At 41.2% G+C, this 72,089-nt stretch overlaps 1 protein-coding gene across 4 annotated transcripts; it reads right to left on the bottom strand.

Moving 5' to 3' along the window:
- Positions 1–20,348: 20,348 nt before the first annotated feature.
- On the bottom strand, positions 20,349–67,806 carry LRRC3B (leucine rich repeat containing 3B). 4 transcript variants are annotated; one of them, XM_074839057.1, is made up of 2 exons: positions 67,667–67,806; positions 20,349–21,607 (listed from the first exon to the last, which is right to left on the bottom strand). In XM_074839057.1, exon 2 carries the CDS (start codon positions 21,442–21,444, stop codon positions 20,665–20,667), a length of 780 nt encoding a protein of 259 aa, XP_074695158.1. In that variant the 5' UTR covers positions 21,445–21,607; positions 67,667–67,806; the 3' UTR covers positions 20,349–20,664. The 4 variants fall into 4 exon arrangements, with proteins under 4 accessions (XP_074695158.1, XP_074695168.1, XP_074695175.1 ...); XM_074839067.1 differs by having other exon boundaries at positions 67,553–67,682; XM_074839074.1 differs by lacking the exon at positions 67,667–67,806 and adding an exon at positions 66,842–66,947.
- Between the last annotated feature and the right edge of the window lie 4,283 nt (positions 67,807–72,089).

Here is a 72,089-nt window from a genome sequence, read left to right as displayed (position 1 = left end):
TATTCAGATTCGATGAGGACGAAGAAAGATTTCTTTCTCAATCAATTTACAGTGATTCAGTCTGCCAAGGCCAAGAATTAGCACTCAGTGAAAAGAAACCCAAGTGAGTAATTAACAGCAGTAACAGCAACAGCAGAGATGTGAACTCAAAACACCAGAAACATAAATGTTCTTCAGGTGCTGTCTTTGTTCAGACTGGTTGGAAAATGAGAGCAGTGCACTTTTTCTTCAGAAACTCAAAGTGAACCAGTTACCCTTGCCACATAACTCACTCCAACCTTATTCTCAAGTCTTAATCTTAGACACACACGTTCACACTCAAAATTGTAATTGCATGACATTGTTGTTGAGAAATAGGTAATTAGCTACAACATTCCTAATGTGCCAGAATCAGTGCCATATTTGTGAAGAAGGCTTCAGCTATCACTGGCAAAATTTTATACCCATTATTTTCTATTTTATTCCTATTTTCCTCGCTGTTCTTTATCAGGGTATTAGATATTCATTTCATTGTGGGATCCAAGAAGACATGCTAAGGCTGGCACAGCTCACATTTCAGCTCAAAATTCACAGGGATGACACTTTATATGTGAAGTGAGGCAGAATCAAAGACATAACATAAGAAATTGATAGCTTTATTTTGATCATGGTAAAATATAGACTAAATACTGGAGAACTCTGATGGTTGAATAATCTGAAATTACTGGAAGTATACTGCAGCCCATCCTAGTACAGTAGCAGATTTTTTGGGAAGAGCTTCTGTTTCTTAAAGTTTAAGTTTCTTTGTGCATTGAAGTTACCCCTATAAATCATAAAGGAAATATATTTAAAACCAACCACACTTGTGAATGATTCTAGTTTTACACTGACACATATATCAGTAATGCTTATTTAAGAGGATAAACTATAATAATTAAAGAAAAAAATACACTGCAAAAATAAAGCCATATGTGACATATAATAAACTAGATTAGAAAAGGTCAGATGATAACAAATCCTGAATATATGCCAAAACCTCCAAATACTCATTCAGATATTAATTGGGTACTTCACACAGAAGAGCCTTGGCTCTTGGCCATTACACTCGACAGTACAAACTTGGTAATACAAAGTGAGTGTTTTTTGAGGGTCAGATGGTTGCTGCTTTGGTTCCCCTCCCACTTCTGTCACAAGCAGCCAGGCCTACTGCAGACAGAGACCAGAGCCACACCCGTGCCTCCTCTAGGCTCCTCCAGCATCTGGTCATGCTTAGCTGGAAGCCACCTTGCAAATCAAGTGACTTCTGTCACCCCTTTGAGGAAATGCAGAAGCTGGAGATTAGGAAGGGAACAGCAGCCTTTTGTGTCCCCTCCTGGGTTAAAGATCCCTCCTGGAGTCAGATGCAACCTGACTTTCCAGTAAATACTCTTTTAAACATGGCTTTGCTCTCACCAAAGGTTGCCAAAGTAACACTTTTGTACACAGCATTCAGAGTGAGATAGGATTTTACCATTAATCACCTCATTTAAAAAGGAAAGTATCCTCCTTATGTGCTTGAGGATTTTGCCTTGGCTGGGGTTAACCCACAGGTCTCCCGCTAGCCTCTTCTGCTCAATTAGTTCTTTCAAAGGGATTGTTGAATCTACACAGATATTGTGTAATCTATGTTGAATCAGGAGATAGTATAATGAGAAGCAGTTACATGGGGAAGGGAGGTCAAAAAAAAGCAGCAACAGGAACTCAGAAAATATGAGGATATAAATAAAAGGACAGGTGCTATCTTCAGTCATGTAATGTGATGGGGACTCAGTAATTGACCTAAAAATAGAGGAGACTAAAAGAAAACATTCTGAAAAGCGCAGTAGAGGCCATAACCTCAGCTGGTGTAATTCAATGTACTTCCACAGAAATGAGTACAGAAGTGAATCACTACAGCAGAATAATAAGAACTTACATATTTATAGAAGAAGTGGCAAAAATAGCACTTGTCAGAAAATATTACTCAAAGCCAAAGAAAAATGTTTATTGAAGTAGACCACATTCTGTGAACAGAGTTGTGATTACTATATCATGCTAACAGTAAAGGCAGGCGATGCATAGACTAGGTTAATTTTAAATACATGTTAAGCAAGAAACATTTGGTAACTATGATACAGATGGTAACAGTCCTAAAAAAGAAGGGATCATGTTTATCTTTTCCTCTGTGGCAGTATTTTTGGAATGACAATGGCTAAATCAGAACAAATACTTGAGTGGATCATGCTCAGCTGGATATATATCTGATCAGATTTCAAACCTTGCCAGCTTTGCCTTGGATATAATTATCTCAGGCTCTGGAGAATTACTGAAGGCATTTTACTTATCAGCAGCAACTGGTGATTTTAAAGGATGGGCATTCCCCATCAGTCTATGGACAAAAGAACACCAAAGGCTAAGATTGCCTCAGACAACCTAAACCTGAATTTTAGCTTTCTTGCTTTGAAGTGAGCTATTAGATCTCCATTTTTCCCTGTTTCAAAACAGCCCTGTCAGTTTGTTCTGGATCCCGTCCTGAGCAATTTCACTGTTGAGAAATCTTGAGAGACAGAATAGACGAGGAAATGCTACTTTTCTCTTTGGTTGATTTTTTTCATTTGAATAAAAAACTTTCATAAAGTTGGAGAAATTCTGCTCCAAGAGGCATAAACAGGAGGAGAAACATGCTTTCTGGCTGGTATCATGCAGGCCAAGAATACTGCTAAATCTGTGCTTTAATCACTGACATTTTATGCAACCATCTATAATTAAAAGCAGAGTTTTCACCCAAAATGTATCTTATGCAAGCAACATATGTTTTGTGCAACTGAGCTTAACTGTTCCTATCCACTGAAGGAGCAACTTCATTCCTGGAGAGCTGAGACTGGACTGTTTCCTTACAATGCTGCCGAGCTTCAGGAAGCCAAGCTCAGCATTACTATTGCCACGCTCATAAAGACTGAGCGCAGTACCCTTGTTGTTGTAAATTAGTGTAGCACCGTGAACTTTCACAGTACTGCACAGATTTCAGCCTACTGAGACCGTGACTCCTGTTTAAGCAGGACCATTTGACTGCTGAGACTTCACGCGGCACCAGGATAATTGCATCCAGAAGTGGTTTTCTCCCACAGCGGCTAAATGCAAAGCCCTGTAGCAGAGCCAGCTCCTCAGATGCATTGCTGGGTCACTGCATCCATTTTGCACATTCATAGGTGAGCAGCCTTGTATGAACCATTTCAGAATGGTGTATTTTAATAAAACGGAGTAAAGATAAATGGTAGAAAGTGCTCTATTTTCTGTTTTAATAAGGCCAAGGAATAATTTGATAACACAAAAATCACACTGTTTAATTGAAACTTTTGATAGCTTTGAAAATATGTTTATTCACAAAATAGAGTTCCAGCCTTCCCAAAGATCAATGAAAGCTGTATGAGTGTATTATTTCTTTGAGAACTAGCACAGCCAGAAAGTGTTATGGAAGCGTTATGGTTATTGGCTTTAAATGGAAGCCAACAATTTTTAAACCAGCTAAACCAACAGCTTTGATTCACTATGCTTATTTTGCAGCTGAATAGGCTAAAATGAAATAAAACTAATATAAAGGCCTCAAGGTTACAAGATAATTTTTCAACAAAGCAGTAAAGTAACACACAGTTTTCTTCAAACAGAGGAACAAAAAAACCAAAAAATAGCAGGAAAATTTCAACACTACTTGGAGCTGTTTGCAAAACATTAACAACTTATCCAGAAAAAAGTCCATTTTTTTCACATCATTTTGAACCAGCTCTCCTCAAATGCTTAGAAATCTCTTTTAAGACCCAAGCAGAGAGTTGCCACCAACTCGAATTCTGTGCTGCAACATCATGAAACACAGTGCAGTAGGATAAAATAATAATAACCCTTCTTGTTCTCTTAATATTTTCCCCTTGGTTTGTTTTGCCCAGAAATGTCCTAGAGATTTTTTTCATTATTTCCTTTTTGCCTGAAATACTTATCTCTTGCTGATCTGATCTGTGAACCAACTACCTTATCCTGCAACAAATGTGTCATCAGCTGTCACTGCAAAGCTCACAGGATGGTGCAAAGTGCTACTAAGAAGTTTTACAAGCAGCAAAAATGTACTGATGGTTTGATTATTTATATTTAATTATTTTAGAAATATCTGAAACCATGCAACTAGCCACAGACTCTGTCACCACTTTTCTTTCATTACGTCCTATTAATGTAGACTTTGTTCAAGTCTTTTCTAGAGTGAGCCTGTACATACATACATACATGAGTATACTCTGCCTTCTGTGCACAAGAGTCTTGTTCCTCACTGGAAACTCTGCTATTAACCTTGCAGGCAGTCATGAGAAATGTGTTCAGGATCGTGCAGCAGCACAAAAATGCTAAGGAAGCCTCACCGTGTGTTTGTTTCTCTCCCAGCAGAGAAGCAGCTGTCTGAGGCTCTGCAGACACACTGCAAACTACATCTGCAGCGATGCAAGATCTTATTAACAACTCTGTGCAAACATCTTTAGTTAATAATAGGAAAACTCTTTCTGACCATTTAGTGAAAAACATGAACATTGGATTGTTTGAAATCCCACTTATTACATATTTACCAGACTCTGTGTTCTCCATTTTGTCAGAAAACCCTGTCTTAAATATTGGCATTGGACTAGAACAAGATTATCTAGCAAAGTGGCCAGTGGAGTTGGGGATGTTTTGAGACAAGCTTTTAAAACAATAAGTTGATTACTAACCAGTGTTCTCCTGTGCAGATATCAATATTAGGAGGATGATGAATACTACTTGTTCTCAAAAGCTGAAAACACTGCATTCATTTAAACAGCAATAGCATTGTTTTAGCTGTCATAATATAAGGCCTCTGGCAAGGTACGTGGGAGGAGCTGACATGTTTTTGTAGGCCAACTGACATAATTGGGAGAAAAACAAACAAGTAAGTATTTCTGCAGTCTCTGCAGTTTGCAAGAACTTGTCTGTTGGGTTTTCCCCCCCTTTTTTTCTCAGCTATATCCATGAGTCTAAGAAAAGACAGTACCTTTCCACTTTTATAACAGGCACAGTAACAGGGGAAAGTGCAAATGTGCTTGAGGACTTAAGAGAAATGTAAGATCTTTGATAATTTAATTCAAAACTGGCCAACCAACCAGAAATCCTTGTGCAAACTTCAGCGTTTTTTTTATGGTAGACAGAGATGATGATGAGGAGCATACTGCATTCCCCTTTATATAAAGTTTTGCACTTGCTTTCCTCAATGGCATACCCGTAACCAGCAGTGGAACACCTTAGCAGATGTTCCCAGCATTGACAGATCTTAGATGAGAGAAAATAGTTTAAACAGATGGGTGCATTGGGGGACCACATAAAACACAGTTTATCTTAATCCTAATATTCTGCCCCAGAGAGTAGTTTTTATCCTAGTCTCTCTTAAGGTTTTCTATTGTTTCCCCAACCTATATCCCAGGATAACTACAAAAACAAGAGAGGAAGGTGGACTCAGAGACGCACACATGATGTAAGAAGCCTCAGAAGTTTGTCTCTGAGCAAACAAGCTATTTTGTCGTCAGCTACTTTTGAAGAGCTTGCAGATGCACAAATTGATCTTCATGCTGAATTTGATGAGTAAAATGGAAGCACTTCAGTACGTCATGTATTTCTAAAGCTAGACTTTCCTGGCCAGCTGGCTAATATGTACTCCATTAGGATATGATGTCTGACACCAAGACCTTTAGCTGTAATGAATGGCCAAGCATTCAGATACTCTGAGCCCTTAATCCTCATTCGAGTCACTGAAGTAAATGCAGTTTTCCCCTGGAGACAGTCCTAGAAAACATGATATAAAAGCAATGTCCTCTTTTTAAAAGTGGACATTAGAGAACTGCGTGCGTTTTAGAGCAGTTCTTTAGGTCTTGTTCTCACAACGCTGCCCCTCCAACCACACGCACAAGAGATATAGTTAATACATTGTATTTAGAAAACAATGTCCTCAAAACATGCAACTCTGTTTCCAAACACACTTCCTCTCATTATGGGTCTGGCATGAACGGGGAAGACAAACTCTTTTTGCAGAGCTTGGATTTGCATATATCTGCAGAGCACTCCCAGCCCGTAGACACTACTGGGGCTTGTCATTGTTCTGTATTTATCCAGAGGACCAAATCTTGCCTTCAGCAACTGACAGGAAGAAGCAAAGCAAAGAGGGAAGAAACATTTGTCACAAACCTCCTCACACCTGGGGTGGATGTGGGATATGAACTGGGTGAGCCCCATATCAGCCCCATGCACGGTTGGTGAAGGTTCAGGGCATGGAGGCAGGAGCAGCACCAACTTTTGCTGATGACCAGGTTGACAACCCACCATGTGGGGTGAGAGAGTCCAGCCCACACCTTGCTCTTGCCCCAGCTGGAGCTAGAAAGAGCAACTCCTTTCTGCTCGATTCCCACCCTGCTGGCCGCAGTATGCCCATAGACCCTCACTCAGCATCTGTGAGCACCATAGCTTGGCACGACAAGAGGTCCTGGACTTGGCTTCACTCTCCCAGGCTGCAGTTTTGAAATGAAGAATTGTTTTTATTATTTTGAAGAAAGATGCTTTGATTTCTGTCTTTTACCTTCCTAAATAGGCATTTCTAAACTTAGGGTCTTCATTAAGAAGATGCTAGAGAAGCCTTGTTCTTTAAGACAAGTTTTTAATCCTCTTGACTTCTGAAACAGTCTGAATAATTCAGCTCTAAGTCTCCTCATTAAGGCCAGATTTATAAAATCTCAATCAGACTTTTGCTTGAGGCTTTGTAAATCTGGTCCTAATACAGATACTTAGAGCTGGAACACAGATCAGCTTGAAACTTTGGCAAATTAGAAGAAATTAAAGCAGCAGATAAAACCTGTTCACCAAATATTCCTTTCATTGTAGCTGACATGAGAGAACATATGTATTTTGTATGGAGCTTGTTTTCCTTGTCTATTTGGTGGCTAAATTACAGATGCTGGGTAAAGGACAGATGAAGAGAAAAAGCTAAAACCGTCTTGATTTTTTTATTTTAGACCTATCAGAAAGATCTTGAGTTTAGTCTTTCAGACTTTCCAAGCCTTGATAAAGGATACAGCATGGATGTTTTGAGTTCTTGCATCTCCATTTAAAGACTTTAAGATCTCTTTTATCCTATGTTAATTAGCCACTGCAAAAAAATTACATGCTAGAAGAGTTTGAGGTAGCCTGACTTAAAAAACCTTTTCCTGTCTCTTATTGAACATCACCTCATTCGGCTGTGGCAATGCACCACTTTGCTATTTCTGCAGTCACTGTAAAATTTTGCAGCCCCTATAGGACTTCAATTTCAAAAGTGAAAAACAAGAAGAGGGAAAAAATAAAACCAAACCATTTGTTTTTTGAACAACTTTCCAGGCATCCTCCATATATCTTTTCCTTCACAGGTAACCTTTACCAAGGTATATTTGTCTAAAAGTCGAGCAACACTTCTGTATTTCATCTGGAGTTTCTCAGCCTTTGTTGATATCAAGCACTCCAGCAGACAGGTCTCCCATCTATACCATTCACATCTAAGAATGATGAGGTCCTAGAAGAGGCCAGCAGCAGGCAACAAGGGTTTACATTTATGGTACTCAACTATATTTCATGGAATTATAGTGATAACAGCCCCAGAGAAATTCTCATTTCCTTGACAATTATAAGGACCTTAGGTAGGGACAGCAACTGTATTTAAAAGAAGTTATATATGCCTCCAAAACAAGGTTATTTTTAAATGCAGGGGGCCTGCTTGCAAACCATTTCTCTGTAAACTCCTCATAGAAGCAAGGGACGTAATACTAGCATTATAACCACTAGAGTTAATTAACTTCTAGTTCAAAAGTACAGTTTTTAAGTTAAGAAGAAGCCTGAGACTGATATTTTAAAAGTCGTTTAAATCTTTTAAATCTTGTTGGGTGAGGGAGGTACCTCCAAACTGGGAGGGAAGTATGTCTTGAGTCAACCAAAGAACATTTTTGCGTTTTAGCATAAAATGTGCAGCATCTCACAGGTTCAGTTTTAAAAACTTGCTAATCAGACCCTGTTCACTGGCAAACAATTAATGTCATGTGAAAAAAGTTCAGGGAAGTTTTAGCTACAGCAACATGCTAGGAATTGGTGGGAGGATAAGAAACTTGGAGAAAAATATCAGAAAATATGGTTCAGTACACATCATTTTGCATTCACAAGACACCCTGCCATGTATGTGTATGTATTTACACAGAGAGAGACAATTACATATATATGTATATTTGGGTGGACTAATTGCTTCACTGTCAACTTTCTGGAGGATAAATATATAACAAAACTAACATGGTCATAATAGGCCTTCTGAACACATACAGGCTTCTCGCTTCTTCTGCCTCCACGTCTTTGTGGTATATACTAGCATGCTCTTACAAGAAGAAGAAGAAGAGACACAAGTCTTCACCTGTCCCTAGTACTTTCTCGTTAGATTATAACTGCCCTTTCTTAGACCTGCTTTACTGCCCTTGCAATGCAACAATGACATTTTAATACTGTACCAGATAATTCTAGGGAACAAACAAGTCATATTGGCCTTCCTAGGCTTTGGGCTAAAAGCCAGGAGTGCTACTACCTTTAGGGTGGGAGAGGAGTTCATGTAGATGCTCCTTGTCCTTCTATGCATTGATGAAAGAATATGACCTTTTCAAAATTCACTGAAGATCATAATTAAAATTAGATTCTCTTTGTTATCTACAAAGCCTTGAAGCTCTCATCATTTGAGTGATATTCTTCTTGATCTACTTAGTCCTGACAGCTTAAGTTAATGCTGAAATAAACCTCTATCAGTATCTTTTTCTCTGATAGGAGCCCATAGGCACAACTGAAATAGGAAAAACAAGCACCTTTAAACTAGATGGGCTAAATATGCCCACCAAATTACCATGGATTTCTTTCTTTCATGCTCAGTGAGGATGCTGGCAGTTAAAAATGCTTTCTGCAAGAGGACCTTCACTGTGATAAATGAGAACAGCTCCTTTGATTTTAATGGAATTACATTAAACTACTGCAGGTAAGGATCTGACTCTCTACACTTTTGGATTACACCCAGGAAGGCCTTACAGCAGAGTAGGTGGTCTCCCAGTTTATGAATTTTTAAACAGACAGGCAAAGCAGAAGAAGCATGCAAGGGATGACTTGATTTATACAGCCTGCTCCCTTCTTCACTACATCTTCCCTGCATGTTGAAAGACACGTACAGCTGGTTTAAACGCCCTTCTGCGGGAGAGCAGAACATGGACATTATTTACAATTTGCTGCCTGAAAAGAAGAATATCTTTGCTCTTCAGAGTTGATGAGGACTGGACAGGGAAGAGCCATGCATCAGGCAAGCTGTGGGGTGGCAATGTGGCAGTGGCTGATCAACTCAGCAGCCACCATAGCAGTTGGCACCTTTTCTCCCTCACCCTGCTCAGTGGGAACCAGCCTCACAGCGGGAGCAGGGCCAGCAGTGGGACACCTCCTACTGACCCAGGTTCCCATGACACAGGGGCCTCAAAGGCTGCAGGTGGCAAGGGAGAAACACTCTGGCCAGGCCAGGTGGGACTGGGGAACTGATCTCTTCATCAGAGCATAAGCATCCTAACACCCCTCTCTCCCAGGTCAGCTTTGTCCTCAAACAGAGCATGGAGCAACATTCATGTTATGTGTTATGGATATTAGTGTTATGGGAGGTAGAAAACAAGTCATGGTGTCAGGAATGACTGAACGGGGGAATTCCCTCTGCATCCCCCTTTCCCTCCCCAGCAGCTCCCCAAATGAATGTATACCCCCATGCAGAGCATCCTCTCCAGGTAGACATCTTACCTCAGCCTCTCCCACCCCTTCCTTCTCTCTCTACAGAGAGCTCAGGGCTTCTCCCACATACAGACTACCAGGTTTCTGCCTGTTTTTTCCAGGCATTTCTGGAAAAAATTGCTTCAAATCAGGTCATCCTTCATCCACCCCAGCTACTCCTTTCTCCCTGAGAGCACAAGGAGCAGATTCCCACCACACCTCTCCCTGGCCCTCTGCCTGACCTCTTCTCTCCAATAGGAAATTAAGTTTACACACATATAGAAAAGCACTATGTCTGAGAGACAGGCAGGTAGCTTGCCACTGAAGGACATGGGGAACCCTCCGAGCGTAGCTGTCAGGCAAACAAGGTGTGTTTTGCTCAGAGGCAGGTGCCCCACGGTCAAACAGGGATGCACCGAGAACTTGGCTGACTCCTTGCCCTGGGGAAGTGGCCTCAGACAAAAGCAACCTGTCAGGCTCTGATGTGACATATAACATGCAGTAATTAAGCGCTTCTGTGTTATGGCAGTGGTAAGTAATGATTTAGTTATTCTGCTTTTATTTTTACAGAAAAGGTTCCAGTATTAGGCTAGTAAGAGAACAGAAGACAAAATAATCACGAACCTTTTATATCAGTACTGAAATAGCACATGATCATGGCGAGCATCCTCTGACCCTCTCCCACCCATGCTCCAACAAGCCTGTGGATAGCTTCTCCAGGATATTGCTGCTGCCCAAGCCCATCATCTGTATACGCACTAACCCATAATGTTGGGCATATAAATTCCCAGTCTCCTACCAGCAAAACCTAGCTGAGTCAAACGTTACCACACCCATGCAAGTGCACACGCCCATGCATGGGGACTGGAGGCTGGAAGAGCTGAAGTCTGTGTGCCATGAACTGATGTGGTTTTCCACAAGGGATGAGAACTGGTGTTTCAAACCAAGTTCATCAGAAACAGCTTCATCAGGCCTGCACTGAGGGGTGCCATCTGCTCACTCTTCAAATCTTCAGCCAGACCATGCAGTGCCTTTCACCGGCAGCTTCTCAGTTTGTGCGGAAATGTTGGTTCTCTGTTGGGCTCAATCCAATACCTGCAGCAGAAGGAGCACACTCATCAGACACCCAATACTGTGCTCATCATCCATACACCTCTACTAGCTAAAACTGATTGCCATACCTATAGTCATCATCATGCTGTGTCAAAACCACTCTACTAGCATCAGAAGGAAAAGCATTTCAACACTGATTAAAGACTTGCCTGAAGGATTTTCCAAATGTAAAGCGTATTTAATCATTGCATTTCTGTGGGTTTTCAGGAAAAGCAGCTCAGCTCTGAATGACTCACCCTTCTCAGCCCAAACCATTTGTTCTCTGTGCTAAGTATGGCATCTATTTACTCAGGCAGTCAGGGGCCAGGCATGAAATGTGTGTCAGGTCTCTTCAGGTCCACAATTATGTACTGTCGTGCTTTCAATGGAGGTAGTTTCCATGAAAGACCTTTCGTCTACACCCTCAGGAGAGCCTGAGAATTTAGAGCTTGTTCCTTCTAAGACAACTTTCTGCTCACCTCCACAGTGGTAGTCACAGGGGACACAATGGTGCAGAACAGCAGTAATTGTGGAAAAACACTGAAATACAAGCATTTAAACAATAATGGTGGCTATTTTCCAGAAGCCTGCTGACTCTACCGATTTTGCTATAAAGTAACTGGGTGATGCTGGCTGAACTGTGACCAGTTACTGGAAGCTAATAACATGCAGTCAACCTGCTTAAATATCATTTTTTTTGCACTGAAAAAGCCTGCCCTTGTACACACACACACTTACAGATTCCAGAGAGGTCTATGTACAGCCAAATAGGCACCATCTGTCTTCTATCATATAAACATTAAGAAGTTAAGACAATTGTCATTGCTGTTTGCCACCAGAATAAGGCTAGTCCCTCATTGCCATTCCAGAAGTCTGAAGGTGCACCATGACAGAGCTGTGTGATGCCATTATTTAGAGGTTAAACCCATATTAAGCCCTTTTGTACAAAAACAATTGCCAGAACAGTCACTCAGTTCACCCCATATCAATAATGCATTGATTGCAGAAATGCTGATCCCACTGAAGGCAACAGCAAGACTTCTGCTTTACATACAGCCCAAAGTGCATTCCTGGGTTTGGGAAGGAAGTCTGATAAGAAAGCAGAAATTCAAGTTCAGCCAGGAATTTTGGTACATCACAATGTGAGAACCCAAGATAGATAGAGATTTATTATCTAAAAATACATTAATTTCAGCATTGCAATTTGTATCTAGTATGATGCAACTATAGTTTCAAGGTTGCCACAGTTTTTGAAGAGAAGTAAATGTTTCAAGGTACTGCAGAGCTTGTCTTTTGAAAGAATACCTTTATGCATTACCCAGCTTTTCTAAACAGATTGTCTTTTTCTCCTTCAGAACTTCATAATAAAATACAGTAAATTTCACTTTGTTCATTTATTGATCAGCATTTTTAAAAAGACTGCATATACACATATCTCATTTTCTTTGTAAAAAATCCCCAATATATTAATCAGTTCATGAACCTTGTTAAAACCATGAGAAAAGACAAAATCTATGCCCACCCATGCATATATTTCCCAGTGAGGTCTATCGTTAATACTGATAGGAAATAATTTTTGATAAGTGAAAATAAGCTTGCTGAAGATTCAGTATGAAGAGCTATGAAGGTTATTCAACCACAAGAGTAATATTAAACAACAAAAGACTAAAGAGAGGGGAAAAGATTCTAACATTTTGAATTTAGCTGCAATGTGGTTAGACACCCCCTTCTTGAAAATCAAAACTGGCTGTGCTGGTGTTTTTCAGTTTATATGGAGAGTTTGATGTCCCAAAACTAACTTGTGTCATTCTGTGGAAAAGCAGCCATGAAATTGGCTTACCCAGATAATTTGGTTTCATCAACATGCCTGTATGCCTTGTCAGGAAAAAAAAAAAAAGCAGCACCCTGTGGTTTTAAGGGATGAGCTGTCTGGGACCCTGAGCTGTGGTGTATCTGCTACTAGTGGTAACTAAGTCACTTCAAGAGGTTTCACGGATATCACCCAAACAGCAGTTTCCCTCCTTTTACATATGGCCTAAAACAACGTGGCTGCCAGTGCTGAGGAGGGACTCTGAGCAAACTGCTCTCAGGGTGGCATGTCCCACGTATGGTGTTTCCTAAAGCTCCCATCCCTAGTGACTACACGAAGAAAGACATAAGAGCTTTTGCGTTCTGTAACAGAACCAGACTCGTGGCTTCTGAAATAGGGTAGCAAAAAGGGTGTTGGTTGCCCCATTTACAGTTACATTAAGAATATAAAAGCCAGCATCCACTTGAGAATCTGAAATCTCTCTAGTGCTACCTTAATTCAACAACCACTCTTTTCGTTTGCCACTAAATTTAATTAACAGGGTATAGAAATATTGTCTAGAGAGATTATTTGCTGCAGTCACAGGATTTTCCAGCCAACTTGATATGCCTTGGTATTCTCTGTTGCCGAGAACTCCATTTATAAGAGACTTTGCTGAAAGTGAATGTTAATCTGGCTTAGGTACAGAAATAAAAAATTGGTAAACCATGAAATGCAGCGTTGAGCACAAAGCTAATCCTCAAAGGAAGAAACAAGAATAGGTTGTGCTAGAGCTTTTTTTTCCTCCTTTCTGTTCAGCTTTGATGTATGAAGAAGACCTGAAAGTTCTGGAGTCTGTTTTTCCTTTCCAATTTTTCCCTTGGTTTTTTACATTAAAAACTTTCAGAGTGTATCTGAAAGAGCATGGTCTCACAGCCACACCTATGTAAGGGAAATGTATAATTTGTAATATATACCTAAATATTTTTTTGCAGATATGCAGACAGGCATACAAACAGACCTCAGTGCAGATGAGGTTTAGCTAATACATTAAACTTCAATTGCTTATTAAATACTAGTCCTATCATGTCAGATACTACCAGTATTAGCGCAGAAGCGTTTAAAAAGACCTATTCTTCCAAATTAATATGGAGCTATGAAAAAGTCTAGTGATCACAAACTCTTTGATTATGAGGCAGAGACCAATAATTGTAAAGGATAACAATATCTAAACAGACTGTTTAACATACGGACTTTTTTGGTTGGGTATTTTTTTTTCCCTCAGTGCCAAATTTAATCTGCCACTAACAGGCCTTGGAGATTGTTGCGTCTTTATGAAATCTGCTTGCAGACTGCCCCACCAAACCAGCAGGATGCTCACAATGTGCATTTGAAACCTCAGAGAAGCATTAAGAATAATACAGATGTCTGAATTCTCAAATACTTAACTGCTTCTCAAGTTTCCCTGCAGTAGGAAAAGCTTAAAACAATCTCATTTTTCATTCTGGAGCTTTTGTTGGATTTAGCAGCTCTATTCAGACTCACAACCATCTCAAGAAATCTCCTCCAAGGGGCATAACTATCTCCTAGGAGAAAAACACAGCCAAACATACTGCAATGCCAAGAACCTACTCATTAACAAGTGCAAAAGAGGAGAACAGACCCAGGGACACTAGCCACATTTGCACTCTCTGGTTTTTACAAACAGGACTGTTTCTTATGAGCTAAAAGGCATTACATCATCCACCTAACCATTTTTCTTTCGAGAAAATTGTATTATTTTCTGTGAGCCAGAAGGAAAACAAAAGGTTGTTCACAGAGGTCTATAGCAGCTTTATATGGCAACTGATGGATCTGACTAAGGATCTCAGAAAGAGGATGAGCTGTGCCAGTGTCACCCCATTTTCTTTCACGTCATGTGCAGCTGGTGCTGGGACCAGCAGGGCATTGTGAAAGGCTGAGGATGGAGGTGTACTTGGCTCAGAAGCAGCGTGAATCATGACTTCAAAGCAACAAAACAGCCTGTTTCATGATTAAATAGGGGAAACGAAAGAATCCAAAGGAGTTTCTGTTTTATCAGTGTGCACATATGTGTACACATATCTGACACACTCATGCACATGACTAACTGGAGGGAAATAAGGGTGATTTTGAGAGATGCATGGATGACCTGCACACATACATACTCATGTACGTATAGGCATGCAAAAACCACCTACTTCGTATATTGCCATGGTACAGCATGTATACTCTGTTTAATGCTTGTTGATTAGCTTCACTCCTCAAATTAACTGACTCAGGCAAACCAAAACTAAAGGTGCCAGGGTATTTCCCTGTCATAAAAGGCACCGTGAAGTACTCATACTTTCATTAAATCATCATCACATCAGTTTTCACTTGAAGAAACAGTGATGAAGGGATTTCTTAATGAATTCTTCTTAATGAAGAACCTACAGGGAAATCCTCATCCTTTTTAGACGGACTACCAGGTGAGCTGTAAAAGTAGTATCAAAGCACCTCAATGTGCATGATCTCTGAATAACTTTCCCACAGGTCCCCAGTGAAAAGCTGTCACTCCTTTAGTTAACAGAGTCTTGCACAACTCAGCACATAGTGTCCAAACTCTGCCCGGCAGTTAGCACTGCAATTCAGAGCGAGGAGATGCCAACAGATGAATGTGATTTTGCTTTTCCCAGGCTTCATTCCCACTCCATGCACATGAAATCTCTTTGTCTGCATGAGAGCATCGGTGCCATAAAATCAAGCCCACCTTCAATTCTTCAAAACCCATCCACAGCATCACCTCAGAAACAATAAGAGAAGCACAGACTTGTGAGCCTTTCCTAGGGAAACCATCCCTGCTTCCTGGGATGATCAGGGGTTTTCCTTCTTGAGAATTGTGTCCACATCAATGCCAGCAGTGTTAAATAACCTCTGGCAACCTTGACTTCCATGAATTTGTGGAGTCCTGCCCTTGAATATGTGTTTTCTTCTCTATGTTATCCTGTACTTTATAATTTAAATGCATGCCTTCTAACAAAAAATACTTTTAAAAAAACCCCAACACCTGATGCCTGGCATTGTTTAATCAGAACTGCTCTATTTTCTGTTGCAAGAAATGATGATCAGTCCTTCTCAAGTTACTACTCAAGTTACTACTACATAGTAATGTCTTCTTCTGGCATCTCATCCCCATGCCTGGGGATGTTTGATGTCTTTTCCTATGGAAACAACTTCATACCCTTGATTATCTTCCTACCTTCCTCTACATCTTTGGTAGTTCTGAAACTGCATATCATCTTTTTGGAGATGAGGGGAACTTGAACTGAATGCACTGTTCCAGATGAGGGTTCATCACAGATTTTATTCAGTGGTTTATCATGCCATTCCACCATGCTGTTTGGCTATTTCCCTCCTAATAATTTCTGGTATTTGTCATTGAAGAGCTTCCCACTGTGCCTCCAAGATGTTTTTTCCATTTGATTATAGCCAATTTAGACAATATCCTTGTGTTCATAGCTAAGGACGTGCCATCTGCAGTACTCTGCAATTATTCACACCAAATCCAACCTTCATTTTATCATCATCTGCTAACTTAGAAATGTGAGAACCTTCTGTATTTCTTCACAGTTAGCTGTAGGTTGGACTGCCCTTAATAACTGTTTATCATCCACAAATGTTATCAGCTCATTATTAACTCCCTTTTTCACATCACCCAGAAATACATCATACAGTATTGGTCCCATTCTGAGATCTTTGGGGCACCTTCTCAGAAATTTCAGTAACCATCTTCCTTCAAGAAAACAGATAATTCCTTCTCACTTCTGTTTTTTAACCAGTAACTAATTTGTAGGATGATTCTTCCCCTTCTCATATGCTAGCCTAGCTTCTTTTGGAAGATTTGCCCGATCTATCCACAGTGCTCCCCTCCTTTAGTACCCAGTTAGTTCTTGGCCCTTGCCAAGGTGGGATTCCTGTTTCTGATTTGCTTAGAAAAAAATGTTCCCAATTGCTTTGGCCATACTACAGTTTTACATCATCTAACCCCACGAGAATTTGCACCCTCTTCTATTTTCCTTCCTCACGTTTCACTCCGACAATTTAAAGACTATGTTTTTAACTCCTGAGAATTTCATTTACTCTTGTTTAGCAATGCTAGCTTTTTTTTTTTTTTCCCAGGCATGAGAGAGGCACCCTTTTTAAAATTGTTTCAGGTTCACTCTGAGGCTGCAGTGCACATCTAAACATGCCGCAAGACTCCATGATACCTTTAGGCGTGTTAGCCTCCAGCTGCTCCTTTTACTTTCCCCTTTTTTGCTTGCTTCCTAATGCTTATGATTTGCCCCTTTCAAACTGAAAAACACTACAGTGGATTTTCTGTATGGCATCTCTTTGGTAAACCAGAATTCTCCTCTCTCCTCCCTGGGAAGACCAAAACCTGCACCACCACACTTTCAGTTTGTACTCAGCCCCTGAAAGTTACAGCAATTACAGTGCAAAATCTTGCTACTGAAGACTTAAAAACATAATGTACATTAATGGTGAAGATACCTGTATCCAATTCTGTACAAAACTGAGAACAGAAGTATAAAAATGTGCTTAAGTACACACAGCCCAAATGCACCACCACAGATCTTACCAACAGAGCGTAACACCAGAAAATTAACAGAGAAAAATCAGTATTAGTTTTAAGAAAAAATTAATGTTGAGAAAGTTATTCTTTACCCTTTACAAACAAAAACTAGGAAACATTTTTAAAAAATCAGGGTAGAGAAATTAATCACATTTAAGTTATTGAGTCCTAGCTCTACTTTTCCTGAAGCACCTTAATTAAAAAAAATTAAGAATCACTGTGTTATGCATTTCCCTCATTTTCTGTCATATGCTATCTCCTGCAAATATGTAAACATTCATTTCCTCTCATCTGTATTTATATGCTAAGGCATCACAGCTAAAAATACACCAATTTGCTCATTTTTGAGCAAAACTGTTTTTTGTAAATAAAATAATTCCTTGAAGTGTTATGCAATCAAAGTTTAAAAGTTTGTGCCATTGACTTCAAAGAGCAGAATGTAGGCTTCTCTAGAGACAGTAGTTTTGGACAGAAAGGTTGTGCAGCAAACATGATAAAAATAACTATCTTCTTAGGCTAAAGGTTTTTAATCTTTCTTTTCTGTTTTTTTTCAATGAAACAAAGAGATATACCACAAATATTTGAGTTGACAGGAATACTAGCACTGTCAAGTCCACATAGCTGAGGAACAGTGATTTAATTAATTTTCCTCATCAGCTAAATTCAGCTTGACAAGTTTGCATTTATTGGTTGTCAGAGCTTTGCCTTGATTCTCAGATTTTAAACAGATTTCAGTATTGGCTTTAAAAGTAGAAAAGTTCTGTGAGGAGAGACATTTGATAGGGAGTCAATTAAAGAAAATCAGTAGACCTGGAGAGCTGATATGAAACCATCCCTTTAGAGCATTTCTACAGAGAAATGCTTAACTTGGTTTAAATTGGTTTTGGTCAGGATTTAAACACGTGCAGTCAGAAGGTCAGCTGGGGCAAAACTGTACCAGCTCCAGAATCAGTCTTAGGGATCAAGTAATAAAGTGGAAAAATGGAAAAACTAAAGATAAATTATTTATAGCTTTGTCAGTCAGGTTTGAGGAGCTTTTTTTTTAAAAAAAAGCTGCTTGAAAGCAAATTTTAAAAACCTGTGGTTTTTAGTGTTTTAAGACTCCAGATTTTTGTAAATGTTGCAGTTTAAATAATTTTGTTCAAATTTTGTGGAGAAATTCCTGCATTTAGTTATGAATAAACAGCACTGAATTCTTGATTAAGTTAGTACCTCCAATTCAGTCCCTTCTTTTAGGTAGTCCCTCCTGCTTTTCCCAAAAGCAGCATACTAGGTGGGATCCAAAATATTGTTTGGAGAACACAGTAATAGAAACAGACAAATTTTACCCTGGAGGAAATTTTAGGGAAATTAGGAGAATTATAACAGGAATGAGCTTGGCTCAGCCCGTTTAGTAGGGTTTTTTTATATTGCCAGTACAATGAAACATTTTATCTGCTCTCTTCAGATTCACACGTGTATTTAGCCCTACTGCTTTTGGCTCCTGCAGGAGGCCATGGAGAGCTTGGGGGCCTGGGGGTGGCACTTTGACAATGCTGGAAAGTTCAGCAAGATAGAGCTTGGAAAAAGGAAGGTATAAAATGCAAACTAAGCAGGATGTATAGTCAACAGACTCCCCTCCTCAGAAAATTTTTACTTAATGAGGGAGGGGAAAGGGGGGAGGCAGAAATATCAGAGAGCTGGACTTTTTTGACTGTGCCCTTTACAAACATTAACATTCTCTTAATACTCCAAAAACTGTTCATCAAGATAAAACAATGAAAATAGCTAAGTCAGTCACAACAACTGCTACTCACACAAGATTCAGACCACAAAGATGACATAAAACGCTGACTCTCTGTACATTTAAAAAAAAGTCTTTTTTTTCCTATTCTCTCACCTGCTTTGAAACAAATTTTAGATATTCTTTTAACAATGTTCTGAAACAAATAAGATAAACAAGCTTGTGCTCTCTAAAATATAAAAGAGTATAATTGTAACAGAAATAACAGCTAATCTAATGGGAGATAAGACTCTAGAGTCTTTTGAATTTTTTAAGGCTGTTCTGTAACGCTTGTTATTGCAAAGAAGCATTTTATGCATTTTTAATCCACCCTTCTGCAATTCATATTCCAATGTCTGTCAGACTGGATCTGTAGGGACCCAGGGACAAGTATCATTTTATTATGGTAATAAAGGACAAGAGGAATGCATTCTTGTGAATTTGTTCCCTTTGAAAACTTGATCTATGAAAAGAGAAAACCATCATGTTTTTAAAGACAGCAGAGCTTTAAAATATCCATTTCATATCCAAGGCTGAGTTTAACTGCGTAGTCTTTATATTTTCCTAAATATTTATCCATAAAAATCACACAAAAATATTTTCTAACACACAACAGAATATGCCCAGCCTATACGTTCACTTATTTCATCCCACTTTTTAAAAAGGCTGCACCCTAAAAAATAAAGCCACTTTAGTTGCAAACCTCTATATAGATTAAAAAGACTAACTTTATTTAACTTTTTTTTTTTTAATCATCACTAGTTTGAACAGTATACCAACTTTGCTCTTGCCTTCTCGCTGTCCTCCCCAGCGCTAGGGACTCCTGCCTGAAGCTCATGGGAGGCAGTAAGTGGGCATAAGAGGAAAACCCGCCGCATTTCCTTACTTACCTCTCTTCGATGTCCTGCAATGCTGCTCCTTCATGTTGGCTCCTCTTCAGCTGTCGAAATGCCCTCTGGGATCTTACCCAAGCATCGGTCTCTTACACCCAGAGTCAGGGTACTCTGCTTTCCCCACACTGCGCCCCTCTCCCGTCACGGCAAGCAGCCCCCAGAATGGGCTACCATTCACCAGCTCTTCACCTTGCACCCCACGGAGAGAAGTGCCCTTTGGGGACTCTCCACTCCTGGACCTCTCACAGCCCACTTCGTCATTGCTTCTCTCTTTTACCTCACGAGCACTGATCAAACCAAGTGTGTGCTCTGGCACTGGACAGGATTCTGATCAATAAACTACTCTGCTTTACATGGTTCAAATTTAAGCTTTTATTTGGTTTTTAAATTAAAAAAATAAATTTCATTATTAAATAGTGGAATGGGTCTAAACTAATGTTTACATATTAGTTCACTTGCTTTAGGATACCACCAGAGAAATAATTAAAGTATACCACCCAGACAAAACTTTCTGTTAGAAAGCTCAACAGTGGCATAATTCAGTTAAACAGGAAAAAAAACCCAAAAGTCTTAATGTTTACAATGAATGTTAGAAGTAAACCTCTGGTTTCAGCGTCATCCAAATCTAGTTTTCATCACAAAGGCAGTCATTGTATTCAGAATACTATACCACAGTGCTAATGTCATCAGCTTCATCTGGTTTCTTTTGCCTGCTTGGCAGGGATTTCAAGTACTCAAGGTGCCTCCTTGCATCCTCCTGATTTTGCCGGACGTAATAAACCACGTATGAGATCACCATGGTGAACCAGCCAAACATGGTGACCAGCATGGCATAATCAGTAGTCTTTTTAGGAAGGTTGCAGAGGTCAGCATCGTTGGCAGCATTGAGGAACGGTCTCCCCGCATGTTCATCCAGCACAGAAGTCTTGCAGATGACGTTGTTGGCTGTCTCGTGGTTGGAGGCCATGCTCCTCAACACCTGCTGCAGCGTGCAGTCACAGTGCCAGGGATTGTTTGCAATTCTGGCTCTGGCCTTTAAGTTGTTGAAAGCGTTTTTGTGCACACTTTGAATTCGGTTGTCAGACAAATCCAGAGTCTGCAAGGTTTCTGCCACCCCTTTAAAGGCGTGTTCATCTATAAACTCAATCCCGTTTTTTGATAAATTGAGGACTCTCAGTTGGTGCAAGTCCTTAAAAATTTCGTTGGGGATAGATGTTATCTGATTGGAGTCCAAATAAAGTAAGACTGTTTCTGGAGGAAGATCTCTGGGTATTTCCTTGAGGTTTGCATTGCTACAGCTGACATTCAGACCTCCGGAGTGAGAACAGAGGCAGCCTTTTGGGCACATACTGGCAGAATGAAAGCACAGTATCATGAGGACAAAACTTTGTAAGAGCAGACACATGGAGAGGGAACGAGTTAACCACAGGTCTACCAAATGCATGCTGGGGTGTCAGCATAATCACACGACCATTTCTCATTCAGCCAACAGTGGTGGGAAAAGGATTGGCAAAGCTGAAACGTGGCTTCATTTTCTTCGGTGGGATTAGTAAAAACTGACTAACACATGGGCTTCCTCATGGTCAATATTCATCTTAGAAGCACACCTACAGAGAGGAAGGAGAAAAAGTTCCTTATACCATAAACTCCAACTCCAATTTTGTTTACATTAAAAAAATAGAAATAAAATTTAGAAATAAAATTAAGTCAAAGTGAAATGCAACACTAAATAAACGATCTATTATCCTATCAGTGCACCAGAGAATTTATTTAGGTAACTCCTATTAGCATTAATCTGAGTTTAGTATATAAATCCCTAGGACATTTTTAAGAGGATAGACTACACTTGCTACAAATTGAACAGGTCTGGGGTTTAATACTTAATAGAGGCAGCACTGGTTTGTTTTTATCACAGACTTTTCTAGAACAGCTATAAAACTAAGTTACATTTTCCCTTGCTAAAGTAGAAGATGCACTAATAGGAGCTAAGAGTTGGATCTCTGCAACAGTGACAGGTAAGTGAGGAATTTGTGGTGGTTAATGGGAATTTACCCCCAAATAATTTATGTCATTTTAAGTCCAAATCAAAGTACTTCAGCAAGGAACTATTTTTACTATACCAAGAAACAAAAATTAAGTATACCAAATGCTGCTGCAAGACACCAAAACCATCCACCATCTCCTTCTCTTCTGCTTTTGAACACTGGATTTCCTGGATCTCCCAGCATTTTGTGAGACCCACAGAAATAGTTTCTACCTTCAGTTTTCTTGAAATTTTTTTTTTCATTTAACATAGAGAAAAAGAAAGAAATGTAACAATTGCTAAAAAACTCACACAAACCCACTTATGACGCAAACAAAAAAAAAATCTTATTCATGGCATGTAATTTGCTAATAGAACATAGGAAAAATATTGTTTCTGCTTCTCCCCTCTCAAGTTGGCTTAAAAATAGTAAATATCCAGAAGCTTTTTCATTTTTTCCTTTAATTGGAGCACAAATACAGAAGCCTGAAATGCTGACCTATAAGGTTTCAAAGACAACCTCATTTATTTTTTCCTCTATTATGGTAACCTCTGAATTTCTAACCCCAACAAGTCCATTTGTTTTCATGTACGTGCCCTCTGTCTCTGTAGCAGCTTGGATATTTGCAGCCTTCAGGTTGTATTTACATATAAATGAATATATTTTTTTTCCAAACCCACACTGTAGTCCACTGAACAACAGAATCGCTGCAGGGAGGATATGTGTGATTTTACAGGAAAAAGAAGAGATTGCATTGCAATCATATTTGCCTGCAGAACTTGCATACTAACTGCATTTTCTGGCACATCACAGTAATATGGATCAGATGTGTTATGCAGAATTTCAAACCCATAGCTCAAGTTTTATTTAACCCTTTTGATGAGGTTTAGTATGCCACAGGAAAAAAAACCCAGTCAAACCCATCTTAATAGCATGTACATTATGTGTGATTACTCCATTGTTATGGCTCAGGAATGGCAAAAGCTCAGCATACTCACTGCAACTATTGCAAAGAGTAGTGTATCACCACTACTCTTCGACTTACTTATTAATCAAAAGAGAGGTTGCCCAAGAACCTAAACAGAAAGTTTACACTTGGGACTCCATAAAACTTCTACTCCAAAATTAAAAAGAAAGGAAATTATTAGCTATGAGAAATTGTGAAATTAACCGTTGGAATGTGAAACCATTAAGAAGTAAGCAGAGCACAAAAAACTCCCTGTGTGGATAGAAAGGTGAGGTAGCACCTCCACAATCAATGGAGTCCTACAGGACCTCTGTGGAAGAAATAGGGTTTATGTGAAAGAAGCCCATTGCACTGGGTGCATCCTTGCCATTTCTCCCAGTGGCTTTGGTCACTGCAGTGCCTGGTCTTCAGATCAGACAGAAATCTGCTACAGAAGAATGTAAGCTCCAGAAGTTGTTTTCTCCCAGCCTGCCCAAAAGCGCTAAGTACTTGCTAAAATGTGCAGCCCATTCGGAGGCCAAGCTGGAGCTGGCAGCTGCTCCCTCTGGCAGCTCTGAGCTGGCAATCTGCTCCTCCCTCCAGCAGCCCTGGGTGCTGCAGCAAGAAGGCCCGTCCCCTATTTTCTTCTCCCTTCATGCTTACGTGTCTCACTACTGTGCTGCACCAAAAGAGCTCATCACCACGGAATGAGCATCATCTCATCACCTACTACTTGTATTCAGTAGCTTCCCACCAACAATACCAGAGTACTACCACAGGAATGGACTGGGGTGAAACAGCAAAGACCTGAAGTACTCTCAGATGCTTAATTTTTTAGAAGCATAAAAATCACACTCTTCTCACCAGAGCGTGGCAATTAAATATCATATTTGCTTTATCACAGGCTAAAAAAACCCTGCCAAACTGGAATTACACTATGGACCCTGCTGAGTCCTCCATAGCGCAGCTACGCCACCAAAGATCATGTGTCAGAGAGATCCCAAGCACCAATGTGGAACATCTTCATCCCACTGAAGATAAATGAGGCTCTTTAATGTATTAATGTGTTTAAAGTGGAAGTAGGATCATTACAGACTAAGCAGGAAAGTGTTTAATGAAGCAATGCCTCTTCAAAAGAGATAACTAAGTAAATGGATAAAGAGGGAGAAAATCTCCCCAGTTTTAAGATGTTAGAAAGAGCAAATACAGGTTTAACCCCATAATTAACAACCCAGTCGACAAAACTCAGCTGAGCAAGAATAAAGCTCAGCAAATTCTCAGTAAATTAACTGGAAGCAACCCAATGGGACTGAACATCAGTCAGGGGAAACAGAGCTTTGTTTACTTCCATAATCAGAATATTTGATCCAAGGGGTATCTGAGGTTTGGGTTTCACCAACAAACTTACAGCAAGGACTTTCTTAACTCACAGGCATCCTAGTGACTGCAACAAGAGAAAAGAGAACTAGGATCCATACATTTGTAACACCAAAAGAAAGATTTTTGGCTTGAACATCTATCTAATTTTCTCTGCTTGGAACACAATAAACGAAGGTAACAAAGCTGGAATAAAGACAAGACATATATGTCAGACAGAAACACTAAAGACTAAAGAGAAATGGATGGAAAACACAGAATTAAAATGAATATATGAATTAATTAGAAGTGTGCAAATAAAACCAAAAAAATAAAGTGTAAATGAAGGCACAGGGAAATGACAATACTACAAGCACAGGTAACAGCATGGTATAAAAATGCTTTTTGAGTACATTTCTAAAATACAAGTACAAACATAGAAAACCTAACTTACAAGTCAAATATCGCAGGGCAATAAAACTACAGAGGGAAGATTGCACAAAAGAATTCTTTACGGTCTTGCAATTTAAACTGGTTTTCAATCTTTCCTCTTATGCTTCCCCAAGACCAATCATTCAGTACAAAACATCCAATGTAGGATGGATGTACAAATTCTGAAATCCTCAAGGAAAGCACCTCTGCTTTTAATGCACAGTGAGATTTCTACTGAGCTCCAGGTGTCAGGTAACTTGCAGATGTTTGCCTTTCCAGCAAGCAAGGTGCAGAGGCTGTCTGTTAGCAACTGAACACAATACTACAAAATTAGGTTTTTGATTAATCACTCCTCCCCACAAGAAATGAGTGATGTAGAGAAGCATTAGTGCCTCCAACTACCCACCTGGAAAAAAGGGCCTGCAGACTTAGCCAAGTCACACAGAAAGTCTATGACAAGACTATGTGCAGTATTAATTTATGTTGTTGTGTCTTCAGAGCAAGATATAGGATAGGAAATCCTATAACCATCCACAGAACAGCACAAAAATGACACAGACTGAGACTTTTTGTTGTTTAGGACAATGCTAAGACAACAAAAGATGCATAAAAAAAGAATCAATCATATATACAGTTAAAGATGTCTGACTTAACAAAAGAGAAAGGGAAGGGCAAGGGGAGGTAAAAATGGTTTCTACTGTGCTGTAGAGACTTTCAGCATCCACATGGCAGGTCTTCAGTCATTAGCCAAGTGCTCACACATGTGTATTTCCTCACTGGCCCTCCACACAGCCTCTGCCCCCATAAAAAGTGAGAGTGGAACAGCTGCTAGTCCTTTGTACTTGAAGGGCAGCTACTGCTCTCAGAGGACTCAAAAGCAGAGACTAAAATCAGCCTTAAGATGTATTTTGCCTCTAGAATTTAAACACACACACAACCCCCTCAACCATCAGGATCAGCTTGCATCACCACCAAGATGATGTCAGTGGAGACACTTGTTGATGACACTCTTCCTCGAAATTTGTATCTTCCAGATGAGAGAGAGAGATTTACATCCTGCTTGTTCATCAGATGCCTTCTCTGTATATTGTGTATCTAGACTGCAGTAGGGTGCTTCAAAGATTAGTTTCTAGCACTACAAAAATTACCTGTGACAGCCTAGTATCTTTGTTCAAGTCACTCCATTATCACAATGCTTTTACTTGGAATCTCACCTGAATTCCCAAACATTTCTGTTGAGGAGAGACCTTTTTCCTGATGGTTATTCATCAAGTAAGATCTCACATGATAAAGACAAAACCATGACTAAATGTATTTAATTTAGATGTCTTCATGGGATGATTCCTCTCCTGAATCACAGAAATGAGGGCCACAAATTAAGTCTGTAAAACAGGATGACACAGGTCCAGCTAACCTAAGACCTCCAGACACACACACAGCATCATGTCCTGGTTTAACCAGGATAGGGTTAAGTTTCCCCAGCAGTGGGGGGGAGCTCTAGCCGGGTTATTCAGATACCATGCAGACATCACATCCTGGCAGGTCACATTTTTCCTGGCGCGGGACTCGTGGTTTTGTACATCGTGCTTCAAACTGCTGTATTTGGTAGCTATTTTGCTCTGTTCATTGCTATCACTATTATTGTTATTGTTATTGTTTGTTGTGTTGCTATTGCATTGTTGTATTAAACCTTTCCTTATTTCAGTCTTGGGGCTTTGTATTTCACTCCCTGTGTGGGGGAGGGGCAGCGGCCGCGTGGTCTCAGACCCTGGCAGGGGCTAAACCACCACACATCATCACTCATCTTGCTTGTGGTCAAACTCTGTGGTCAGTACCACACTGACCTTCACTGGATCACAGACTAAAAGGACTCTTCAGTGACACGAGACGTGGGAGGCTTTTTAATTTTTGTTGTTATCATTCACAAACAAGAAGAAGTGGGAAAATGAAGAAAGATATGATCCTAAAAAACATTCTTGTTCCCTAAGCCAGCCAGCACAGGCACGGTGCAGAATGCACTCTTCCAGCAATAATGGGATAAATATTGCAGGTATTCTGGAAGATGCTCTTTCTTCGGGATGCAATGTCAAGGGATGCTGAGAAAAAAAGACTCAAGGTGCTATGGCATCAAGCCGCAGCTGAAGCATGGTCTACTTTTGAACACAGGGTCCACTGGGAGGCATGCTTCCTACCATCATGTTCCTGTCTCTACCCACAATGCAGTGTTTCCTCTCTTTTCCCTCTTCCCACTCTAGGGGCTGATGGGCTGATCACAGCTATTTGATAGATAACTGTCCCCCTTGGAGCCCAACCCCAAGAACTGGAGAGTGCAGTACTGTCAATGGGCAGAGTAAGTCCCAGGTGTACCAGAAGTTTTTATCCCCTGGGGTTAGGTTCAGAGATTGCATGGGAGTAGAAAGCCAGGGCACAAAATGAGTTGCAAAAAACCAAAAGGCAGAAGTATGCAAGGTGCCCAGCAGGTGAGTAGGGACTGCAGCAGTGTCCCAAAAGCAGGAGTGATGCTAAGGCCAACTGCAGTAGCACTGGGATCCTGGGGGAAGCAGTGAGGGCACAGGAGCAAGGCAAGCTTGTGGAGTCAAGTTTGGGGGCACAGTATGAAAGTGAGAGCATAGCTGTCAGCCACCTACAGATTTTCATGTGGCTTCCAGGGTCAGACAGTCGGGCTACAAAGGGTTTTCACTGCTGATCTCTTATGCCAAGTGATATTTCCATCTCATGCATGATCATCTGTGCAGATTCTATAAGCTAAAATATGCCTTCACTGGCATTTGAGCAACTACACCATCCGCTTGTGCAAAGAGAGCTGCACGGCACACACGTCTCGCTGTGAAGGAAATTCAGTGACAGCAACTCCATTTTCCCTATCAATAATGTAAGGTACTAGAATAATGTCCCTTCTTGTCTTCAAAGAAGATGAAAAAGACTGCATCCGTTAGTCCAGCAGCGTCAAAGGGGTCACAGCTAACTAGAGATGCTCGTCATCTGCATGCATCGTTTGTATTTGTGGTTACCGAAGGTGCCATGATTAGAGAGGAATTTCTTGTTACTGTAGTTTACATGCTCAAATGACTAAGCACGAATGGGAAGAGGCAAAAGGAAGAAAGCAACAGTTCAACAACAGGGTTGTCTGTCTGTCTGGTCTGTCACTTTCTGACCTCCAGAAAAATTGAAAAACTTCTGTAAAACCCAACTTCCCAAGAATGTGGATCATAGGGTCTGGTGTCCAATTCACCTGCCCAGCCATACCACACTTCTGATGATGTACTGCTGGAAAACTCAAATGACCTTGCTACTAACTTTAGGCACAGTACCTGGAGAAGGAGGTCTGAAAACAGATCCCAAATGGCACCACAAAGCTCCACACTCCCTGAGATCACAAAGTCTACCACAACGGTCACTGCTTTTTCAGTTAATACCAAAGGCAACCCTGTGAGCAACTGTTGGCTCTCCATACTGGAGATGCACTGCACATGTCGAAGTGCTCCCTTCTCCTCACGTACAGTCCAGACAACTTACAGAAAAATCTATAAACTGCTTGTATTCATGTGTGCAGCTCTACCATCTGCAAATGAAATGATCAGCTTTGGCTGTGTGCCCAATAAGCCTTCAAGAGATCCCTAAAAAAACAGCTCGACTTTTCAAGTCCAGTCTAAGCAAACTCCTAACCTTCAGAGTAACAACCTTCTTGTGTGCAAACAGCGGAAGTTTGATATGGAACTAGAAAAGCCCAAGAAATAAAGACTCCTATGGGCTCTTGTTTTAGACATCCTTTAGAGCAAACTTGCACTTTGAATAAATATTAAAATTTTGTAGCTAAGAATCCATTAAAAGGGAACACTGTAAAAAGATCATTGTTTATCTGACTTCCAGACAATTACTGAGATGGTTTATATTTTTGAAAGACCTGACATTATTATAACCTTTTCTTTCCCTCTTTTAGACATTGACTATGTTGGTATATAGAAAAGATGTTTATTGTTAAATCCAGTCTCCTATTCTCTATTAAAATAGGTCTTAACTTTGCCATATTGAATACTTTTGTTTGAAGTCAAGTTTAACAAATTACCCACACCCACTGAAGTAGAAAACACTCATCTTTTTAATGGATTGTTTTTCTTGAACTCTTCTTCTTGTAATGCCAGTCTGTTTGTTACAGCACACACACAAACCTGCCTTACTCTCCACATCCATAAAGAGCTGTATTTTATGTCTTTGTACTCCTTTTTTTATTTTGGCCATTAATATTGTCATAAAATGCCATACACTAGTTTATCTCTAAAAATATTACCTTGTAATTAGTATTGACAAGACAGCCATAAGATGGAGACTAAAGGCTTGAAGTTCACAGCTGATTAGCCTACCCAAACAGTCCAATTTGCTAAAGGACCGAGAACAGGGCAATTTTACCTGAACTGAAGAAGATTTGCCACCACTACTCCCAAACAACTGCAGATGGCTTATTTATGAAGAATCAAAACAGAGAAGATATCCACGGGAAGAACTATTTCCATACATCCTATCCTTAATCAGTCTTATACTACTGGTTAGTACAGACCTTCCAGTAAGCTACATGTTGGGTTGTCCTGTACATCTATGTGCTGCGTTTGTGAGCAGCTGAACCTCTGGAGGACAAGAGTCTGTGCACACTGCAGGAAAAACCTCCATGAAATTCTGCCTGGCTCCTCCAACACCTGCGGGCTGAATCTGACCACAACTGTTTAAAAACACAAGGCGGCTGATGTAAAAATGCTGAGTCTCCTTCTTCCATATCTTACTTTAAATCTGTTCCAGGATTTAGACAATGGCTCAAAAGTGATAGTGTCAAAATAACAGTAATTTGAAAAAAAAAAAAAAAATTTTTGTTCACTTCCATACAGACATATGATAAAACGGCAACATGACTGTCTGAGTGGGAACTGAGCTGGGAAGTGAGGATACCTGCAAGCTGGAGGTGAGCGGGAGCAGCAGGACCTGAAGGAGAACACAGCAGCCACTTCTGACCTCTGTGCTGTCTGTGCACTACAGAAGAACAAATTTCATGGGTACCAAGTGAATTCCTGCAGACAAACACACAATCTTTTAAAATAACATTGCCTGCGTACTGTCAGCGGGGCAGGCTCTGTGGTATGCCACAGCTAAGGGCAGTCTCACTAGTTGGGCAACTTGACCCTCTCTGTGGCTCCAGGACACCATCAGGAAATTCGATTTAGCAGAGGAAACAAGAATCTAGTCTCGAGTCTTGGGACAACCTCTGTCTTTCAGGCATCTCTCCCTGGCAGTCCTCAAACATGGTGTGGCTGCCTGGCTGCTTCACAGCACAGCTACCTTGAAGGTAGGCAGTTAAAATGCTATGAAGCACCAAACCAGAGAGATGCCAAGAGCTCCTTGCAAGGTGCCAGGTGATTTAAATTCCCAGATGAAAGTCTCTGTCAGTGGAAGATTTTTAGGATCTCAGAACATGGCAAGATGAAATCCTAAAGCAGTAAGAAGAGAAATTAATAGAAGCCAACAGCAAATGAGGTGGGAAAAAAGCGGTGCAAAAGATCACTGATTCAATGAATAATTGAAACATCATGATTAATCATTTTGAGCCTGAACTCCAATTACATAATGGATTCATTATCTAATGAAACACCAAATGTACTCACACTTTAATATTCTCCCCTAAGACAGGACTCAGAATGCCAGTCGACATTTTGTTCCCCAAAACCTTCCAGTATAGACAACTTTCTAACAACTGCTCATAGCAAACCACTTCCAGTTGCAGAAGCAAACTGTGTAGGTAAAAGTTTACAGATCCTAAGCTATGAACACCCTCTCTTAACAGTCATGGAGTAATAACATGGTTGAGGAGAGCCAAATGAACATTTTAAGCTATAATTACTTTCTGATTGTGAGATCACTGAATGTATCACTCCTTATTACAGATTAAAAGCTTACTTAATTATACTGTGTGGGCAAATGAATCAGCACTTTAAGACTGATGGGTTGGGTTCATGTTAAAAAATGTATTTGACTTTTCTCCCTTTTCATGTCAAGTCAGGAATTATTTTATAACTCTCAGATGATAAATAATTGTGTGAAGCTTAACAGATATAATAACAGATCAATGACAGAAACGTATTACCAGTTATCTCTTATCCTTCCTATGATGCTTTGCTCTTGGAAGTCTTTTGTGGCAACACATTTCTTGGAATGAAATTTGACATGCTTGATGGAAAATAAAGAAACAGCTGTTGGGGATGCTCTTAGACCTCTTTCTTTCAAGGCCTAACAAAGACTGAATCACTTGCTTTTTAGAAGATGTTCAGTGCTGCCTACTATTCACAGTTATCTCCTGCATTTTCTTCATATGACTTAAACCACAAAAGGCTCCCGTACCTTCCCTGAGCAATATACCCTGGTGGGTAATATAAACACCATTTTGTACGCGTATATATGCCATTTGAAAAAGGAAACAAAACACTACATACACTTACAGTGAATATGTAGTGGCAACATGAAGTTAAAAATGAAGGCATAAGACATAAATACCATCATCTCTTGAACATAATTTATCACTATATTTGCAAGAAATTGGCTTGACAAGCTGCAGAAGAATGAACAAAGGCTCAAGACATGCCAGTTACTGCTCAGCAAACATATCTGCAAAACGGATTTTTTACCACTATATAAGAACATGAAGAACCACATTAGACACTACAGGGAAATGCTCCAACACATTCAAACGACTGTGTGTAAAGAGTTCTCCAAAGCTGTAACATTTGTTTCTAGATTAATTAATAGCGTGCATTAGAGTCAAAAACATTTTTAGAGTTTGGGATTATATTCTACCAAATCTTAGTCACATCTTCTGAGACAACATCAACAACCATTCTGTTTGGCAAGAAAACCCTTTCCAGCAGCAGCTGAGTCAATCCTCCATATGATCTATATAGAAAAAAAATATACTTTAAAACCTTAAAATAACGTGAAGTGGAAATACTTTGCCTTCCTTGGGCGAAGAGACCCAGACTAAAGTCTGTTCTGAAGTCTGGTTATGAACTGAATGTCTAGGAGCTTTTCATGATTAGGCAATGCAGTAGGTTTTCAATAAATCTGATAAAATCCAATGGAAAATGTTTTCAATGTAAAAGGTCAATTTCAAAATATTTGCTGATTTATTTTTCTCCCATATTATAAAATAATGTGATCAAAGTGAAAGAGACAAGTGCTTGGTTGCAGCCATACCCTGACTCTACCCAGCAGCTAATGATGGATGCTCCTTCAACTTAATTCTGCAGTACCATATCAGAGAAAATGTCTTCTTGATCTCAAGATAATTACACTGATCACCTCAATGATTACCAGCATAATCAGTGACAAGTCTTGCAATTTAATCTTGATAACTGCATCTGGTGACTGCAGATGGTGTCCTTGTCCAACTGAAAATCTCATTCTTATTTTGTAAAGCATAAATCTAAGCCCTGGTAACAAAAAATGTGTTATTAGGAAATAATAGGCCTTTAAGGTACTACCTTCCAAAGATAAGCAATATTCAGACCATCTAGAGGCCCTTCTTCCACTTTTAAGGGCACTTATTTGGTTCTGCATACTGCTGTCTTCAGGCTCATTTGAGGTTCATCCAAACGCTCATGCAACTTAGTAAGCAGTGGGAAGAGGGAAGTTGTAATTAGGCTGGGGAAGCTGTGCTGATAATAAAGTCAGCAAGGCAGAAATAAGCATGCAAACCTGAAGGGACCATTCAGCAAGGAACATGCTAGCGGCTTTGTAAAGTTGACAACAGTTGCACGAAGCAGCCAGCAAGACAGCTGCTGGCAGCAGATACCTGGGCACTAGGGAGTCCTAGAAGAAATAAGATGTGTTACAGACTCCAAAGTAAGACAGGGAAGGGAGAAGGAGAATGAAGCAGAGCCTGACTGAAAGCTGCTTCTTCCAGATGACCCTCTGCCGCAGAGCAGGTTCCCAGGAACTGCGATGGGTCACCGCAGATGAGAGCATCTCTTGGGTTAGACACCTCAAAAGGAAATACAGATGTGAGCAGAGGCAGTGCCGCAGTGGTGGTTTAGCATCCAGTTTCACATACTCTTGCTTTTAACTGGGATCTAGATTATCCTGTTGTGCTAAACCACGGGAAACCAACCAAGGCTGCTTCTCTCCATGCACAACCTCCAGTGACATAAACACAGAGCAATAATCTATGGCACAAGGAATTTGCAAGGCAAGAAGCCAGGGCAGTAGAAGCTACTGCTAAAATGAAACAATCTGATTAATATCCACAAGATGAGACCACAAAGAAAACATACTTCCAGAGCAATTACTCTGTACGAAAAAATCTGAAAGGGGGGAAAAAACCACAAGCTAAATTAGCAATAGAGGACAGCACTTTAGAATAGAGTACCTCAACAGTTATTAATTCAGCTCCTTGTGCTCTGAAATATGCTAGTTGTATAATAACAGGACCTTTAAGAGGCATGCAGGAATATCTGATTTCGAAAAATGCAAGAAAAAGAAAATGTGTAACATTTGTATATAAAGGAAACCAAAAAAGTTTGAAATTCCCAATTAAAAGCTCTAAACTTAAAAGCGAATGCTCAACACCACAAAACCACAATACCACAATCTTCTATTAAAGAAATTAAAATTGTGACGTATCAATGCATTTCAGAAAATAGCAAAAGAGACCGCAAGTATGGAATAATTATGAGATCAATAAGCAATTAAGCAACTTTAAGAAGACATTCAAGTGACCTTCTGGAATCAAGTGATATACTGAGCTAACTACAAGCCATTTGGGCTTGCTGACAAAACTGGTTGATCAGTGATGCTGGTTTTGCTGTATCAATGGTTATTAAACCTGCACACTGCCAGCTGCATAGCTGAGAGAGCAAAGAGTGCATCAACAACAACACACACATCTATATTTCCCATTTCTGCACCAAAGGTGTCAAGTAAAGGTATCATAAACCTCTACTGTATCAAACCACCCATCACTAAAACCACATCCCCACTTTTAATATTTTAATCCATGAGCAGCTTCAGATAACTATAATTTCTTTTTCATCAGCTTGCCAGAGAAATTTATCTTTTTTCTTTCAATGAATGCCATAGTACCAGGCTAATAATAGATTTTATTTCTATATTTAGATACTATAGCTTTAAAAGCTGAACATGTGACAGTCTGGAATAGTTAGACACATGGTTTTTGTACGTCCATGAAAGCAAGATTAGCAGGTTCTCACCAGAACTCGCTTCTAGCTCTGCTGGCTGCTACCAGCATTAGAGGCCAAGGAAAAGACTAGCCTGGGTACAACCTCTGAAGCTCTCCTTCAGCTGAGGATCTCCCAAGCAAGCAAAATCTAGCAGCAGAAAGCGGAAAGCTTCAATTTCATCTTGTGCTGGCAGCATTTCCCTAATTAAGAGTTTAAGGCCAGATGGAGCCATTAGATCATCTAATCTGACCCCCTGCCTATCACATGACGTGTCATTTTACCAGTAAACCTCATATTGAGCCAATAATTTAGGTCAGACTGAAGCATGTCAGAACTGAGGAGACTGCTGTGTGCCCAAGGCAGTACCTTTTGTACCTGCTGTTCTTGCACCATTCCGTACCGGGAGGTAACAGGATGACTTCAGCAGAATCTGAATGCACCCAGAAAACTCAATTCCATCAACACCCACCATAACAGTTAAACTACTCAAGCAGACATATCTGCTCCACCAGGATCTAGGCACCAAGCAAGGGTGTCTGTTTTCAAAAGAATGGCTATATTGAACAATAATGTTAGACTGCTCATCATAAACAGCTGCATGTTACCACTTGTCTCCAAATGAGAGTTAGAAAATCTGGCTATTGTGCTGGTGAGTTACATCAGGCCCTCCGCTGCCATTAAAGGACTTTGCAAATTACATGTGTTCCACCTAAGCAACAATCAGCATGCTTTCATTTTGAAATGTCTGCTCTGGAGCATCCCCAAGGCTTACCAGGAAGACAGGTAAAAATCCTTTTATTTTTTTTTCAAACCATTCAGTATTTTTCCAAAGTCATAAAAAGCTCGCTGTGTAAGTTTCTCTTCTGAGGACATATGAACATGGCAAGTTATTACAACTTGATGTAGGAGGTTGAAATTTTTTAAGGGTTCTCTGACCCTTACTCAGCAAAAATATTTAGCCTGGTTGCAATTCAGCAGCTTGGTGAGAGGCGAGCCTTCAGTGTTCAGGGGGCTGAGATAAAAGTTGTTTATCAACAATTGCTAAATAAAAGGAACAGCTCTAAAGAAAAAAAAAATGGATCGGCATTTCTCAGTGGAAATAAACACCAGTCTTTATCAGACATGAAATCTAGCTGTGCTAAAAAACAAAAACAAGGCACAGCTGCTCAATACTGTGAGAGCAGAGATTTTCCAGTCAGTCAGTTATTCTTCCCAAGGAGAAAAGAAAAGAAAGGAAGAGTCAAAAGAAAGTGTTGCAATGGCTGCCTCCAAGATGAGAACAAACTGTTGAGGTCACATTTATTCTAGGGGAAAAGAGGTCTTTATTAGCAGCACTAGAGCATGACAGGAAGAGACTAAAACTCAGTTTAATAAAACCCTTATTTTAAAGACAAGAATATATCAGCTCTTTGTGCGTCCCCACAGAGGTTATACAGGCAAGTTGACTTTACTGGAGCTAGCTAATACAAAACGCAGGAGTTGTGAAGAAAAAAAAAAAAATCTTGATTAACTGGGCAATGATCTAATGGGCAAGACACTGGAGGTTGCAAGTTCACAGTCGAAGAAGCTCAGGTAGAAATAATTTATAGCAAATTAAGTTAGGTCATGATAATGAAATTTAAAGACAAGTGGGACATGATTTATTTTACTAAGGCTTGTTGAAAAGTGAAAACCAAGCAGAGCTAACAGGAAGGCTAATTTAACTCTGGTTACAGTTGGTACTGGCACGGAGATAAACTTAACTTGACATATTTAGAATGGGAAAGAGAATATAAGAATAGGATTTTGAAAAATAATTTTTTTACACCATTTTTCCAAATTGCAGTGAGGAGCAGGGCAAATTTGGTCCTGTGACTATTACTTGTTTCCCAGTTTTAAAACATGCTGGTACACAGCCTTCAGTGGCAAATGTGGTGGAAATACCTGATTGCAAGTGTTGGGAAGGGATGGATACCAACACCTGTGCTGCAAAGCCCCTGACATCAAGGAGCAGGAGGGAGGATGGAAAACCCTAATGGGAGGAGCTCTCGTAAGAGGTGCAGTCCCCTCGCAGGTCACTAGAAAGTGGCAGTGGTGGCAGGAGGGATGCTTTTATCATTGATGGCTTTGTGAGCTCCCTCAACAGGTTATCTGGCAGCAACCCAGGCTTTGGCTTTGTTTGGCAACAGATGTGGTGCCATGATGTCCTCAACTGTCCCCCCTGCCACCCACCTGCCTCTCCCTCCTCACACTGTGAAAAATGGCAGGTGAGGGAGAAAAAGAAAGAGCCACTTTATAATGGATGAATGCAGCAGTTTGCAGGAGGGGGAGAAAGAGACAGTAATGAAAAAGTGTTAATATTAAAGCAATAAAGCTTGTGGCCATTTTTCAGTCTGGAATGCACAACACCATAAAACAATGCTTAAAGGCACTCACTTCTGTTCCAAACCACCTGTGCACTAAGACACCCTGCTATTAGCACAGAAGTTGTTTACTACCAGTCTCACTTCAGTCTGATTCCAGGAGAGCCATAAATCTGAATTTTCTCACTCAGTTACAAGAGCCCATGTGGCCTTGGGTTTTCTTTGGTATGCCAAGCCCTGCCGTGTCCCCTGCGATCCCTGCCTGGTCACCAACCCACTCATTTCTAACAAGATGTATAAAAGTCATGTCAGAGCAAAGGGAATCTGTCCCCAGCACGTGGCACATGTACGCTCTCCTTCTCCTCCCGTTTCTGGAACAGCAGCTACTCTCCGTGAGGTGTGTTGAACGTAACTACAATGGTGGCTTTGTCTGTCAGCACGTGTCACTTGCATCCATACACTGCCCCAAAACAGCCTGGGTGATAGTAGGTAAAATGAGACTACTGTTTTCTCTCCTGAAACAACTCCTTCCAAAAAAAGAAATGGAGAAGCAATGAAATAAAATGTCAGAAAAATAACAAATGGGAATTCTTCTGAAATTGAGACTTATTTTTACCTGTTGGCTTTTTTTTTCACTTGCTTGATCCTTTTTATTTTTTTCTTTTTTCCCTCCAAATAAAAATGTATGAATTCAAAGCCACTCACCCACTTTTTTTCCTCAGTCAGATACGAACATTAGGATTTAAGGAGTCTTTATAGAAATGGCCCAGCTACAAAGAAAGCCTTTGTCTCACTGGCAGGACTACTAATTTAAGGACAAATAGGCAGAGAGTAGAAGAGCAGTGATACCTACAGGAATGTTCAAGGCTGTCAGAAAAGCCTGTGGAATAGCAGGAAGAGGAAAGAAGAATGAGAACCAGAAACTGCTGTCATGTCTGTGCTCTCACTGTGAAGGGAGGAAGTCAGACATGGGACTTTCACATGAGAGACCACCCTGGCTCACAAGTAAATGGGTGAACGCCTTACAACCTGGAGCCCAGTGAAACTGCCAAACATTAGCAAGTTCTATAAATTATATAATCTTTCCAGGAGCTACATAACAGGCCATGAATTGGCTCACCACCAGCAGCATCAGCTTCCCATTGACTAATGTGGCAGAAAGAGATGCTCTGATACGGTAAATAACCCATACAGTGGTATAGTTTTACCTTGTATCTACTACACATTTTCACTGAGAGAGAGAGTAATGAAAAGCATCCTGCTAATTGTCCTCCTCCTCTCCCTCTTTTTAAGAATCAATTAACTTTAAAGGCACCTTTACTTCTTATGCATCCAAATCCAACACCTGAATACAAGTCAACAGTCCAGGACACCCAAAGAAGTCCAAATGGGCTATGCAACACTATTATCAAGTCCCAGTCTACACACTATGAAAAACTGCAAAACAAATAGTAAAGCAAACCATATCACTTGAGAGCAGCATTTTCAAATCTCTTCTTTATGCTCCCCATCACAGGAAACATTACACTGCTCATTCTCCTTCCCTTAGTTGCCATAGATGCAGTGCCACAGTGCTGCGGCAATGCTCGTCCCATCTCCGTGCGCTGGTTCATATCTGAGCACCTCCTGCACTCCTGACTCCTTCCCTTCTTGCTTTTAGTCAGCCAACGGTACCCTCCAGTTCCACCCTGCCCTCCCTTACCAGACAGTGAAATTAACAGAGCAGCTCACACACAATAAAATGGACTAAACTACCACAGTGCCACTCATGTTCTGGTCCAGGGAAAGTTTGCCTGCATCCCAAAAGGATGCTTCCCAAAATTATCAGATTTTCCATCTCCAGCTGCAAAGAGGAGCCCATCCTTGCAAACCCGCATTTCAGACCTTGCAAACCTTTGCCAGCCTGAGGTATTAAACCTCAGTCAACACTGTGTTGTCAACCGATTTTCAAGCTGGCCCATGACAGATGAGCTGAATTTGAAAGCAGCCAGGTCACATGGCAATAGCCATGTGTTACAGCACTACCAGAGCTCTCAGAGTGCACTGTGCTCAAAAGCATTTCCCAAGAGCACAGAAGGGAGACGCTCATAGCCATGGCATTGATAGTCACCCCATACTGTCACCACTGTGAACATGTGCTCTCATCAACAGGGTTGCCGCAGATCTCAGCCTCCGGCCTGCACTGAGTGTGAAGAGATAAATCGAGGTAGTCTCTGGACTTTCACAGCCACCACAGAGGATGCGGAGAGCACATGCGGCATGACTGCACTATGTCAAGCACGTGGCTACTCAGGCCACGAGACTCAATGAGTCCCAGAAAGCTGTTACAATAGGTCACTTCACCTGGTTTCCTTTTCACTGGGATATACAACTTCTCCTTTCTCTTTTCACCAAAAAAACCCTGTCATCTTGCAAACAGCCATTCTAAAATTCTTTGAAGTTGCAACACTGAAATGTACTTTGGCAGACGCAAACACCTTTGCAAACAGGGAGAAGCAGGAAAGTCAACCATCAGCCCTGGAGGTGTCTTACAACTTCATCCACAATATTAACCCACCAGACATCACTTCATATTATGAAGTTACTTTTACAGTTGCACAAAAAACTTTGTTAAGAATGAGTGATTAGTTCTCTATCAGTGATTTTAACAGCTGCCTTAATATGGCGATAATTTATTTATAATGAAATAAATACTAGCCTTCTGTTGGAATCAATGTTAGTAGTAAGATGAGAGAAAAAATAGCCTATTCATAACCTGCTAATAATTATTTAAAGTTATTAGAATATTCCCCAGGAAAAATGCTACATTCTACCCTTACTCATTAAAATGTGCAAATGGCTTAAAACTTGATGGTGGATGAAGAGAAAAAGAGAAGAAAATAATTTCACATCTTTCCCTTTATAGTGGCATTCTTTCAGTTAAGTCATTTCTTATTTCTGCTGCATTCTTCATAGCGTTTGTATCAAAGGTGTTACTGACACTTTAATGGATTTTTAAATGTTATTGGAACACACATGTTTCTTTATTGAATTTTATGAAAGTAATTTTTATGAAATACTACTTTTAAAAAACTTAAACTTTTTAAAATCTCTGAGAGAAAACAACTTACATAAAACATTATATAATACGAAAAATTTCAATCAAAATACAAAATTTAAATAACATTGACATTTTTCTGTCTTACTAAAAAGACAGTATTTTTTCTTCTACAGTTCTCTCACCTGGAGCTTTCAGTCAGCTCTATTCAAAATGAAGAGAAGGTGCTTCTTCAGTGCAGGCCCTTACAAACAGGTGGACAAAGTGGTCCCACTGGATGTTGCTTGGCTGGGCCTGCACTCAGGATCTTAGTAATGATCTGAAGCAGAAGCTCAAATGGTTGTGGTGACATCATACAGTGTGCTTGTAAGATGAGACATCTAATACGGGGTATGTTATGCATGGTCTACCATGAACAAGAGACACTCATTGCAACCCTCACTTATCAAGATGCGTTAACAACAGAAGATACGCCAAGGAAAATAAATGACCTTTTTTGTGTAAGAGTGCCAGCAGAAAGCAGCCCAAAAGATGGCAAAGCTACTCTTGGGAATAATTACTGTACCATCTGCAGTCTCCCACTAGTTTTGAGGCAGTGCCACGGCTCCCACCCAGAGCTGTCCTCACTTGTGTGCAGGATGGGTAATGACCTGTCAGACCTTCGTGTAATGCTAGGCTAAGTCCTCACTGCCGTGCAACCCCTTGAGAAATGCTGGCTGTTTAAGGAACCCTAAGACACTGAAAGGTTTTTTAAAAGTTATTAACTTAAAGCTGGCAGAGCTGTGCTGGAAGAGTAGATGATGGGTGGCTCCTCAGCTCTGACTCCACTGAGTGGGGAGGTCCAATTTCTCTTTGGAGAGCAGGTCTGACTAACCTATGCTCCCCACTGGTGGCACATGCTCAGCAGGAAAGGGATGATTTGTGCTTTGCACCCCCATAAGCAGTGGGATTCCCAAGCTGCTGTTGGGCTTGGAGCTCAGAAGAAGCCAGGAGCCAGAGTCCTGCCTCCTGCAGATGGCCATGCCTCTACCCTGGGAGGCAGCAGCTCTCAGCATCCTAGTCCTGTTGAGCTCAGGAGCTGTCAGGTTCCTGCTGAGTTGGAAACAGCATCGTCACCTTTTTTTTCTTCCATCCTTTTCCCCATTTGATGACTGCACAGAAACGCTTGTAGACTGAGACTGTGACAGTCATACAAGCTTAAAACAACCTTGCTCAGGCACATACGACAGCTCTCAATGGCAACGTGAACGTGACTGCAGACTAAGCCACCTTGTTGTTCTGACACATGAAAAATGTCTCTGAAATCCCTGCACTGCCTGTAGTCACTCCTGTTACGTATCTCTGTGCAGCCAGCACTCAGCCAGGCCAACACAGGAGAGAAGCACACAGAAGAAACTCCCACATTTCTGGTAAATTCATACTCCTTTGCGCACTAAAATTTTTCTTTTTCAGTGTAATTATGGAAAGACATTAATAGTTTAGCTTTAAATATAGGTCTATCAACAGACCTTAAATTTATTTAATACACACATTCTGCAAAGAACTGGTTTGCATTTAAAGCACATTAAGTGCATCTCTGATAGCCAGAGCGACAGACTACTACCAGAAAAAAGGCAGTCAATTTAAAGGTATTTCTTCCTTCAATATTCTGTTCTCAGAAATCCCAGGCCTCTGCAACCAGTGAGAAAGTCTTGAGCAATGAAGACTTGCCGTCAGCAGAGGAGGTTCCAGTTCAGGGAAATTTAAAACAACTGGACATACACAAACCTGTGGGTCCTGAGAGGATGCATCCACAGATACGGAGGGAGCTGGCTGATGTTAACAGGAGGCTACTCTCAACTATCTTTGAAAGGTCATGGGGATCAGAGGATGTTCTTGAGGACTGTAAGAAAGCAAAAGTCCTATTTTCAAGAAGGAAGATCCAGTAAACTACAGGCAGGTCAGCAACACCTCCAATCCTGGGAAGTGATGAGCAAATAAATCTGGGAACAATTTCCTTAATATATGGAGTAAAATAAGGTGATTGGAAGTAGTCAGCATGGATTTATGAAAGCAGACATCACATCTGACCAACCTGATTGCTTTCTGCAATGAGATGCCTGGCTCATCTCACTGAGAGGAGAGACAAGTGGATGTTGTCTTGACTTCAGCAAAGCTTTTGATGCTGTCTTTCATAACATCCTCATTGCCAAGACCAAAGAAGTACAGACTGAATAAGTAAATGGTGAGGGGGATAGACTGGCTGAACTGCTCGTCTCAGAAGGCTGTGGACAGCAGCACAAAGTCCAGCTGGAGGCCAGTCACTAGTGGAGCACTGCAGGGGTCGGTACTTGGGGCCAGTATAACTTTACATTTTCATGCATGATCTAGACAATGGGATAGAAGCCTCAGCAAGTTGGCTGATGATACAAAACCGAGAGGAGCAGTTGATACACCAGGTAGGTGGACTGCCATCCAGAGGGACCTGGACAGGCTGGAGAAATGGACTGACAGGAACCTCATGAAATTCAACAAAGGTAAGTTCCAAGTCCTGCACTTGGGTATGGATAACTCCATGCACCAGTACATGCTGGGGGTTGACCAACTGGAAAACAGCCTTGCAGAGAACAGGACCTATAAGCCCTGGCAGACACCAAGTTGAACATAAGCCAGATATGTGCCCTTGAAGCAAGGGTAGATAACCGCATCATGGGATGCATTAGAAAGAGCATCGCCAGCATGTTAAGGGAGGTGATCCTCCCCCTCTGCTCAGCACTGGTCACACACATTTGCAGAGCTGGGTCCAGTTCTGGGCTTCCTGGCACACGAGAAACATGGACTGAAACAAGTCCAGTGAAGAGCCACAAAGGTGATTAAGGAACTGGAAGATCTGACCTATGAAGAAAGGCTTGAGAGAGATGGGACTGTTCAGCCTGGAGATGGCGCAGGGGGTATCATCGGTGTGTACAAATAACTGATGGGAAGGAATAATGAAGACAGCGAGACTCTTCTCAGTGGTGCCCAGCAAAAGGACAAGAGGCAATGGGTACAAATTGAAATACAGGGAATTCCATCTGAATATAAGAAAATAATAATTATTCCCCCCACCCCCCTCCCCCCCACTGTGGGTGGTCAAACCTGGAATGGGTTACCCAGAGAGGCTGTGGTATCTCCACCCTTGAAGATACTCAAAAATCAGTGCGACAAGGCCCTGAGCAACCTGCTTCAGGTGACTCTGCTTTGAGCAGGGGGTTGGATTAAGAGATCTCCAGAGGTGCCTTCCAGCCTCAGCCATTCTGTGATTTACTTCCAAGCAGGTTAAACAAAACATCTGAAAGAACTACAATTCAAGAAAAAATACTTGAAAGCAGTGTAACTTAAGACAGAGATAATTCTAGGCCTTGCAGTACAACATTTAAGTTCTACTGAAGCACATTTTTATTTCCTGTTTGTGTTACACATGGTTGTACAATCTATGCTGTCTGTAAAGAAGAGATGCACTTCATGGGGTGCTTCATTTGCAACAGGGAGTTATAAACACATATCCCAAACTCAGAATTTGGCTGTAGATGTTTAGAGTTTATGAAACACCTTACCATTGAGTACAGTTCCCACTATAACTGAGGTGGGTAAACAAGTTCAATTACAGATGTTCTATTTTTAAAATACTAATTGTAAGGCACATAGTGTAAAACATTAATTAAAATTATGCTAGTTTCCACAACAACAGTGCTTCCTGAGAAATAGCTATATTAGCAAACATTGAGGATACACAATTATTGTATTGCTCTGTGACATTATACTGTAAATCAAAATAGTACTCTTTTAACTTATACTAACATCTAAAAGCAAAGTACCAAAACTGCAAATATTTATTCATTTATGTAACTGAAGTCAACAAATTGAATTACTGAATTGACAGCATGACAATATCCCCAATAAATATGCATAAACTTATTTGGAAACTCCTGAAAGGAGAAGATTTTTAAATGACAGCAAGTCACACATGACCAAACTTTGGCAAATAAATTCATAAGTACCTAATGAACCAATTAAGTGAATTAACTGATTTTAATGCATCAAACACTAATTTGGGTGCCTACTTTCATACAAACGGAACATACAAAAAGAACACTGCCCTTAAAAAAAAACGGAGGGAAAAAAAACGTTTAAGCCTTTTTAAAATGCTTTTGAGCACCAAAATGATATTCAAGCTGGTCAGAAAACAAAGGCAAATTTTCATTCTGTTTTCTGCACCCAAATTACAGAACAAAATCCTGTAAAGTGTGGTTAGAAGGCTTAAAACCAAACCAAAACAAACCCACTGAACTCTGTCCCTACTTAAGTGTCTTGTAAACTGTCTCAATGATTTCAGAAGCTGAACTGAGCTGTTGGTAGAACAAGCTTTTAAAATTCCACCTTTTTTAATTAATTTTAAGTAGTCAGCCAAATGGATTGTAATAGGAAATATGTTTTTCCATCCTTCCTTTACAATCCTGTCTTAGATAATCTCTGTAAAGGGGTGTGATGTATGCCAAAGGAAAAGAACTCCACAGGAACAAGCCACCAAGGTTGTTCCCTGGTCCCCAGCTTGACAAACTGAGAGCCCCTGGGTCTGCTTGGTATCTTGTGATTGCATTCACTCAGGGATTCTCTGTTGCTCTCTCTTGCTATCTTTCAGCAGATCCAGCACAACTGTTTTCATCTCCTGGTATCAGTCAAACTTTCTATAAGGCTATTTGCTTAACCTAGCAATTCCAGGGGTTCCCAGAAGGCCAGACTCCGAAGAAAAGTTCAAGTGCTGCAAGTCCCGGGAGAAGCAAGGCATACCAGCTCTGCTCCATACTTCTATAGGTCCAGATAATCTGCAAGAGAGAAGGGGAGCACTACGGCTGACCAGCTTTCTTCCAAAGCCACAGAGGTAGTCAACTGTGGAGATAACCTCCACACATAAGCAAAGGCACTACATCATGGGATCATGTAGTTCATGCCTTGAAAAAAAAGCACCAGCTCAATTTTCAAGTTCACAGTAACAAAAATACCTTTAAAATTCAAGGACTGATAGCACTGGTAACAGACAAATTCCTTTTAAATGCCCTAAACAATTTGGTTTTACATTTCAAGTCAACAAGTTTAATTTCTACTTCCGTTTTACGCTGAAGAGAAGTTTCCTTAGGTACCAAGCTTAAAAAAGGCATCCCATCACATACCTGCCCCTAGTCATTACCCCCAAATGCTGGCAACCACTGCTTACTCACTGCTGCTTATGGCACTCCTCATGGTGGGAAAGGGCTGATTCCCTGCCATCAATTAATTCTTTTAACTTATTTTTTTTTATTCTTTCTGGTCATAAGGCTAGACTGTTTTAAAAGCTGCTGTCTGTATATTTTCCCCTGAGGTTTCACAAGTTTCTCTTAATATGTCTTTCACCCTTCGCAACAAAAAAGTCCATCCTCTTCTGGTTAGCCTTATTAATTTGATCATTTAAATTAAACCCACTTAAAAAGCTATTTCCTAGACAAGTTTTCTATTTTTCTACATGTTAACCTATTTCTCTGTTTATTTCACTTGTCGTATCTTCATTTCATTTGGTACATGAAAAAAATGGGATACACAAAAATTAACACTGAAAAGAACTCCAGAGGACACAATATCAGAAAGCTACAAAAACAGAGGGAATATATGTACGTACATTAAGGAAAAAATTACAGTTAGAGTACCTATGTAAAGGATACAATAAGGAGTTACTTTGATCTTTTAATCTCATCTGAAACCAGTTTTTCAAATTGCATTCTTTAATTCATAGGTCCATGCATAAGAAATTCAAATGTCCAGGTAACTACTACTTAATACAGTGTATTCATGCCTGACTACATAAAGTAAGGAAGATGGTTTACTATGGTAAAGTGAACAAATGAATTGTAAAAATACTTTCCCTTACAACACCAAATGGAAATTACACTCATTTAAATAAATATTTTGCTATATTGACAGAAGCCAAATCCATGTTTTTTTCAAAGCCTTGCTTTAGTTGCTGCTTGTAAACAATAGTGCTTTTTTTGGTCTACTTCATCTGAAATAACACAAGGAGTTTGTGTTGTTCACATAACACTATAAATTAAATTCTCTTTGCTTTTTTACAAGTTGTTTGTAACAAACCTTTTAGCTTTCTCAAATGGGGAAGAATACAATCAGCCAACCTCTTTGTGCATGTCCTATGAGGATACTCATCCTCAGTAGAAACAAATTTCACTAGCCTTAGTCAGCAAACTGTGATAGCAGGTGATAAAACTATGACATGCACCAAAAACTTACAGACTTGTTAATCATTAGCAAGCTACAACAGAATACGCTCTCTGAAAACTACCCATATGTCCTAAACAGCATTTGGACAGCTTCCCTTTTTGAACGGGGACTTGATGCCTTACATTCAATCCGTGCACACCATTCTCTCCTTCCTCCCTAAATTCTACACGTTTTTCTTACATTTACTTTTTGTGAGATTCAGTAGTGACAGTTTCTTCCTTACACTCCTACATATATTTTGCACAAGCTGTTAAACAGAATTAGTCCACGCTCCTCTTTCATATCAGTCACCATTGGCCAAAAATTTTTCCACAGAATCTGGTACACAAGAAACCAACTGACTTCACAGTTGGAAAAGCTCAACAGCAGCCAGACTATTAAATAAAACAGAGAAGGAACGTTTTATAAGTGATACTTAACCAAGCAGTTGGATGGAAGGCTGTTTCTCCTGTGCTCTGAAGGAACCTAATAAACCGACCTTAGAGAAATCCCAGTTCTGACTCTTGCCACCCATCTTCTAACTTGTGCAAACACAGCTTGGCCGCCAGGCTGAAGAAAGGTTTTGCAGACTACGGTCATGCAGACTCTCCAAATGACCACAAGAAGTATTTACTAGGTGAAGACAGGTCCCGGGTGGCTAGCAGGGAAGGGGTATGAACACAGCATTTGGAAGACAGGTTGAGCACGCCCAGTGTAAACTCTTTATGCTGCCTTTGACTACCATAAGGGCATCACTTATAAGCAGATAACAAAAATATTGCCTGGTATCACTTGGTTGTTGCACTCTGCACAATACAATAATCCAGGTTAGTTCAAAAGGACACCATCAGCAAAAGCGCTGGCTGAGACCTTTACCTAAATAAGGAAAGAGACTATTTATTTACCCTGCACATAAAGGTACTCTTCAAATTCCAAGACAAGTCTTTACTGCAAATTCCCCCTTACCATTCAAAGCCAGCAGATAAAAATTTGAAAAATGAACAAGTTTGAATTACCTAGAGAAATTAAACCTCGTGGTCTTCACAGACCTAGCAAAGCGGAAAGATTAATATAAGCAAATTCCCCACCCCCCCAAAAAAAAGGGCAAAATTATACCCTGCTAGTTCTTTCAGTTGCAGTCCACTAATATATCGTATAGTAGTGAACAGGAACAATCAGTTTTAAGTTAACAATCTAAACTCAATGTCCTATTTTTTAAAAATTAAAGTACCAGAAGAGATACCAGGAAGAAAAAAAAAGTGACATTGGAAAACCTTTAGATTCTGGGAGATGAAATAATTCAAGTCAGAACATCCTTCCTTCACCATGTGTTAGGACCACATGGCACGAGGAGAAAAATCAACATATGCAGTATCTGAAACCCGTGTCACAGAACAGAAGAAACTGGTGGATAACAAAGAATTAACCTACTGTGCAAGTGCTGATTTCTGCAGATGTTTAAATCTGGAAGCACACTACTCCTTCCTGCAGAGCTTTCTGCCAAGTACAGGGTCCATGGGAAAAATGGCTTAATCCCCAGTAATGATGCAGTGTGAGGAGCCTATCTGGGACATATTTATGCTGTCCTCCATGCTGACGGTGCACTTCCAGGAAAAAAGAGTTAGTCACCATGTCTCCCTCTACCACCCATCTTTTCATCTTCGGCATATCCTGCTCTGCAGAGACAGGCATTCACACCTACGGGATGCTGCTAAGTCATGTGGGGACATGGCATGCAGGAAGCTGCTCTTCTACAGAGAACTCCTGCAAATACAGTGGACATCCCACTGGGATTTCTTTCTTTACATGGATTTCTACAGTATGGGAGATGGATGTCTCTGGTGGTTTTGCTGCACCCTGTTACTCAATGGAAGCACCACACTGCTTCTGCACACCCTGACTTTTCTCATGCATGCTAGAAAGGGACAGAGAGTATCTTCTTACATCCTTTGCATGTACTGTGAGGCCCAACAGAGGCAAAATAAAACACATAAATGATTAAAAAAAAAAAAAAGGTTTAGTTACAGTAACCCTTCTCTTTTTTTTTTTTTTAATAAATTTCTCTGTGGAATTGTGATTTACCCTGAATGCTGTGAACATTTCTTGTTAGCTTGCTTCCAAAGCTCATCTAAGAATGGGACAAGATCATGTGCAGCTATCTGGTGAGGCAAAGGAATGAGTCATCAGTCTGCAAGCTGAACAACAGATGGAATCATAGATTCTGACCAAGGTAAGGACAGTAATGAATGAAACACCAATCTCTAAATTACACCTCTGGAGAAAGCAGTCTAGGATGGCAACTCATAAACATACCTACCTAGCCTAGCATTAAAAATCATTAGGAAATCCAGGGGGCTACTTAGAGAAAAACTCCATGGAATTCAAGGGGGAGAAAGTCTCCCTGAAAAATGTTTGAAACAGCTGAAGGAATTCAATTACAGGAGCATACACCTCTAACTAACTTGGTCAAGTCTTGTGTCCTATGCTCTTACAGGTTGGCATAAATATTACAGATTAGGAAAATGTAGTTTTAAAATAAGCTAAGTAATTTTAATTAATTTATAGTGAACTCTTTTAGTTATACTGGTACTAAGGTTAGTACAATTTTCCTTACAGAAGGAAAGAGAAAGACAATAGTGCAAATGCTCTCTCATTTTGTATTCAAGCGGTTTCTTCTTTGACTAAACAAAGATAGCAGTCTCTCATAAAATGAGAGTACTTCCCACCAACCACACTGACAAAAAAGGCTCAAATTCTGTTTGCAGTTTTGCTGGTCTAAATGCAAATAATCTAGGTAATAGGTTTAGATTTCTACCAAAGCTACTGAAAGCAAAACATGTCCCCAGAGATCTACAGCCTGATTAGTGATCATAAGCTGAGATAGCACAGCCCCAGCTGCTTAGTATTACACAAAGAAAGAGGTGGGCAGATTCAGAGAAAGCTGCACATATTGGTTTCACTCCTATTCACAATCTACCCCTACTACTTCACGCACCCACTCTTCACCAAAGCATGAAATGCCAGTTGCTTAGATTTAAGCTGTTCAACATTCAGCTACTGCCATCACAAATTACTAAATAAATTATCAGAATGCCACCATTCCACATAGTAACTCCCAAACATGCTAGCCCAATGTATTTTCAGATGTTTCGCTCTCCTGACAAACTCTTCTGCTCTGCCACCACCTAAGCAGTCGCAGCACCTGCACCGAGTTGCAACAGCAACTCCTGTTCGTTCCCTGCCCTGAGGCAGCATACCCTTCACTGAGGACCACTGTGGGTGCAGGACACATCAGGGACACTTTTTCCCCCAAACCTTTACCTGCACCTATACCTTACTGAGTGTTGCATCCCACGAATTACCCCTTTAGTTACTACATGCTACAGAGATCACAGTTCCCATTCTCCTGGGAACCCTACCCACAGTCAGTGCATAGGCTGCCTGAGCTAGCTTAGTCCTCAGTGAGATACGGAAAAGAGAGCAGGAAGAAGGAGATCCTGGGAATAGGGCCTTCGGGAAACTTCTCCACCCCATGACTCTTGTTGGCTTAGGTACAAGATTCACGGGTTTAATTTCAGTGGTTCTCTTCCTACTGACACTTTATTTTAGCCCAGACATGCTGCAACATACTGTGCACTGATTGTGCCAACAAACATGTTCAAAGTGTACAGCTGAGAAAGGTGAGGACCTCATAAAGAAAAATAATACGAAAGATAAATTAAGAGGATGAGTGCTCAAAATGGGGCAGTACAGGAGGATATGCCATTTAAGGACTTCCAACATATACCAGCATGTCCCAAAGAGGGAATACTTCTAAATTTTTGTATTGATACCTTCAAATCTATGTTTCAATAGATTAATAAGGAAATAATTTTGAAGGCTATAAAGACTACTTCCCTTCTCCAATCTGGACCTGCCTCTTCACTTACTGATTTTTTAATGTAGCTCAGCTTCCATCTCCGTTTCATGGCTTCTAAGTATCTCTCATTTTAAGTATTTACATCCTGGGATCAGAAAAGGCAAAGGGATAGGTGATGACCAGAAGAAACAGAAACTGGCTGTCCAGGATACCCACTCCAGGAGCTGGACCACCTCACCTGCGGGCACGATGAAAAGCAGCTTGGGGATGTCTCCTTCCTGTTCACGAAAACACGAGGGGCTGTGAAAGACTGCTTTTCCACCAGATTGTGGCTGTATCACACCTACCACGCAGTGACCCAGAGCACCCCTGCCACACACACAATTAAATTCTGTCAAGCCACTACTGACCACCCCTAGCGCGCAGCACATGGCACGCTTTAATTTAGCATTAGCAAAATACCAATAGCCCCTGGAGAGACTTGGATTTAATTCTACTCCAAAAATATGTTCTCTATACAAGAAGCAAAGAGCAGCAGTGAATAATAATTATTAATTGTCAGCTCTTTGAACATTTTCATACCTATACCGAATGTCTTAGAAAGGATAGCTCCTCTTCCTCAACAGGAGTGTCAGAAACAGTATTTTTCTGAAAAGGAAGATCATTTCAGATGTTAACTCCACATTTCACAGAATAGAATTGCATAGAATAGAATTCTATTCTATTCTATCTCCTTTCTAAATTATTCATATCTGGAAGCAGAAGAAACAAGAATTCAGTACGTAAAACTGCAGCTCAAATATTTTCAGCAGCCCAGCAAAATCCTCTTGCACACATTCTTGTGAGTTAAAAACCAGATCTGCTGTGAGGCACAGCATGTACCTCGTGGCAACAGTGCAGATTTATGTCACTGCTCTCTGAGAAGTCACTGCTATGTAAAAGGATATGACTGGCTTTACAGGTCAAGGTAAAATCTACTGCCCCGAAACAGACCGAAAATGGAAAACAGATATAGCAGCCTAAACACACAGAGCTATCAGAAGGGTTTGAGAGGTAGGATACACCACCACTGATTTATACAATTTAAATAGCACAGTCAATGCTTTCTCAATTTGACAACTTCTCTCTTTGCTTCACATTTTCCTTGCTTTTCAGCCCTTTGGAAACCTCACTCACAAGGGAGAAGATGTCATATTTCCCCCGGAACAAAATTGGCTTATGACACATTGTATAATTCCAAAAATACATAATGCATTAATTTGACACGCTCCTGTCATCAAGACCTTAATTCTAATATCTTCTTTTCCAGTTATAATTAAAGAAATTCTCTGCCTCAGCCATCTAATTTGTATCCCTGTAAGAGGGAGAGTTCTTCCCACTCCCTCCAAGGTCCTTCACATGGGAGATCCCAAACCTTCACAGGAAGGTCTGCTTGAGTCTCTTCTTGAACGTACTATGTTCTCATCCTAGCAAGTGACTACTAGTGAGCTGCTTTTCTCAGTCAACACTTTGTATTTTAATTTTAATTCTTTGCTTGACTAATTTCCCCACTCTTTTTCTGTGCATTAGTCTTTCTCCCTAGTGTTCCCATGAACTCTTTCCTTTCACCTCGGTTTTACTCTCTAGACCTGTGTGTCCCTTTTCTTCTTTACCACCAGATTACCACGCATGCCACAAGTTATCTCAGATTTTGCAAAGGCAATGATTTCTGTGCAATACTCCACAAGTCTAGGAGTGCTATCTGGCAATTGTTCCTAAAACTTAGGTGGGGCGCTTTCTGTAAAATAGATGTGCTTCTGCTATATAAACTTTATGCCCTCCTACCTTCTCTAGAATTACAGCTGCTTTTCTTTTGATGTAAAAAGGCAGGGACAGAGACAGATAGGATATCTAGATATACTGAAATGCTTTATAATGTCTTCTGTTGGACACTTAACTGCAGCCTGTGAGTTGGAAAACTGTAAGAGATCCACTTGCTCACAGGTTTGTGACCTTTCTGGTGAATTTTAGGAGTTTTATATATATATATCTCAGATAAGTTGCCATTTCATCTTCACAACAGACATCACCTGGTTAAATATTACATCTATCTTACAGAAAACACAAGAATTACTGGCAGAGCTAGTATTAAAATGCAACAGACCATTTTTTTTCTGTTTCCCATAATACTGAGCTACCCCCACAGTGATGTAAGATGAGGGGACAGCTGTCTAGGAGGGGACAGAGACCCAGCACTGTCAATGTCACCACAGGCAGTATTGTCACAATCTGACCCAGCATCTCTGTCTTCCCTTACGTCCTTCATCACACATCTTTTTCTCACCCTGCAACCCCAACTGTATGTACACACAAATAAATGACCTGGTGCTGTTTTTTCACAGAATGTCCAAAAGTCTTATTCCCTGGTTTCAGAGTTTGATGGTACATAAGAATAATGGGAGCAGACCCCAGAAACCAGAAACCCACCCCAAACTGTAAATGGATGTTGCTGACATCAATCTTGCCGCTCTAAATCAGCCCTAAATTAAAATATCAAAAGGAAAAGATGCTTTGCAGAGATAATAAATACCAGTAATTATTTTTCATGGCCTTCAGTACACAGCCATTTGCACTTGTGAAAGACAATTACAAAACGTTATTCTCACTCTATGCATCACCAAAGCAAAACAGTGAATGTAATGTACCAGCATACTCCCTTTGCACTGCTCTCTGTGACTCTACAGAGATGTCTGGGAAAAACACAAACCAGTATTCATAATTTTAAAGATTCCCTTTCTGTATCCTCTCCCACTGGTTTTTGTTCAATCCCTTCATGGTCTCACCATCGAAAAATCAGAGCACCATTCACTGTCATGAAACTGCATATCCTGGACATAAAGGAAAACAAAAGCTCTCCTTTTCAGACCAAATTCCTTAGATGGGAACATTGCCCAAATGAAAGCAGCCTGGTCGAGCCGTGTAAGAGGTTAGGAGGGAGGGGATCGCGTAGCCATCTTAGTATTTCTGGATGCAAGTTCTGGAAAGAGAAAGCAAAGGCAGGTGCTGATAGCTGCAGAAGACACCTGAGGAGCCGCTTCATGGCACTGAACACGTGGGCCAAGGCTGATCTTACCTTTCCTTCCCACATGCCTGGGCAAGCAGCCCAGCTAAATGAAAATAGCACCTGCATGGAGATTCAGCTCTGAATGTGCTCTTTATACCATGTACATTGGCCAGTTCAACTGAAAATACCCTCCAATTCTGTTCAGCACCAAAAAAATGAGTGGAGCTGAAGGGCCACTGTAAAGCTGGAGAAAACGACCCTGACTTGGGCGAGCAGCTCTGAAAGAAAAAGAGGAGGAAAGACTCAAAGATGTGTCTTCATAGGGTCAAACATAGCCATGTCTTTGCCAGTAACCACTATTTTTCTGCTAAGGTTGCATAATCCTTTGCACAACAAGGTATGTTTGACACATGACTTTTTAAAAATATTATGAAAGAAAGAAAGAAAAAATATTTTTGCAGATAAAATTAGTAAAGCTATAACGGCTAAAAAACTCCAGATTATAGATTTTACCCCGCCCTACTTCATTACACACCTTGTATGCAAATTTCTTACTGGAGAATGCCACCTAATTAAATTTATTATGCTTTGATTTTTTTGTTGTTAACTTAAATTTAATTAAAAATTCTCAATTTATATAATTTATTATGGCATGACCATTGTTAATGAAGCTCACAAAAGGTACTGTTAGATAAACTCATGCAAAGGAGATGAAGCAGGGCAGAATGAGGGATTATGTTCTCAGACTTCTGAGCAAAGAAGCCTGAAATAAATGCAAGTTGTGAGTGTTTGGAGCAGAGGGTGCATTCATTGTAATTGTTTCAGACTGCATGCTGATTGCAAAAGATTAACATAAATAGGAGTTGTTATTGCAGATGTTTCTATTCTTGCTAGGAAATCCCCTGAATATAGGAAGCACAGAATAAAAAATGTGAAGATGCTGTACTACAACATCGTAACTTTTGTTCTATTCTTTTTTCCGTTCTGGACATACCAGAAGAAACATAAATAAAGCTGTTCATCTTCAGGCCTTGAAGGAAAAACACCACTCCTCTCCAGTAACATGACAAAACATCTAGATGTAACCTCACTGCTCAGCAGTGAGCATTTTGGCACATTCCCTCCTCCCTCCCAGAAGTGCCCTTAGACTGCAGAGCACTAGGTTACCCTCCAGAGCCTATGTGGCCTGCAGCTACAACCATAGTCAGTACAATAAAATTCATAGTAATTAACAGCTTTTAAAATCCTTGCTCCTCCACTCACAACAGCAAATCGGACACATAAATAATTCACATGTAATTTTGGTATTTCTGACTCCCTTTCTACATTAAGCAATGGCAAAATTTCCATTCAGTCTGGAAAAAAATACACAAAACTCTTCTTGTTGAAAATTTTCTAAAAAACAGAAGTAGGTAGAAATGTCTAACGACAGTGCTGGAGGTATGAATAATACATCTCATCATATCTTCTGCTTCATTTCCTCACCTCTCATAATTTGCTTTCTTGTCTCAGTAGGATCACAACACTCAGAATCCAAGAAGAAAGGTAAATGGCTCAGGGCAGGGCTGTTTGACTGTAACTGCAATCTGCTCAGGTCTATCATTGCAACACTTTTGTAAAGAAGAACTATACAGCTATTCAAGCTCTTCAGTTATTTGTGGACCAGCTGTATGAAGTATCGTCCACACTCACAGAGATGGGTATAAGTCAAAGATGCTGTGCTCAGTACAGTATCTGTCTATAGGCTGAACCATTTCCTATGGTTCTGCACTAAACATGAAACTAAAAGGTCATATGGGCCTCTCCATACAGCAACACACATCTCCACATATACTGTGTTTCAGAGTCATGGATGGCAGGGCACTCAGCTACACCACCACGGGCCAGACACCAGAGCTGCACCCCACTGCCTCGAGAGCAAGGGGGTACAAGCACCTTCCCTTTACGTTCCTCAGCCCTGTGCTTGTTCTGTATTAGATGGTGCCAGGAATGCATCAGACCTATACCCAGTTTTCTCAGCCCAGGAAGGACAACATCCTCTGCCACCTGGGCCAGCGTCCACCAAGATGGGCCCAGGACTCTGGGTGCCTCTGCTGCCCAGAGTCCTGGGCATTTTATTACTTATTATTATATTAGGAAGCATTTATTATTATATTAGGAAGTATTTCTTTACAGAACGGGTTGTTAGGCATCGGAATCAGCTGCCCAGGGAGGTGGTGGAGTCCCCATCCCTGGAGGTGTTCAAGAGTAGGGTCGACATAGCGCTGAGGGATATGGTGTAGTTGGGAACTGTCAATGTTGGGTTGATGGTTGGACTGGATGATCTTCAAGGTCTTTTCCAACCTAGACAATTCTCTGATTCTGCCCAGCCCTGGCAGCAGATGGGCCTGGTTCCTTTCCAAAAGAGATCAGGCCATGAAGGAGGATGGTCGCATGACGACACGTGGTTTGAACGCTGCCAGAAACCAGAAGCCCACAGAGCACGTCTGTCTCGCAGCACAGACACTGCTACGGTGCCTAGCTAAGACAGTTTTAGTAGCAAACTCCACTGACAGCACAGCACATCTCATACTCCAAATCTGTCCCTCTGTTTCAGTGTTATGAAACAGTATCATCGACTGCAGTTCAGGTACGGTTTTAAAATAAAATGTACTAGCGCAAAAACAAGAGCCCTGTCTAACATTTACAGAGTGACTTTCAGTGGAGCAGATCTCATGGGATTTCTTAAGTCTTTCCAAGCCAATTGTATAATGCCACAGGCTTTCACCAGCATAGCTAAGGGCAGAGTTTGGGTCTCCGTATATATGATTTCTTCTATTCACTGCCAGATGCAAAGGGTCAAACGCTGACAGAGCACAGAAGCAATTCTACATAACAATGTTGCAGAGAAAGGAAAGCACGGTCTGTGGCAGTGGCAGAGGGAATTCACCGCAAGCACAACGCAACCTCTGGGGTTTGAAAAAGAGGGAACAAGCGGAAAAAAAAGATAGAAATGCTGTTTCCCCAACACAGAACAGTAGGGTTGCAACAGAAATTTTACCATACTTGTGGGGAGAGTGGGGGATTTATGGGCACAATTACAAATTCTGCAAATCCTTTCCAAAGGACTTTGAATGACTGAAGCAAGATCCCAATCTCCCCAAACTAACTACATAACAGGGCTCAGCAGGAATGAAATGCATTGTATGACTGTCACTTCTATCATTTTGAGCAGAATCTTGTTTTAGTAGCCTGTCAGATGACAAGGGTAGATATGAATTCAACAGATAATACTGAAATCCCAGAAATAGTTATTTCAAGTATTCTTATATCGCAAGTTAGGAGCAACACCTCGCTTCCCATTTGGACATATGTTGTTCAAATCAGTATGAACAACATCCATTCTTAAGGTGTTTTCGTTATGTTTTTGCAGAATTCTATCACAAACTGATACAGCACGTCCATTATGAACATAAATATACTATGGTTTACACCCACCTTAAGGCAACTTCAGTGAGCTCAGGTTTACCTTACCTCTTTAAATGCAAGTGATTCACAAGCAAAAAAACCAAACAAACCCACAATACCGATGTTTCCAAAACAAACAGCAACCTAATTGCTAATGGGAACACCTCTGTACAACCCTGACCTCAGATGTGAACCTACACACATTCCCATGGTTCCTTCTCCTCGTAAGAATCCAGCTCCATCCCCAGCAGACCCATCTGTCAGCTCCAGCAGGGGTATGGGAGGATCAGCTTCAGGCATCTGCACTGAAAGTCTTTTGCTCCCCTGCTCCATGTGACCCTTAGCCCACATGAGGCGTTAAGTTGATGTATGAGAAGAGTCCTCTGTAGCAGACACCTCTAAGAGAGGGGAAAACATAACTTTCAAAAAGCAGAAGCAATAAAAAGGGAAGAGAGAGAGTATGGTAAAAGGAAAACAGTAAAAAGCTTAGGGACTGTAAACATTCTCAATAGTATCCAAATATTTGCAAAGAAAATTACACAAAGTTTACTTTTTATTAACTCGCTACACTGCTATGCTATAATAAAACATTTCCCCACCCTTGATTGGGAAATGCAGAGGTGCTATACTTGTTTAAACCTTTTGAAGACTTTCTTAATCTATCACTTGAGAACACCTTACCTTCTTATTCAGAATGACCATTTTCCCCTGAGAAAGGCAACCTCCCATTTCAGACCTCCTAAGCTGACTCACATCTTCTAAAACTCTTTCTCTTTGTTGTGACGACATCTCTAATGGACTTTGTTCTTTAAACATCACTTTGGTTCAGAGAAAAATTAGAACTAGGTTTTAAAAGTTCTGGGGAAGTTAAAAAAAAAAAAAAGGGAAACAGCTGGCAAGTTAGAGATTTTAAACCCACATTGCAAAATGCCACATGGGACTCTCCCATTGCTGAGAACACTGAAATCTCACCGACCCACCCCCCCCCTAAACCATGCCACTCACTACAGGAAAAGAATTGAGCACTTTGTTCTCAGTAAGGTTTTGGAGAAGACCTCCTGAAGTCCTGAATCACAACCTTGAAGGCCTTATGCAAACCATGGCAATTAAAAACATCCTCAACTCACGCTGATAATGTTCACACGAAAAACTCAAATGGCAGTATTTTAGTGCACAATAGGCATAACTAACCTTGGCAGCAGCAGGTACTGAAAACCTGTCATCATTCCTCTTATAACCTGGACCACTCATCCATCCTATAAAGAAACTCCTCTTTTGTAGAAGAGCCCAACTCTTGAACAGCTCTTTGATGGCTTCTGAGGGAACCCCGTTACTGCCAATACCTGTGAGCCCTTCACACAGATGCCCAAAGACAGAGGCTCCTGTCTGAGATGCTTCCCTGGATTAGAAGCTCCATGACTTGCCCTCTGTACCTGTTTCCATGTCTCAGCCCTGACAAATCCCCATGTCCTGTGCACACCCAAAACGCCCATTTTCTCTGGCCCCAGGAAAATGCCTCCCATCAGGGCTGCCAAGAAAGTCATTGTGTAGGCTTAGCAAGGATATGCTTTAGCATTAGCGGGATGTTTTATCTTTTACCTTTCACCAGAGGCACAAATCTTACAGGAAGTGTTTCAGCATGTCCTGATCTTTCTGCCCTTCATTTCTTCAGATGAGCCTTCTTACACAGGTATTTTATCTGGTACATCCCTGCTAGCTCTTTATAGACAGCACTTCCCTCTCATGCTGCCCCCAAGCCTGACAAATGCAAGCCCAAACTGAGGAACACTGACCCCGTCACACCTGATGAATTATTGCTGACAGAGGCTGGTGCTTTTCTGTGGTTTGTTGGGATTTTGGTGGTGGTGGTTTGTTTTCTGGATGTGCAAGGAAATCAAGTTCCCCCTTCAAATGAACCCAGGGTCAAACCCCTAATGAAAAATCAAAGGCTTTCACCAGCAAGGGGAACTACAACACAGCGTACAGATGCAAGGTGAACTTTACAATGTTCCACAGAGCCTCTGAAGCAAATAGGTGTGCCCCAAAGCTGTGGTCTGACCTGGTCGTAGGCGCACCCTGCCCTCGCGGCAACAAGGCTCACAGGGAGCCTGCAAATACCCGCTTCCTTCTACAGCACTGGCATCGAGATGCCAGCACCGCCACTGCTGCAGGGCAGAGGGGCACCTGACTTTCAGCCTAGTGTTTTCTTTGCTTATCACAGTCATTGAATAGCAATATTCTCCTTATCACATCTGAGGAATATAGTGTTCCTCTCTAATCTGAAAAAGTACAAGCTATGGCACAGGAAGCTGGTTTCAAAAGGTTTACACAGATGGGCTTTTTTTTTTTTTCCTCCATTCTGGTGTGAAAATCATGAAAATATAATTACACTCTTTTTTTATATTGAATTTGTTTTGGAATTGAAGATACAAAGCACTTGCTTTTAATTTCCTTCTCCCAGGTTCATTCTTTATTTAGTAAGAACCATAAAAATTCTTTTTCGAAAGTAATATATTCAAGACTAATAAAATTCAAGTGAAAATATTTTCAGAGGCAGCTTAGGTACAATTATTAAGTTGTCAAATAAAATCATCTGGTCTAAATTATACTGGAGAAGGGACAAAGTTTACACCTAATTTCTCAGACCAAAAGAGAACCGTTTCCAGGAGTAACCCTTCTATCCAAGATGCCACTAGGTAGCTCCAAGAACAGTCAGGTATATGGGTGAAAACAGTGAACCTGAGTACAGTGTCAACATTAGCAAGAAATCCACCTCTCACCAATCTCCACTGCCATGAACCTTCCACCTCTGCAGTCAGCCTGCCTCTACTCCCAGCAACTGACCACAAGCAGCTCAGTATCTCTAATTAAAAACAAACGTTTTTTGTTTTTGTTTTTGTTTTTTTTTCCTCGATGGCAATAGTGAAGTCACTTCCCTGATAAAAAGATTTAATTTCTAAGGATCGGCTCTGTCAGCTGTGGTATTTAAGTCACTAAAAAGTTACCCTGTCAGTGCCCTTTACTGACTGGTCCAAAAAATAAAGAAACGTCAGAAGGACGGAGACCGAATGCTGTTAGAGCTCCATTGGCTCCTGCATACATACATCTGCAGTCACAAAAATGTACTTTCTACAGCTATACAGGTATTTATTAAATTCAACAGTCTTTTTAACGCCTTGCCTTAAATATTTTTAGAAGAAAGGTAATAATATTTTAAAAATAAAAATAAAACTTGAGGAAACTACGGATGCATAGGAAATTGAAAAGGCTACCTGGAGTAGCCAAGTGAACGGAAGAACACATGTTGTCAGAGAATCAGTCCCTAGCTCCCCACTGCTTTGCATTCATGAACTGCTACTCTGCAAGCCTGATAGTATTCTAGTCTCCCTTTGCAGAAGAAGCCCAAGTGCTTACTCGGGATTCAAAGCTTCTAGAACCAAATTTGAAACTAGCAGTTTTAGCCCACATGATTAAAATTGCTCCATTAAAACAACAACCAAGACACAGTAACTCCAGTCAACAAGACTCCATCTGGGAAGCCCACAGAAAGCCAGACCTTACCTGCTCCGCAACTCCACAGCGAGATGAAAATAAAGGACCTGTGCAACCTGCAGTGTCCTCATTCACCTCATGTTTTTCTAATGACTTCCCAGCCAACTCAAACATCCATAAACTTTTTAAAGCAATTTACTTATCATCAAAGCATTGCTTGCAAAGTCATGCATGCCACAGGGAAAAAAGTACTAAGATGACAGTGCATGGAGCTGACACGGCACGGAGAGAGTTTCTCTCAGAGAGGCTAGGTTCCTCTGTGGAGAAGGGACAGAGTCTGCACAAGTACGTTTGTGGTGTGGTGATACAGCCACACAGAAAGTCCAAACTGGAATGGCATTTTTATACAAACTGATCCTGAAATTAATGCAAAATATATTTTATTGGATCTGACTTGCAGTCTGATTTCATATCAAGAAAGAGCCCCAGCACAACAGCTTTTTATATATAAAAAATAAATACACATTCGTGAGCTGAAATCAGTGCCAAAGGTGTAATAGCAAATACGCCTATGGTGAGCTTGCGATAAAGAGCCATTTTCAGGCAACAAAGACTAAATGCGAGAGGGTACATCAATTATTGCTGCACAAACCAGATCAAAAGAACAGCACACAGCTGATCTGTTCATAGTTGTTCATGCAGCATGACAATGAGAAGGGCTGAGATGATATTAGACAATAAAACAGCATGCATTCAATTTTTAACAGATTCATGCAAATTTATTTTTTTTGCTCACAACCAAGGGAAGTTGCAACACTACTGACACTGCACAGTTGACTGTTGTTGTTCAATGTGTTAAAAAAAATCTGCTATAATTAAGGAATTGCTTGGCCGCTGTCCAGTTTGTTCCACACTGCTGCCTCACACTTGTTTAAAGAACTGAGAAAATTTGTTGAAAATGTGGCAGATAGCACGAAAAAAAACATTAAGCTTGACTGGTTCAAATTAGGCGGTATTTGTACAGATGGAGCACCTGCCATGACTGGCAAGAAGAACAGTCATGTAGCTTTGCAAGAAAAGTTTTTGGATCGAAAGTTATTGAAATACCATTTGTATCCATCAGGAATTTTTTCTGAGCCAAAGATTTAGGTTTCTTACATGTCTAAATCCTGTCATCTCCTACTCTAGCAAAATAAGTATTTATGCATGAAAGCTGCCAATAAGCACACCATGTAATTGATGAAAACGATATGCAGAATACATACACAATGTCTTCTGTCAAAGGGCAAGAACTGTGAAACATTCTGGAAACAGAGAATGACCAATACATTTTCTTAACAGAAACTATTAACTCTTCAATGACAACAGTCTGCTTAAAACCAAGAAGGGAATCGGAAATCTGGTCTGTAGGGACATGACAGCTCAGTTTTGCAGTCTCAATATGTACTTTCAGGGAAAGGATTTCCCATTTACTGCATGCTGTCAACCATGTGCTGCTTTTAAGTCAAAGCTGAGATGTTCTTACTCTATCAGAATTGGTGTGCTTTGGTTATTTGCAGTGTGCGAAACTGACAACTGAAGGTCTAAGAAATACTGTGATCTGATGTTTTGGGAGTTGTTTCACTCTAAGTTTGAAGATGCTAGAAAACAACAACTTCCCCTTCATATCCCATTTTATAACGTGATGTAGACCATTTCCTTTGAAACACTTTAGAATCCCTCAGCTTTAGAAAAGGGGATATATCCTTGCAGCACCAGAGTGAAGATCAATACACTTATCTACAGAACAGGATCAGGCACACCCAGTGAATAGCAAAACCCAAAAATGAGTACTTAAAAGCAACTCTCCTCTGATACATGCCTTGTGCAGATTGGGATCGACACGTATTCATGCACAGTAATACTCTATTACAAACTTTGTTAAAAATAGACTGTTCAAAAGTCACCAATTCTCATCTCAATGACTCAGTGTCAACAAAGCTAAAAACAAGGGCAAAAAGGACGTTTAGAAACACTATCAGACTATTTGAAGGTTGCAATGGCAGTTGTACTCTGTTAACTTCATTTCAGAAGAAAAGAACTAAGGGTCATTCTCTCTTCTGATGCTAATAACAATAAATTATGTTTAATAATAGAGAGGAATCAAGATAAATTTTAAAGACCATTTGCAGTACATCTAGGAAAAAAAAACCCAAACAAACCCTAGCCAGACTTGCTATAAAGGCTGACCCTGGAATTTACTGATTCCCAGTCTCTACCTTTGAGTATTTTTCCTCTTCTGGAACTCCCTACATTTGCACATACTGATTCAAGATTTTTGTTCTTGGCAAATAACATTTTTGCCTAGGATGGAGGAAAGTGTAACAGAATGTCACTATTTCAAAATAAAGCTTCAGACTAAAAAAAAAGCATTAGAGAATCTGTTTTTAGAATTGCATGAAAATGTTTTTTGGTGTTTCCTTTTTTTAAGGTAAGAGTGTATTGAAAACAATATAGAAATACTGCTACATGAAGTACTAAAACCAAAAATAATTTAAATCAAAGTCTAAATAGATTGTGCCAATTTTCATTACCCAACACAAAGTAAAAATGGGTAAAAGTCAAGAATTAGAACACAATTAACTTAAACTTATTTTGGTTTTAATGGTCATAAGCTGAAGTTTCATCGATTAGATACATAACCCCTGCTGTTTGCTTAACCACACATGACTTAGCAAGCAACTTCACATAAATTTTTTGTTGCAGTTCCTCTTCTAAGAGGAACTTGCATCCGTTCTTGAAGAAAGAGGAGTACTTGCATGAACTCATGAACTCATTTTGGTAAACTGCAAAAAACTACTCCCTTTAAAATCAATGCTATTATTTGTTGGAGAAAGAGGTAACTTCCACTGCAACTTTGACAAAAGAGAAAATGATAACGCCATTAAAACTAACAACATCCACAAAGTACATCTCTTGAGACAGCCTGTCACTAAAGCATGCCACCTTAAAAACACATGCCCTATTAATGTTGTGCGTCCAAAGGAGGAAGTGGGAACATGAAGTGACCCCCAGGAGAACTCTCTGTCAGACTTCCACAATTTGAGTAGAATACAGGTTGTTACGTAAGCATGCCATATACAGATTTATACCAATAATATTTTTCAATTGAAAACTCCATGGAAATTTAAATCCATCCCCTGCCCCTTTGATTCCTTCCTGTCCACCTTCTACTTTCTTTATGCATTGTTTCCCTTTCCCAACTTTTTTTTTTTATTGTCTCTCCTTTTACTGTCACTTTATAACCAGACTTTTCATTTATTGTTCCTTAAATAATTAAATAGTCTCCATTTGCTTTCCTGCTTCCAAGCCAGACTGGCATCCCATTTATGTGCTATCACTCACTTCTACCACCTTTCACTTTTCTTGTTATCATATCTTTATAGTACTATCTGGCAGGCAGAGCTCAAATTTTTTCTTCTTCTCAAAGGGTAAGTTAGCAGCTTTATGAAACTGTTTTTAATGTAGGACAAAATTCATTTAAAACGCACACTAGCTAGTTGAACTCACCCTGAAAAGCGGAGGTAAACCTTAATTGAGTACATCAAGATCTGTAGTGAGAATTTTCATCTCTGCTTAAACAAAAATTTCAATTACCCAGTTCAATGTATCTCTGAAAAGGCCTTTTACCAGCCCTGTTTACATTTAATGTTCTTTCTGTCTGTGGAGTCAGGACACAACAAGGCAAGTTCAATCCCTGAGCAAGGCTTCTAGTCCCACTGAAATCAACCAACCTCTTTTCTGAAGTCCCATGGCAAGCCCACGGCACAGCAGGCAGCCAAGCCAGAGGGCTATGGTGCAACCTCACTGACCCCTTCATCCCTCAGGAAGTCTGAACTACCCAGTTCAGACACTACCCCTCTCCTCGCTGTCTTTTACTTTTCCCCTATTTCGAGGGCATCTGGCCACCTTCATCTGTTCCCATTTCTCCCTCTGTCTTTTTTTCATCCTTATAAAAGTTCATACCTTCCAGAGAAAGAAACCCCATTTTAATTCGCCTACCACTGCCTTTTTCTTGCTGATGGAAAGCAGAACTCAGGAGTTGTGCCGATCTTGGCAGTAAAAGGCTCTTCCCATGTCCAGTGTGGAAGTCAGTGCAGAAAGAAGCTAATTTTTTTTAAAAAATCTGCTTGCTGAAAGTACTCAATAGAGTATCCTGGGGGAGAGGAATAAAAGTTACTTTCTTGTTCAGTAGCAGTAAGCATTGTTGTTATTCCTCAAAGTTCAAACTAAACTCTGTGTAAAACAAGCCAGCGTTGGCTACAAATGCTGCTTAGTCTATAGGGGTAAGCAGTGCAAGTCATCAATGGCAAGTACAGAGACACCAATTACCCACAGAAATCTTAATGAAGCAGGAGCATACATCTTTAATCATTGTGAAATAACGAGACCCTACTCCACACTGGGTTTGGCAGTTGTTTATCTAAGCCATGAGCTCAAATGAAGCAGCAAGTAAAACTGGTACCACATCATACTGCTTTTTCGCTGGAATGCACCCACATGTCCATTGAACATCCAGACTAACAAACTACAGCAGAATGATGGAAGCGCAGAAACTACTTAATGAAAAGAGCTGGATTAAAACTAGAAGCAGAGATTTAAATTCACCAGAACAACCCTAAATTTGATTCTACTTCACCCACAGCACAGTGGATTTAAGAGGAGAATGCACACCTTGTTCATGCATGTATTTACAGACTGTAATCCATTTAAAAATACTGAATGTGCTGAGAAATTCCTATATCCTTATTGCTTGTAGTTTCTGTAGACATATTAACATCTGATTCATACCAGCACTGAAGTGCTCCACCAAAACTACACCTTCTTGAGGATCCTTTTAGTAAACAAATAGTATTTTAAAAGGCTTCACCAAACAAGCCAAGGTAAATGCTACATATTCCATGAACTAAAATAATTTATTCTTGGCTCAAAATACCATCATTTTAAAATAAGGTTCTGTTTAGCATTTTTACAAGTTACATAGCTCCATGAGAGATTTCTCTAAATTTATGAACAAATTTTACTGGATGAAGCAAAATGATAAAGATTATTTTGCTAGCCACAGAACACTAATTTAATCTGCATTGTCAAGTGAGGGCTAATCCAAAACCCATGCATGCAGATGACAAGGACAATAGTTACATGTAAATCCTGTAAGTCATCGCAAATGCAATACCCCACTCTGAGAAAAAGTACCTTCCTTAGTCCATCTTCTGATAAACTGAAATGGTAACAACAAATATTTTTATACATATTCCTACTTGCTTAAATTATTCATTCCACTAAAAAGTTTAAAATCTTCCTGCCAGTGAGCCATGTGTTAGTCTCATAAATATGCCTAGTGAAGTGACAGAAAATATCCTTAAAAGCAAGATTCAGAAGTACCTTATTATTTAACTGAACATCTAAAGGTAATTTTATAATAAAGCGATACATTTTCTCTGGGTTTAGACACCCAAGTTAACACTTCTGAGCAAGGCTGATTTTTATAAAATTCTACTGCTTGGAGGTTATTTCTTGAGCTGACATATCATGCATTTGCTCTGAAGTTACTCTAACACAGCTTCAGTGTGAGTAGGAAGAGTTTCCTATCTCTCAAAAGATTTGAAATATGGAACCCACAAAGCACATGGAAGAGATAAATCACAAATGCATCCTTAAATTAAGTCTTGCTATTCTGTTTATCGGTGGCAACACTCTCATGGACTTTATTAGCACAGGACTTGATCCAGAGCACAAACTTATATGCCTATCAAATGATACTTATTTTTTGACTAAGCTCTCATTTGAGGCAAACACATTGATCCTCGATAGCTGCAGATACAGTCGTCCTTCTCATTCACTCAGGCCCTGATCTCTAAGATACCGAGCAGCTTGAACTCATCCTAATGCAATGGAAAACCACAATCACCCACAGGAGCTTATCTTAGTTTCACTGAAGTCGGTGCAAATTTTACACCAGAAGGCAAGATGAAGGCTCAGTGACCCAACCAGCAACAGCTGAATAAATGTAAGAGATCTAGACTTAACCCCAAGTTCTTCTCCTACCGAAGTCAGAGTCATCAGCACCCACGAGCGCATCCCCACGTACTGCCCTATGCTGGGACTATCTGACAACAAGACCAATCCTGCTATCTTGAGTTGTCAGAATTTACCTGTAGGAGTAATCCCACAGAAACCCACTGCAATTTGCACAAGGGCTGCAGAGTTGTCTAAGCAATCACAGTGTTATACTTAATTCCGAGCAATTTTACCATTTAGATACTAAACTTGAAAATTAGACTCTGAACATAGCAAAGGTTTTGCAAATGAGTTCATTCTACAGCTTAAATACTTTCTGTCCCTCTAAATCAAACTAGAAGCCCATTGTGTGCCTGTCCTTTTTAATTAAATTAGTAAGAATAATATCAACGGGCAAGCCATATGAACACTGTGGTGCTCTATATCAAAGCCTTCAAGCTACCACTTTCAGTAAGGCGTGACGCACACCTTGCAATTTAAATGAACAAATTACTAGACAGATTACCAAAAGAAGAAATTGTTGCCAGTTATTTTTCAGCGTTCAGAAAAGGCTATCCTAGTCAGAGCATTCGTCTCTAAAAGTACTTATTTTCCTTTCCTTGTCAAATCTGCAACATTTTCCCGTGGCTGTTATTTGTGTTAAATAATTACAATCACCTCAAAAGCAGTAGCTTATTTTGTCATTTTCATATATACATAAATACCTCTGGGCTCACTTCTCTAAAAGGAGCGCTACATGTTGTCTGCCGGGTTTTCATTCTGACTCTTAAGTAGTTGGCTTATTCGTGCTTTTCAAGTTATTTGGCTGGTTTTATTCTGTAATCACACCATTTCTGCTGTCTAGGGACATTCAGAGAGAGGGGGTGATAAGCTGCAGCCCGAATCACTCTGCGATTTTCTAACAGAACCTCTAAAATCTTCTAATTTTTGAAGGCAGAAGTAAGAAGTAAAGAAGAATGCCCACTGGCACATGCGAGACATCTGCCAAATTCTTGGAGAGGGGCAATTCTGAGCGCGTGGATGGCCAGGAGGGCGAGAGTAGCGCGGGCCGTTTCCACGCACACGCACACCCGAGCGCCCGTCCCCGCTCGCTGCCGCCGATCACGACACCGACGGGCGGGCTCTGAGGTGGCGGCCGTGCCCTCCTTGGGGTGCCAGTCCGGGGGACACCCCCCCCCCCCCCGCTGGGCCGGGGGACCCTCTGCCCGCCCAGCTCGCCTCGGGGGGCTGCACCCGCCGCCCGGGGGGCTCCAGCGCCCCCCGCCACGGTCCCGCCCGGTGCCTGACCCGGGGCGGCGCGGCTCACCTGGGCGCGGCAGGCACCGCCGCCCGGCTGCCCCCCGCTGCCATTTGTTGCTCGCGTTCAGCAGGAGCTGCCCTCTCCTCCCCATCACAGCCACCGCCGCCTGCTCCGTAGCAACTGGTCCTGGTAGGTCTCAAAGTGGAAAAACCCCACGGCAACACACACGGCGTCTTCCCACCGCTCCCCGCCTCCGCCTCCCCGCGCCCCGCTCCGCAGATCAGCGCGGCCGCCGGCAGCCCGCCCCGCACACGGCCGGGGAGCGCAGCGGCCAGGCGCCTCGGAAACACGGACATGCGGAGGGGTGCGCCTGGTTTTTTTATTTCCTCCCCCTTTTCTGATGCTGCTCCGCTACGAGACCGGGGGCGCGGGTCTCGAATCCCTCGCTTGCTTCCAAGAGAGGGGGTGGCTGCCCCCTCCCCGCCGCCTCCACCCCATCATTCCCTCCCCACCCCCCGCGCTGCTTCGGCGGAGACCCGACCCCGTCGTCGCCCCCCCCCAGCACTCCCGGGGCGCTGGGGGCTCGCCAGCACGGGCCGGGGGGAGGGAGTATCTCCCGATCAGTGCCGGGCAAGGTGGCAACGGCGCGGCGGTAGCCCCTCGGCGGCGGTAGCCCCTCGGCGGCGGCAGCAGCGCTGCTCGCCCCCCGCTCTCCCCGTCGAGTTTCCTCCCGGCCCTACCGCCCCCCCAGCTCGGCCGCAGGGCCCCGCAACTCACATCGCGGAGCGGCACCTTCCCGCAAAACTTCGCGGCGTGTCGCCCCCGAGGCTCGGCGCGGCCCGGCCCGGCTCTGCCCCTGCCCCAGCGGCGCAACAGGCAGCGCAGCCTCACCTGGCGCCGAGCCGCCGCGCCATGGGAGCGACGGGCGGAGCCTGCGGCCGGGGCGGCGGGGCCGGGGCGGCGGGGCCCGGGAGCAGCCACCGCCCGCCCGCCCGCCCTCCTGCCTCCGCCGGCCGGGCGGCTCTGCCTGCCGCGCCGCCGCTCCCTCCGGCCCCTGCGCTGCGGCTGCAGGCAGGCGGGGAAGGGAGGGGGAAGGGAGGAGGGAGGGGAGAGCGGGGAGGGAGGGAGGGAAGGAGGAGACTCCCTTCCCGCTCCCACCACACAGCGGGGAGCTGCCCCCCACCCCCCGAGGGGTGATGCTGTCTGTCCCTCCCCGGGGCTGATTTTGGCTCTCACCCCCCTCGCTCTGCGGGGCCGCCGCGGCGGGGGGGGGGCGCGGAGAGAGGCGCGATCACCCCCGGGAGCGCCTTCGGGGGTGCGTCTGCTCTCCCCAGTGCCCGCCAGGTTCCCCTGCAGAATGTGAATACGGTTAATTGTTTTGCCAATCTGAGTGAAAAGCCGCTTGCAATACTTGATTTGCCAAACTTGCTACCGCACGGTTTTTGCTACACTAGGTGAAGTTAACTCTGCACCCAGCCTAACCAACCCTGGGCTTGTGTAGAACCGGTTATTGAGACCCTGCTTTAGGTTTACAATGATTCTTGCCAGGGTGGCTTTCTTCTCTGAGAGGTGCTTTCTGTGAGATGTGCTACGTTGCAGCAGTTTCATGGAGTGTCAAAAGGCAGCCTTGAAGAAACATCACCACTTGGTTGCCTCTCTCACTCAAACATGCATTGTCTGTCGTGCACTTTTCTCCCCTGGCTCTGCAAAGTAAACTTTCTGGTTACCTCGTGCAGCAAAGGATTCTGATGCTACATGGAACAAAAAGAAAATGAATTGGCTTGGATTTCCTTGGAGCTTTTTTTGCCTCTAACTATACAAAACTGTTTTATCTCCACATAGGCCGTTGTTAAAAAGAAACTGCTGGGTCAGAAGGACCACTGCTATGGCCACAGATAGGTGGTCTTTTTCGGTGGGGGGTGGGGGAGAAAGAAGGAAAAACATGCAACTAATACACTGCTAAATGCCATTCTCCATCATGAAACCTCAGTCCTGGGAGTCGCTACCCAAGTAAATACTTACCTCACTGTGTAATCTGTCTGAATCATATTAGCAAGATAATGTAGGACCAGACCTTTGCATTCTATCAAAACCTGCTTTTTTGCGCCTAAGAATATTTGCAGATTGGCTCATGAATGCTTTTATGTATGCCTATCATTTCACATTCTTATTAGTATAAGAGGAAATAGCAAATACGAAGAAACTTGATAAACATCACTTTCGTCAGTGCTTTACGCATTCCTCACGCTGACTGACTCAACCCATCTTTGAAGACATATTCAGTTAAAAAATAAAAACTTAGTACATGAGCATGCCTTCCTGTTTACAATGTGTTGGATCATGTCATAAAGTCAGTGACCAGAAGAAGCCATGGCTGGACTGCCAGCCCTGTATTATTTGCAATGGGAAATGATTTTCAGGCTTTGTGAGTTTTATTCCTTTAACTGAAACCGACTCAGATTCATTTTAAGACAGTAGAAAGATATTAACCATTGCTGAGAACCCAAAATCTAATGTGCAGGAGCCGTTTCTTCAAACTCATCTTGGGTTTATATTTTCACTGTTCAGTATATAGGCATCTGATAACTGGGTGTAGCGCCCAGGATGGATGCACTTGGTTACTGATACCCACAATACTAATATTCATATGACAAGCATTGCAAACCTCCTTAGCATGACCTTGCTTCTGTTAAATATTTTTTAATGAAAAAGAAGATTAACAGGTCTGCTTTTCATTTGGCTCAACAGTAAAAGAAAAAAAAAAAGTTTATTTGACTAGATAAAAATGGATGTCTTCCATGCTGTAATTTCTCTCTAAAATTGAAATTCTAGTTGTATTTTGTGGAATGAACCATTTACATAGTTAAATATCTTAACAATATAAGGGAAGACTGATCTTAGCTTGCATAACTTACCACATTAGCCATGATGTTATTCATCCTATTAAGTGTGATTGCTTGTGTTAAGGAAAAAAGAACCTCAAGGAAGATAGAAATACTTATTTTTGTTGTTGAAATCACATCTTATAAAAAGTTTTTTGACCAGCTGCACATGAGTAGATGTGTTGTAGGTTTGCATTCAAAGACTCACTCCTGAGAGCAGCTACGCATCTATAACGTCAGTTGAAATTAATGGGTGTTTAATATATTTTTGAAAAGGAGAAGGAAGTATTTTTTCTGGGGAAAATTACTGTGAAGGGATGCACAGCTACTTGCTGTTAAAAATGTCACAGATTTTTAAGAACTGAGATACAGCTGATGTCTTGCCCCCCTTAGTTGGCTGTGTGTGCAGTAGAAAGAATACATTATTATTATAGGTGGAAGAGACTTCTTAGCTCCATGAACCTGCTAGCAGATTTGCTCATTAGCTTGTTGGCATCATATGTCCATTTTATATGATAAGTAGAAGTGAAAGGATTAGTCTTCTGTTAGGAGGGAGTATAAGTTTAAAGGATAAGGAGAAGGTCATTTGGCTGCCCTCAGATAAGAAAGGAACTGCTAATACTTGCTGACTTATACAGTTATGAAAATTTGGGGGGCATAAAATAATAGGTGATACCAGATGGTTCTTAAGTTTACCTCATAAAATAATTTTGGTAAGTGTTTATAAATATTTAAGGGCCCAGTACTACTAACCTTTACACAAATTATTTTTTCTAATGCAGAAAACCTGCACTGAGACTGTTTGTGAGTAAGAGTTATTCATATAAATAAGACTTTACAGGATTGGATCCCTAAAAATTTATAAAGATTAACAAAATATTTCAATGCCTAAATTAAGGAATCATCTGGTACTATCTATTCGTTTAAGCTTCCCAGATATTAATAACTTTGTACAAAAATCAGCAAAGAATACCACTTCTTCCAGTGGTGAGATAAATTGAGCGGCCTTCTCCTTATCCATTAAGTAATACTCCTTTTACTGGAGGATCAATTTCTTTCATAGTCAACAATGGTATGAAATTCATATTCTGGATGTAGGTACATTAAAGAACTAAATCTCACAATGGTTTTACTTCTAGTGGCATGTACTTAGGAGTTTAGAGAGAATACTTCTCCTGTTCATGGGTGTACCGGGTCTGGCTGAGCCAGGATTGGTTTTCCCCTATAGCAGCCCTCATGGTGCTGTGTTTTATGTTGGGAGCTGGCAGGGTGTTGATAGCACACTGGTGTTGTGGCTACTGCTGAGTAGTGCTTACACAGCACCAAGGCTCTTTCTGACATTTCCCCCCCACAGTGGGACGGGGTGGGCAAGATCTTGGGAGGGGACACAACCAGGACAGCTGACCCCAACTGACCAAAGGGATATTCCATACCATATGATGTCTGCTCAAGTATAAGGGTGGGAGAAAGGAAGAAGGGGGTGGGGTCACCCTTGGTCCTCCGAGGCAACCACTATGCGTATTGGAGCCCTGCTTCCTGAGAAGGCCCGACATCGCCTGTTCATGGGAAGTAGAGAATAAATCTGTTTTCTTTTTTTTGCTTCCGCGCACGGACCTTTGCTTCGCTTTGCTTATATTAAAACTGCTGTTGTTTTAGCCACAAGGGTTGTTTTTTTTTCCTATCTTATTTTCTTTCCCCTCTTTGCCCTGTTGAGAAAAAAAGGGGAAGGGGGGGGGAAGTGATAGAGCGACTTGGTGAGTACCTGGCATTTAGCCAAGGTCAAACCACCACAGTCCACCAGTGAGTGCTGCTGTACCAGATATGTTAGAGCTCCAATATGAACTGGAGTCAAAGGCAGCCAAGTGGTATGCCACCATCGACATCGCCAATGCATTCTTTTCAATTCCTTTGGCAGAAGAGTGCAGGCCACAGTTTGCTTTCACGTGGAGGGGTGTCCAATATACCTGGAATCGACTACCCCAGGGGTGGAAGCACAGCTCCACGTTGGGTGCCAGAAAAGACTGTGGTGGTTTGACCTTGGCTAAATGCCAGGTACCCACCAAGTCACTCTATCACTTCCCCCCCCTTCCCCTTTTTTTCTCAACAGGGCAAAGAGGGGAAAGAAAATAAGATAGGAAAAAAAAACAACCCTTGTGGCTAAAACAACAGCAGTTTTAATATAAGCAAAGCGAAGCAAAGGTCCGCGCGCGGAAGCAAAAAAAAGAAAACAGATTTATTCTCTACTTCCCATTAACAGGCGATGTCGGGCCTTCTCAGGAAGCAGGGCTCCAATACGCATAGTGGTTGCCTCGGAGGACCAAGGGTGACCCCACCCCCTTCCTCCTTCTTCCCAGCTTTATACTCAAGCAGACGTCATATGGTATGGAATATCCCTTTGGTCAGTTGGGGTCAGCTGTCCTGGTTGCGTCCCC

The sequence above is a fragment of the Strix aluco genome, chromosome 1 (assembly GCF_031877795.1).
Source record: "Strix aluco isolate bStrAlu1 chromosome 1, bStrAlu1.hap1, whole genome shotgun sequence".
Classification (NCBI taxonomy): domain Eukaryota; kingdom Metazoa; phylum Chordata; class Aves; order Strigiformes; family Strigidae; genus Strix; species Strix aluco.
This window is presented reverse-complemented; position numbering and strand designations above follow the sequence as displayed.

Excerpts from the sequence above, each read along its gene's own strand:
- LRRC3B (XM_074839057.1), bottom strand. The coding sequence starts at position 21,444 with ATGCATTTGGTAGACCTGTGGTTAACTCGTTCCCTCTCCATGTGTCTG.